General features: G+C 45.7%; 1 long non-coding RNA gene across 1 annotated transcript; it reads right to left on the bottom strand.

The window, feature by feature from the left end:
• Nucleotides 1–15,458: 15,458 nt before the first annotated feature.
• Nucleotides 15,459–44,496, bottom strand: LOC126996379 (uncharacterized). Its single transcript, XR_007751140.1, has 3 exons — nucleotides 43,958–44,496; nucleotides 42,514–42,651; nucleotides 15,459–15,926 (listed from the first exon to the last, which is right to left on the bottom strand). It is a non-coding gene; the product is annotated as an uncharacterized LOC126996379 (long non-coding RNA).
• Between the last annotated feature and the right edge of the window lie 10,356 nt (nucleotides 44,497–54,852).

Genomic DNA, 54,852 nt, shown 5'->3' with positions numbered 1-54,852 from the left:
CTTGGACTATGATGGACTGTAGGGGCTGACTCTGGGGTCTTCTGAGATGGTCTTCCTTCCTTCCTTTGGTTCTTCCTTTCGACCTTTTCCGGAGCTGTGGACAAACAGACTCATTAGCATCCTGTTGTTGTTGTTGTTGTTGTTATTTCCCTTCCTTTTCTTTCCTTTCCCTTCCTTTCCCTTCCCTTCCCTTCCCCTCCCTTCCCTTCCCTTCCCTTCCCTTCCCTTCCCTTCCCTTCCCTTCCTCTCCTTTCCCTTCCCTTCCTTCCTTTCCCTTCCTATTCTTTCCTCCACCCCTGACAGTCTGCCCCGAGCTGCCCCGTCCATTCCAAGTCCCCCCCCGGCAGGATGGATCTTTCAGCGTAAAATTCAGACTACCGTTTCCGAGCATCCTATTTCATCCTTATCACATTTCCTAACTGTTTTAGGCTGTGGATCATTGCCTCAGTGCACAGGGGAGTAACACACACACACACACACACACACACACACACACACACACACACACACACACACACACAGCTTCAGAAAATTCAAATAAACACACACACACACACACACACACACACACAGCTTCAGAAAATGCAAATAAACATACACTCAGATTGAAACACACACACACACACACACACACACACACACAGCTTCAGAAAATGCAAATAAACATACTCACACTCAGATTGAAACACACACACACACACACACACACACACACACAGCTTCAGAAAATGCAAATAAACATACTCACACTCAGATTGAAACACACACACACACACACACACACAGCTTCAGAATATGCAAATAAACACACTCACACTCAGATTGAAACACACACACACACACACACACACAGCTTCAGAAAATGCAAATAAACATACTCACACTCAGATTGAAACACACACACACACACACACACACACACACACACACACACACACACACACAGCTTCAGAAAATGCAAATAAACATACTCACACTCAGATTGAAACACACACACACACACACACACACACACACACACACACACACACACAGCTTCAGAATATGCAAATAAACATACTCACACTCAGATTGAAACACACACACACACACACACACACACACACACACACACACTTCAGAAAATGCAAATAAACATACTCACACTCAGATTGAAACACACACACACACACACACACACACACACACACACACACACACACACACACACACACAGCTAAAGAAAATTCAAATAAACATACTCACACTCAGATTGAAACACACACACACACACACACACACACACACACACACACACACACACACACAGCTACACACAATGAAAAAAAACACACACACACACAGAGTGAAACACACACACACACACACACACACACACACACACACACACACACACACACACAGCTTCAGAAAATGCAAATAAACATACTCACACTCAGATTGAAACACACACACACACACACACACACACACACACACACACACACACACACACACACACACAGCTTCAGAAAATGCAAATAAACATACTCACACTCAGATTGAAACACACACACACACACACACACACACACACACACACACAGCTTCAGAATATGCAAATAAACACACTCACACTCAGATTGAAATACACACACACACACACACACACACACACATACATGACAGCCTTACATCACTGATGCTAGATCTCTCTCTCTCTCTCTCTCTCTCTCTCTCTCTCTCTCTCTCTCTCTCTCTCTCTCTCTCTCTTCCTTTCTTTCTTTCTTTTTCACTCAATCATTTTTTCTTTCTTTATTCCCTACTCACTTTCTCTCTTTTTTTCTTTCTTTCAATGTTTCTTTTTGTTTTTCTTAGTGTAATGCTGCCTTGCCTGATGGGCCCGGAGCCTCCCATAACCCACTTAGCCAGGGGGTCACCTCTTTGGCCGCCTGGTAAAGGAGTGGCTCTCCCGTCTCGCTGGTCGCGGGTTTGATCCCCGGCGCCGGCAAGCCTTTCCTTGTCTGGATTAATTTCTCGTGTGTTTGGTCACACGCAGAGATCACGTGGGAGTGTTGTAAAGAGAAGATTAAAGAGAAAATTCTGGCATTTCACATTTACTTGCTCCTTTCGGGTAAAGATTAATAATAAAAGTTGGCCGGCAATTCAACACATGCAAAAAACACTAGTTATAGTCTTCACTGAATAGCTGTAGCACTAAATATATAATTTTTTTGCTCAAAGTGCAATTCAGATTTGTAAAGTTGGCCTTGTATGATGCTGGCTCATAAAAGAAAGCTTTGTTTTCTCCTGTGCAAGCCTCTTTGCCATGTTCACTCACCAGGCTGTGAGCCAGAAGCAACAGAGCTGCTGCTGGAGGCCAGGTGGAGCTGGGGGCCACCAGTGCTCAGTGACCAGCAGACTTTCATTCACTTCTGAGGTTTGAGTTGCAATCCTGAAGTGTGTCTCAGATGGAACATTTGGTGTGCGTTTATCTAAGAGCTCAGTGTGTCTTTCCTCAATGCTACAAGCAGATTACAAAGTAGCATGGGCCCAGTCAACACCATCATGCTCTACATCTTCTGAGGTTTCAGTGACAGAATAAGACTTCTCAGGGTTGTCAGTTGAGGCTACAGGAGCTACTTCAGCAGCCTTGGCTCCTGTTCCCAGTTGAGAGGCTGTCAGAGGATTCATACCCTGGGAGGAAGACAGAGGAGAGGGGGTAATGGATCATGCAGTTTGCTTATTTGGAGAAAGTTTTTGAAGGTGTCCGGGGTTTTAGCAGTGACCTTCTTGGGGGTTCTTTCAGTACTAACATTCTTCGAGTCTGGTACATCAGTTCTTTACATACGTTGTCTCTATCCTCCTAAGGTGCAATACTGAACCTAACCCTTGGCGGAAACTATACCGGGTGTACTCTGTCCACCTCCTTTGTTCCAGTGTCTGGCTATTCTATTGAAATTTACTGTTGTTGTGTCACCCAAGTGACTACCAGAACAGCCTGTGTTACCAGAGATCTTGGCACTATCACACTGGGTTATTACAGGAGACCTGCCCTCTTACGCCTTCTCTCTGTTCCTTTATCACCGGCTTCCTTTCCGGCCTTTCTATCTCCGCTGTGGTACACGGTCACTGTTCTTCCCCTAAACCCATCAACAGTGGTGTTCCACAAGGCTCCGTCCTATCACCCACTCTCTTCCTGTTCTTCATTCATTCATTTCATGGACGCCTGATCCTAGGAGCTCCCAGCAGGGGATGGCCGCGTCAGAAGAGCTTCCAACTTTCTCTATCCAGACACTCCCTCCTTGCCTGGTCCTAGGAGCTCCCAGCAGGGGATGGCCACGTCAGAAGAGCTTCCAACTTTCTCTATCCAGACACTCCCTCCTTGCCTGGTCCTAGGAGCTCCCAGCAGGGGATGGCCGCGTCAGAAGAGCTTCCAACTTTCTCTATCCAGACACTCCCTCCTTGCCTGGTCCTTGGAGCTCCCAGCAGGGGATGGCCGCGTCAGAAGAGCTTCCAACTTTCTCTATCCAGACACTCCCTCCTTGCCTGCTCAAGGATCTCTCCCCCCTCTCCCTAACGCACTCTTGCACCCTATCCCTCCATTTCACTGGAGGTCCAACATTCCCTCCCTCTGTCTCACTCACACACACCCTTCTGGTCATCTTACTCTCCTCCATTCGCTCCACCTTAAGGTCTTTGGCTTCACTTCTTCCACCACTCCACACTCCACCCCTGTGTTGACACATTCCAAAACACACTTTCATTACTCCTTCCATCCATTCTACTCCCACCACAAGCACTCCACAAATAAGTCATTTCCACTGCCTGCACTCCAGACCTTCATTCCAGGCCCATATGTGAGGGTTGGTACTATTATTGTATTTCTCAAATCCCTCTTTACCTCCATGCTCACACTTCTGCCATTCATGACTCGTCCCAAAGACCCTGCCACCCTTCTTCCTTGCAATCCCTTTCTCTTGTCTCTCCCTCCATGCTTACACATAACTGATCCAAGCTATTCAAACTCATTGACCTCCTCCATTTCTTCGCCATTCAAAATTACTTTGCATTCTTTTTCACACTCAATTCCCACTCTATATGGGCATACAAAATCTACAACCTCACTTCTACTTCGCTCTTCCTGTTATTCATCAATGATCTTCTTTCCATAACAAACTGTCCTGTCCACTCATACGCCGACGACTCCACTCTGCATTATTCAACTTTTCAACAGAAGACCCTCTCAACAGGAAGTACACGACTCCAGACTGGAGGCTGCAGAACGCTTAACCTCAGACCTTGCTATCATTTCCATTTGGGGCAAGAGGAACCTTGTGTCCTTCAATGCCTCAAAAAAACAACAATTTCTCCACCTATCCACTTGGCACAATCTTCCAAACACCTATCCCCTATTCTTGGACAACACTCAGCTGTCACCATCTTCAACACTAAACATCCTCGGTCTATCCTTAACTCAAAATCTTAGCTGGAAACTTCACTTCTCTTCTCTCATTAAATCAGCTTCCTTGAGGCTGGGCGTTTTGTATTGTCTCCGCCAGTTCTTCTCCCCTGCGCGGTTGCTATCCATATACAGGGGCCTTGTCCGCCCTCGTATGGAGTATGCATCTCACGTGTGGGGGGGCTCCACTCACACAGCTCTTCTGGACAGAGTGGAGTCTAAGGCTCTTCGTCTCATCAGCTCATCAGCTCTTCTACCTCTTAATTTCCGCCGCCATGTTGCCTCTCTTTCTATCTTCTATCGATATTTCCACGCTGACTGCTCTTCTGAACTTGCTAACTGCATGCCTCCCCCACTCCCCCGGCCCCGCTGCACACGACTTTCTACTCATGCTCATCCCTATACTGTCCAAACCCCTTATGCAAGAGTCAAGCAGCATCTTCACTCTTTCATCCCTCACGCTGGTAAACTCTGGAACAATCTTCCTTCATCTGTATTTCCTCCTGCCTACGACTTGAACTCTTTCAAGAGGAGGGTATCAGGACACCTCTCCTCCCGAAATTGACCTATCTTTCGGCCACCTCTTAAGATTCTTTTTGTGAGCAGCGAGTAGCGGGCTTTTTTTAATTATTGTTTCCTTTTTTTGTGCTCTTGAGCTGGAGAGTGGACAAGTGACCTTCCCCTTTCTTAACCCCTTCTCTCCTTTTGATCTTCAGCGTTTCTGTTTTTACACATTTGTTGGTTTGTTTTGTTTATTATCTTGTTTTGTTTTGTTCTGAAGTGTGTTGAGGTGACGGACAGGTGATGGAGGTGGTCATTAAGTGTTGTCCACCCCGTGTTGTCTGTTCTTTTCTTTCCTGCATTTTTTTACTATTCGTGTTTTATCTTGTTTGTTATCTTTTTATAGAAGTGCGTCAAGATGATGAGAGGTTTCAAGAAGTGGTCATTAAGTTCTCCACCTGTCTCTACCTGTCCTTTACTTTAATCAATCACATTTGGCGTCAGAGAAAGATGGACTTTTTCACTTTCTTCAGTATTTCTCACGTGTTTAATCTGTTTCACGATTTCGATTATATTTTTGAATTTTTTAACTTATATTTTTTTCGTTCGTCAAAAATCATACATAAGAGGTTTGTAAATATTCTACGTATTTCTTTACTACGTAAGGATAGTAACATGACGGTGCCTGAGGGAGTGTGTGTGTGTGTGTGTGTGTGTGTGTGTGTGTGTGTGTGTTGTGAATGTGCGGTTTCTCTCTACACACACACACACACACACACACACACCTTGCCCACCTGTTCTCTCTATCTCCATCTCTCCCTCTACTGAACTATTTCCCTCTCCCCTTCTCTCCTCTTCAACAACAATCACTCCACGAAAAAAATATGCATCGACGAACCCCGTGAGAGGATGCGAAGAGAATGGACCAGAGCAAAGTGATGATGGCAATGATGAAGACGGTGATGAGGGTGGCGGTATGATGATGATGATGATGAATGTTTGTGTGTGTGTGTGTGTGTGTGTGACAATACAGCTGCCTTTCTCTCTCTCTGTCTCTCTCCTAACAATCTCTTAATGCTCTTCGTACATTTTTCTTTTCCACTTATTTTCTCGGACAGTTTTTGACCCTGTCGTTCTCTGACCTATTTTTTTTTCTTTACACGTATATATCTACTTTTCTTCTGTCTGTCTGTCTGTCTATGTCTGTCTATCTCTATCTATTCTTTTCTTTCTTCTGTCTGTCTGTCTGTCTGTCTGTGTCTGTCTATTCTTTTCTTTCTTCTGTGTCTGTCTGTGTCTGTCTATCTCTATCTATTCTTTTCTTTCTTCTGTCTGTCTGTGTCTGTCTATCTCTATCTATTCTTTTCTTTCTTCTGTCTGTCTGTCTGTTTGTGTCTGTCTATCTCTATCTATTGTATTCTTTCTTCTGTCTGTCTGTCTATCTCTATCTATTCTTTTCTTTCTTCTGTCTGTCTGTCTGTTTGTGTCTGTCTATCTCTATCTATTGTATTCTTTCTTCTGTCTGTCTGTCTGTTTGTGTCTGTCTATCTCTATCTATTCTTTTCTTTCTTCTGTCTGTCTGTCTGTTTGTGTCTGTCTATCTCTATCTATTCTTTTCTTTCTTCTGTCTGTCTGTCTGTCTGTCTGTTTGTGTCTGTCTATCTCTATCTATTCTTTTCTTTCTTCTGTCTGTCTGTCTGTCTGTTTGTGTCTGTCTATCTCTATCTATTCTTTTCTTTCTTTTGTCTGTCTGTTTGTGTCTGTCTATCTCTATCTATTCTTTTCTTCCTTCTGTCTGTCTGTTTGTGTCTGTCTATCTCTATCTATTCTTTTCTTTCTTCTGTCTGTCTGTCTGTCTGTTTGTGTCTGTCTATCTCTATCTATTCTTTTCTTTCTTCTGTCTGTCTGTCTGTCTGTTTGTGTCTGTCTATCTCTATCTATTCTTTTCTTTCTTCTGTCTGTTTGTGTCTGTCTATCTCTATCTATTCTTTTCTTTCTTCTGTCTGTTTGTGTCTGTCTATCTCTATTCTTTTCTTTCTTCTGTCTGTCTGTCTGTCTGTTTGTGTCTGTCTATCTCTATCTATTCTTTTCTTTCTTTTGTCTGTCTGTTTGTGTCTGTCTATCTCTATCTATTCTTTTCTTTCTTCTGTCTGTCTGTCTGTCTGTCTGTTTGTGTCTGTCTATCTCTATCTATTCTTTTCTTTCTTCTGTCTGTTTGTGTCTGTCTATCTCTATCTATTCTTTTCTTTCTTCTGTCTGTCTGTCTGTCTGTTTGTGTCTGTCTATCTCTATCTATTCTTTTCTTTCTTCTGTCTGTCTGTCTGTCTGTTTGTGTCTGTCTATCTCTATCTATTCTTTTCTTTCTTCTGTCTGTCTGTCTGTCTGTTTGTGTCTGTCTATCTCTATCTATTCTTTTCTTTCTTTTGTCTGTCTGTCTGTCTGTTTGTGTCTGTCTATCTCTATCTATTCTTTTCTTTCTTTTGTCTGTCTGTCTGTCTGTTTGTGTCTGTCTATCTCTATCTATTCTTTTCTTTCTTTTGTCTGTCTGTTTGTGTCTGTCTATCTCTATCTATTCTTTTCTTTCTTCTGTCTGTCTGTCTGTCTGTTTGTGTCTGTCTATCTCTATCTATTCTTTTCTTTCTTCTGTCTGTCTGTCTGTCTGTCTGTTTGTGTCTGTCTATCTCTATCTATTCTTTTCTTTCTTCTGTCTGTCTGTCTGTCTGTTTGTGTCTGTCTATCTCTATCTATTCTTTTCTTTCTTTTGTCTGTCTGTTTGTGTCTGTCTATCTCTATCTATTCTTTTCTTTCTTCTGTCTGTCTGTCTGTGTCTGTCTATCTCTATCTATTCTTTTCTTTCTTCTGTCTGTCTGTTTGTGTCTGTCTATCTCTATCTATTCTTTTCTTTCTTTTGTCTGTCTGTTTGTGTCTGTCTATCTCTATTTATTCTTTTCTTTCTTCTGTCTGTCTGTCTGTTTGTGTCTGTCTATCTCTATCTATTCTTTTCTTTCTTCTGTCTGTCTGTTTGTGTCTGTCTATCTCTATCTATTCTTTTCTTTCTTCTGTCTGTCTGTCTGTCTGTTTGTGTCTGTCTATCTCTATCTATTCTTTTCTTTCTTTTGTCTGTCTGTTTGTGTCTGTCTATCTCTATCTATTCTTTTCTTTCTTCTGTCTGTCTGTCTGTCTGTTTGTGTCTGTCTATCTCTATCTATTCTTTTCTTTCTTCTGTCTGTCTGTCTGTCTGTTTGTGTCTGTCTATCTCTATCTATTCTTTTCTTTCTTATGTCTGTCTGTTTGTGTCTGTCTATCTCTATCTATTCTTTTCTTTCTTTTGTCTGTCTGTTTGTGTCTGTCTATCTCTATCTATTATTTTCTTTCTTCTGTCTGTCTGTCTGTCTGTTTGTGTCTGTCTATCTCTATCTATTCTTTTCTTTCTTTTGTCTGTCTGTCTGTCTGTCTGTCTGTTTGTGTCTGTCTATCTCTATTCTTTTCTTTCTTCTGTCTGTCTGTCTGTTTGTGTCTGTCTATCTCTATCTATTATTTTCTTTCTTCTGTCTGTCTATTTGTGTCTGTCTATCTCTATCTATTCTTTTCTTTCTTCTGTCTGTCTGTCTGTCTGTTTGTGTCTGTCTATCTCTATCTATTCTTTTCTTTCTTCCGTCTGTCTGTCTGTCTGTCTGTTTGTGTCTGTCTATCTCTATCTATTCTTTTCTTTCTTTTGTCTGTCTGTCTGTGTCTGTCTATCTCTATCTATTCTTTTCTTTCTTTTGTCTGTCTGTCTGTCTGTCTATCTCTATCTATTCTTTTCTTTCTTCTGTCTGTCTGTCTGTCTGTTTGTGTCTCTATCTATATCTATTCTTTTCTTTCTTCTGTCTGTCTGTCTGTTTGTGTCTGTCTATCTCTATCTATTCTTTTCTTTCTTCTGTCTGTCTGTCTGTCTGTCTGTTTGTGTCTGTCTATCTCTATCTATTCTTTTCTTTCTTCTGTCTGTTTGTGTCTGTCTATCTCTATCTATTCTTTTCTTTCTTCTGTCTGTCTGTCTGTCTGTTTGTGTCTCTATCTCTATCTATTCTTTTCTTTCTTTTGTCTGTCTGTTTGTGTCTGTCTATCTCTATCTATTCTTTTCTTTCTTTTGTCTGTCTGTTTGTGTCTGTCTATCTCTATCTATTATTTTCTTTCTTCTGTCTGTCTGTTTGTGTCTGTCTATCTCTATCTATTCTTTTCTTTCTTTTGTCTGTCTGTCTGTCTGTCTGTCTGTTTGTGTCTGTCTATCTCTATTCTTTTCTTTCTTCTGTCTGTCTGTCTGTTTGTGTCTGTCTATCTCTATCTATTCTTTTCTTTCTTTTGTCTGTCTGTTTGTGTCTGTCTATCTCTATCTATTCTTTTCTTTCTTCTGTCTGTCTGTCTGTCTGTTTGTGTCTGTCTATCTCTATCTATTCTTTTCTTTCTTCTGTCTGTCTGTCTGTCTGTCTGTTTGTGTCTGTCTATCTCTATCTATTCTTTTCTTTCTTCTGTCTGTCTGTCTGTCTGTCTGTTTGTGTCTGTCTATCTCTATCTATTCTTTTCTTTCTTCTGTCTGTTTGTGTCTGTCTATCTCTATCTATTCTTTTCTTTCTTCTGTCTGTCTGTCTGTCTGTTTGTGTCTGTCTATCTCTATCTATTCTTTTCTTTCTTTTGTCTGTCTGTTTGTGTCTGTCTATCTCTATCTATTCTTTTCTTTCTTTTGTCTGTCTGTCTGTCTGTCTGTCTGTTTGTGTCTGTCTATCTCTATCTATTCTTTTCTTTCTTCTGTCTGTCTGTCTGTCTGTCTGTCTTTCTTTCTTTCTGTCTGTCTGTCTGTTTGTGTCTGTCTATCTCTATCTATTCTTTTCTTTCTTTTGTCTGTCTGTTTGTGTCTGTCTATCTCTATCTATTCTTTTCTTTCTTCTGTCTGTCTGTCTGTCTGTTTGTGTCTGTCTATCTCTATCTATTCTTTTCTTTCTTCTGTCTGTCTGTCTGTCTGTCTGTTTGTGTCTGTCTATCTCTATCTATTCTTTTCTTTCTTCTGTCTGTCTGTCTGTCTGTCTGTTTGTGTCTGTCTATCTCTATCTATTCTTTTCTTTCTTCTGTCTGTCTGTCTGTCTGTTTGTGTCTGTCTATCTCTATTCTTTTCTTTCTTCTGTCTGTCTGTCTGTCTGTCTGTTTGTGTCTGTCTATCTCTATCTATTCTTTTCTTTCTTCTGTCTGTCTGTTTGTGTCTGTCTATCTCTATCTATTCTTTTCTTTCTTCTGTCTGTCTGTCTGTTTGTGTCTGTCTATCTCTATCTATTCTTTTCTTTCTTCTGTCTGTCTGTCTGTCTGTTTGTGTCTGTCTATCTCTATCTATTCTTTTCTTTCTTTTGTCTGTCTGTCTGTCTGTCTGTCTGTCTGTCTGTTTGTGTCTGTCTATCTCTATTCTTTTCTTTCTTCTGTCTGTCTGTCTGTTTGTGTCTGTCTATCTCTATCTATTATTTTCTTTCTGTCTGTCTGTTTGTGTCTGTCTATCTCTATCTATTCTTTTCTTTCTTCTGTCTGTCTGTCTGTCTGTTTGTGTCTGTCTATCTATATATATTATTTTATTTATTCTGTCTGTCAGTATGTCTGTCTGTTTTTGACTGTCTATCTATTCTTTTATTTCTTCTGTCTGTCTGTCTGTCTGTCTGTTTGTGTCTGTCTATCTCTATCTATTCTTTTCTTTCTTTTGTCTGTCTGTCTGTCTGTCTATCTCTATCTATTCTTTTCTTTCTTCTGTCTGTCTGTCTGTCTGTTTGTGTCTCTATCTCTATCTATTCTTTTCTTTCTTTTGTCTGTCTGTTTGTGTCTGTCTATCTCTATCTATTCTTTTCTTTCTTCTGTCTGTCTGTCTGTCTGTCTGTTTGTGTCTGTCTATCTCTATCTATTCTTTTCTTTCTTCTGTCTGTTTGTGTCTGTCTATCTCTATCTATTCTTTTCTTTCTTCTGTCTGTCTGTCTGTCTGTTTGTGTCTCTATCTCTATCTATTCTTTTCTTTCTTTTGTCTGTCTGTTTGTGTCTGTCTATCTCTATCTATTCTTTTCTTTCTTCTGTCTGTCTGTCTGTTTGTGTCTGTCTATCTCTATCTATTATTTTCTTTCTTCTGTCTGTCTGTGTGTGTCTGTCTGTCTATCTCTATCTATTCTTTCTTTCTTTTGTCTTCTGTCTGTCTGTCTGTGTCTGTCTATCTCTATCTATTCTTTTCTTTCTTCTGTCTGTCTGTTTGTGTCTGTCTATCTCTATCTATTCTTTTCTTTCTTCTGTCTGTCTGTCTGTCTGTTTGTGTCTGTCTATCTCTATCTATTCTTTTCTTTCTTCTGTCTGTCTGTCTGTCTGTTTGTGTCTGTCTATCTCTATCTATTCTTTTCTTTCTTCTGTCTGTCTGTCTGTCTGTCTGTTTGTGTCTGTCTATCTCTATCTATTCTTTTCTTTCTTCTGTCTGTCTGTCTGTCTGTCTGTTTGTGTCTGTCTATCTCTATCTATTCTTTTCTTTCTTCTGTCTGTCTGTCTGTTTGTGTCTGTCTATCTCTATCTATTCTTTTCTTTCTTCTGTCTGTCTGTCTGTTTGTGTCTGTCTATCTCTATCTATTCTTTTCTTTCTTTTGTCTGTCTGTCTGTCTGTTTGTGTCTGTCTATCTCTATCTATTCTTTTCTTTCTTTTGTCTGTCTGTTTGTGTCTGTCTATCTCTATCTATTCTTTTCTTTCTTCTGTCTGTCTGTCTGTCTGTCTGTTTGTGTCTGTCTATCTCTATCTATTCTTTTCTTTCTTCTGTCTGTCTGTCTGTCTGTTTGTGTCTGTCTATCTCTATCTATTCTTTTCTTTCTTCTGTCTGTCTGTTTGTGTCTGTCTATCTCTATCTATTCTTTTCTTTCTTTTGTCTGTCTGTCTGTCTGTTTGTGTATGTCTATCTCTATCTATTCTTTTCTTTCTTTTGTCTGTCTGTCTGTCTGTTTGTGTCTGTCTATCTCTATCTATTCTTTTCTTTCTTTTGTCTGTCTGTTTGTGTCTGTCTATCTCTATCTATTCTTTTCTTTCTTTTGTCTGTCTGTTTGTGTCTGTCTATCTCTATCTATTATTTTCTTTCTTCTGTCTGTCTGTCTGTCTGTCTATCTCTATCTATTCTTTTCTTTCTTTTGTCTGTCTGTCTGTCTGTCTGTTTGTGTCTGTCTATCTCTATTCTTTTCTTTCTTCTGTCTGTCTGTTTGTGTCTGTCTATCTCTATCTATTCTTTTCTTGCTTTTGTCTGTCTGTTTGTGTCTGTCTATCTCTATCTATTCTTTTCTTTCTTCTGTCTGTCTGTCTGTCTGTCTGTCTGTTTGTGTCTGTCTATCTCTATCTATTCTTTTCTTTCTTCTGTCTGTCTGTCTGTCTGTTTGTGTCTGTCTATCTCTATCTATTCTTTTCTTTCTTCTGTCTGTCTGTTTGTGTCTGTCTATCTCTATCTATTCTTTTCTTTCTTCTGTCTGTTTGTGTCTGTCTATCTCTATCTATTCTTTTCTTTCTTCTGTCTGTCTGTCTGTCTGTCTGTCTGTCTGTTTGTGTCCGTCTATCTCTATCTATTCTTTTCTTTCTTTTGTCTGTCTGTCTGTCTGTCTGTTTGTGTCTGTCTATCTCTATCTATTCTTTTCTTTCTTCTGTCTGTCTGTCTGTCTGTTTGTGTCTGTCTATCTCTATCTATTCTTTTCTTTCTTTTGTCTGTCTGTTTGTGTCTGTCTATCTCTATCTATTCTTTTCTTTCTTTTGTCTGTCTGTCTGTCTGTTTGTGTCTGTCTATCTCTATCTATTCTTTTCTTTCTTTTGTCTGTCTGTCTGTCTGTTTGTGTCTGTCTATCTCTATCTATTCTTTTCTTTCTTTTGTCTGTCTGTTTGTGTCTATCTCTATCTATTCTTTTCTTTCTTCTGTCTGTCTGTCTGTCTGTTTGTGTCTGTCTATCTCTATCTATTCTTTTCTTTCTTTTGTCTGTCTGTCTGTCTGTTTGTGTCTGTCTATCTCTATCTATTCTTTTCTTTCTTTTGTCTGTCTGTTTGTGTCTGTCTATCTCTATCTATTCTTTTCTTTCTTCTGTCTGTCTGTCTGTCTGTTTGTGTCTGTCTATCTCTATCTATTCTTTTCTTTCTTTTGTCTGTCTGTTTGTGTCTGTCTATCTCTATCTATTCTTTTCTTTCTTCTGTCTGTCTGTTTGTGTCTGTCTATCTCTATCTATTCTTTTCTTTCTTCTGTCTGTCTGTATGTCTGTCTGTCTGTTTGTGTCTGTCTATCTCTATCTATTATTTTCTTTCTTCTGTCTGTCTGTCTGTCTGTTTGTGTCTGTCTATCTCTATCTATTATTTTCTTTCTTCTGTCTGTCTGTCTGTCTGTTTGTGTCTGTCTATCTCTATCTATTATTTTCTTTCTTCTGTCTGTCTGTCTGTCTGTTTGTGTCTGTCTATCTCTATCTATTCTTTTCTTTCTTTTGTCTGTCTGTCTGTCTGTCTGTCTGTTTGTGTCTGTCTATCTCTATTCTTTTCTTTCTTCTGTCTGTCTGTTTGTGTCTGTCTATCTCTATCTATTCTTTTCTTTCTTTTGTTTGTCTGTTTGTGTCTGTCTATCTCTATCTATTCTTTTCTTTCTTCTGTCTGTCTGTCTGTCTGTCTGTCTGTTTGTGTCTATCTCTATCTATTCTTTTCTTTCTTCTGTCTGTCTGTCTGTCTGTGTCTGTCTATCTATCTATTCTTTTCTTTCTTCTGTCTGTCTGTCTGTCTGTCTGTTTGTGTCTGTCTATCTCTATCTATTCTTTTCTTCCTTCTGTCTGTCTGTCTGTCTGTCTGTCTGTCTGTCTGTCTGTTTGTGTCTGTGTCTCTATCTATTCTTTTCTTTCTTCTGTCTGTCTGTCTGTCTGTCTGTTTGTGTCTGTCTATCTCTATCTATTCTTTTCTTCCTTCTGTCTGTCTGTCTGTCTGTCTATCTCTATCTATTCTTTTCTTCCTTCTGTCTGTCTGTCTGTCTGTCTGTCTGTCTGTTTGTGTCTGTGTCTCTATCTATTCTTTTCTTTCTTCTGTCTGTCTGTCTGTCTGTCTGTTTGTGTCTGTCTATCTCTATCTATTCTTTTCTTCCTTCTGTCTGTCTGTCTGTCTGTCTATCTCTATCTATTCTTTTCTTCCTCCTGTCTGTCTGTCTGTCTGTCTGTCTGTCTGTCTATCAAGTGTAAGGAAAGTGAGATACTGAAACAAGGCTTAAGAAAAACAAAGAGCAGATAAGAAAACAACATGTGGCCAATAACAACAACAACAACAACAAGGAGTGCCAGATCGTCTCACCAGGTGGCGCAGATGTCCAAAAAAATCGCACTGAAACAACTTGACCCCCACTTCGAAACCCCGCAACCACCACCACCACCACGAGGGTCACCACCACCACCTCCAGCATCAGCTCCACCTGCAACCCACCTGGGAGAGAGAGAGAGAGAGAGAGAGAGAGAGAGAGAGAGAGTTATATTACATTAAAGATTCTTTAGTTTTATTTAAGTTGTGTCTGGCTACCAACTCTTTGATATATGTGTGTGTGTGTGTGTGTGTGTGTGTGTGTGTGTGTGTGTGTGTGTGTGTGTGTGTGTGTGTGTGTGTGTGTGTGTGTGTGTGCTGAAAAATATCGCAAGAGTAAGTTTGTTGTTGTCAGGAAATGTTTTTTGTGTGTGAGAGAAGAAGGAGGAGGAGGAGGAGGAGGAGGAGGAGGAGGAGGAGGAGGAGGAGAAGGAGGAGAAGGAGGAGGAGGAGGAGGAGGAGGAGGAGGAGGAGAAGAAGGAGGAGGAGGAGGAAGAGGGAAATGCAATGGGGAGGGAGGTGAAAGAGGAGTGGAAATTGGTCACTGTTTTTCTTCCTCTTCTTCTCTCTATTTGCGAATGTGAGGAAGAGGAGGAGATGGGGAGAGGGGGAGGAAGAAGTGGGGGGGGATCAGAGTGGACTTCGTAGGGCAGAAGGGGAGGGGAAAAGAGAAGAGGTGGGGAGTGGGGAGAGGAAGACAAGGTTAAGGGTGAAGGGATGGGGAGGAAGGGAAGATCAATGAAAGCTTGTACTAAAGATGATGATGGGAAAAGGATGGTACTTAGTCTATTATCGTACGGGGAGAAAAGAAGGAAAATGGGGAGACTGTTTTTATTTCGTGAAGAGAGGGGAGCTGGGGAGTGGGAGGGGGGGGGGGGGGGGAGATGCAGAGGTCATGAAATCTGTGGGGAGGAAGAGGGGAATTGAGGGGAGAAGATAGGTCAGGAGAGAGGGGAGGAAAGGAAAAAATTGGAGTTTGAAAGAGAGGGAAGTTTGGGGAAGGGGAGAGGGAGGGAGAGAAGGGAAGTAATGGGAGGAAGTGACTAGGGAAAGAGAAAGTTGAATGAGGAAACAAAAACTGACTTCATGAGTTTTGAGTGAAGAGGAAGAGGGAGGTTGGAAGGGAGGAGGGGTGAAGGGGAGGAGGGCATGGGAGGGCGTAATGGGGGAGGGGTGATTGATTTTGGACCACTGTTATGGGGAGTGTAAAGCCCCAAATACACTGCTGAATTTTGGCCACGAACTTGACGCCGAATCAGATCGTGAAAAAATTCAGCGACCGGTTCGCCGACATGACCAAGATTCTTACAGTTCGTGACCATTCGGCGACATGTCGGTGAATGGTCAAGACAATTCGGGGAAAGTTCGGAGACATGTCGCCGACTATTCTGCGTCCATGTCGCCGAGCTCAAAATCAGAAATTTTAACTTTTTTTTTTTTTTTTTTTTTTGTCGCGGAATAACTGGCGACAAGTCTCCGAATTGTCTTCGCATGTCCCCGAAGTGTCGGCGACATGTCGGGGACAATTCTCCGACAGTGCCAAGATTTCTGACAGCTGATCATCTGATGCCCCTGTGGCATATAAAAGCACGGGAATCCGCGCCTACCTCATGGACTACTACAACACCCGGGGAGCAGCGGCCTGGCAGGACAGAACTGTGGGCGAGTAAATACCATGTGTGGTAATATGTGTGGTAATATGTATGATAGTATGTGTGGTAATATGTGTGGTAATATGTGTGGTAATATGTGTGGTAATATGTATGATAGTATGTGTGGTAATATGTGTGGTAATATGTGTGGTAATATGTGTGGTAATATGTGTGGTAATATGTGTGGTAATATGTGTGGTAATATGTGTGGTAATATGTATGATAGTATGTGTGGTAATATGTGTGGTAATATGTGTGGTAATATGTGTGTGAGTGTGTGTGTGTGTGGTAATATGTGTGTGTATGTGTAATATGTGTGTGTGTGTGTGGTGTATGGTGTGTGTGGTAATATGTGTGTGGTGTGTGTGGTAATATGTGTGTACATGTGTGGTAATATGTGTGGTAATGTGTGTGTGTGTGTGGTAATATGTGTGTGTAATGTGTGTGTGTGTGTGGTAATATGTGTGTGTGTGTGTGTGTGTAATATGTGTGGTAATATGTGTGTGTGTGTGTGGTAATATGTGTGTGTGTGTGTGTAATATGTGTGGTAATATGTGTGGTGTGTGTATGGTGTGTGTGGTAATGTGTGTGGTAATGTGTGTGGTAATATGTGTGTGTGTGTGTGGTGTGTGGTGTGTGTGGTAATGTGTGTGGTAATATGTGTAATGTGTGTGTGTGTAATATGTGTGGTAATATGTGTGGTAATGTGTGTGTGTGTGTGTGTGTGGTGTGTGTGTGGTAATGTGTGGTAATATGTGTGTAATGTGTGTGTGTGTGTGTGTGGTGTGTGTGTGTGTAATATGTGTGGTAATATGTGTGGTAATATGTGGTAATATGTGTGGTAATATGTATGTGATTGTGTGTGTGTAATATGTGTGGTAATATGTGTGGTAATATGTGTGGTAATGTGTATGTGTGTGTGGTAATATGTGTGAATATGTGTGGTAATATGTATGTGTGTGGTAATATGTGTGGTAATATGTATGATAGTGTGTGTGGTAATATGTGGTAACATGTATGAGTGTGTGTGTGTGTGTGGTGTGTGGTGTGTGTGTGTGTGTGTGTGTGGTATGTGTGTGTGTGTGTGTGGTGTGTGTGTGGTAACATGTGTGTGAGTGTGTGGTAATATGTGTGGTAATATGTATGAGAGTGTGTGTGGTAATATGTGTGGTAACATGTATGAGAGTGTGTGTGGTAATATGTGTGGTAATATGTGTGGTAATATGTGTGGTAACATGTATGAGAGTGTGTGTGGTAATATGTGTGGTAATATGTGTGGTAACATGTATGAGAGTATGTGTAATAAAATGTATAAATGTGGCTTGTTTTTGTTTTGCTCTCCTACAAACATTTTAGAATGAATGTTTACGTAACATTAATAAACAAACCACTAACTGAAAGAAGAAATAAATCTAAATAACTGAAAATGAAACAAAGGTTAAGTAATGGCAGAATAATGATATTGAGAAATAAATAAAGTAATAAATAGTAAATTAATTATGAAATAAATGAAAATGTTACTTCCATACCTATTTTATACATTCAGATTCTTCTTGGTTTTCATATTTTCTTGTTAACTATTTATTATTATAGTATTATTTTATTACATATATATATATATATATATATATAGAGAGAGAGAGAGAGAGAGAGAGAGAGAGAGAGAGAGAGAGAGAGAGAGAGAGAGAGAGAGAATATTTAGATAGAAAGATAATATTTAGATAGATAGATAGATAGATAGACAGACAGACCCCCGTGTACACCTCCCACTGCGACCCGTTTGCCGTGTTGTGATTAATTCGCTGAATATTCAGGGACATGTCCGTGAATAGTCTTGGCCATTCGCCGACATGTCCCCGAATTAAAATTTCAACGGTCAAAATTCGGCGACAATTCGCCGAACACCGTGAATCGGACGCCGAATTGTCTGGGACACGTCGCCGACATGTCCCAGACAATTCGATGTCTATTTTGCATTCGCGCACATTCGTGAACCAAAACTCGCCAGTGTACTTGGGGCTTCACACTCAACTCCTCTGTGTGTGTGTGTGTGTGTGTGTGTGTGTGTGTGTGTGTGTGTGTGGTGGCTAATGACGCGATGGATGGATGGTAAGACTCCTGAATGAGGAATCACCTCCACGACATTTTTTTTGTATTCTATTATATTTTATTTCATTTTTGCTGCACCGTGACACACAAAGGACCCGGCGAGCGAAGGAGAGGAAAAAATATATATAAGCTTACTGAAACTATCCACTGCAGGCTGACTAATAATACACGAGGGTTATACAGAGCACGGAGAACTGAAAACACCGACGCTGTGCTCTCTCTCGCTCTCGTTATTAAGGGTCGTATTATGAGACATTTCGCCGACCAAGAACACATATTTGACAAGGCTTTCCTAGGAGTTGTGGGCATTTCCAGGGGTGGTTTTATGACCCTGGTGGTAGTGTGACCCTTCCTCTGTACCGTGAACCTAGAAACACATATTTGACAAGGCTTTCCTAGGAGTTGTGGGCATTTCCAGGGGTAGTTTTATGACCCTGGTGGTAGTGTGACCCTTCCTCTGTACTATGAACCTAGAAACACATATTTGACAAGGCTTTCCTAGGAGTTGTGGGCATTTCCAGGGGTAGTTTTATGACCCTGGTGGTAGTGTGACCCTTCCTCTGTACTGTGAACCTAGAAACATATTTGACAAGGCTTTCCTAGGAGTTGTGGGCATTTCCAGGGGTAGTTTTATGACCCTGGTGGTAGTGTTACCCTTCCTCTGTACCGTGAACCTACAGAACCACTCAGTAGAACCCAATTGATCCCCTCTTTGACCTTTAGAAATAGCTGATGTCATATGGCAAAGTGTCTTGTATTACCAGCCTAAATTTCAGCCCACAGCCTTCTCCCGATTGCCACTTATGCAAAGCTAAATGGCCTGCATCCTCAAGTAAGTCTAAAGTAACATTCTGCTTCACACCCCTGGACCGTCTTAGTCATGACGGCCACTCACTCACCAACGGCTGAAAGAAATCACCGGCTTGCTGGATGAGGCGACTCGGGGTGCCCCAAGAACACAGGCTCTTGACGGTCTCGTATATCCTGGTTCGTAACGGTGATGGATAAGTCTACAAAGTAACTAATAATTGGCCGGCGTCGGGGTGTTACGGCCGCCCTTAGCACAGCTACGCACCCTCATGCACTGGTCTGGGCGGAGGAATGAAAGTTTGGTCTGGTGCTCCCTGTCCGTTTGAAGGCTGGAGTCCGACGCAACCAGAAGCTGAGTCAGTCCTCCTCTTGCATCAACTATTTCCAAAGGCCGGAAAGGAGATCAATCGGGTTGCAATGAGTCTTGTTTTCATATTCATGGTGCAGAAGAAGGGTCAGACTACAAGCAGGGACATGAAACTAACCCTGGAAATGCCCACAACTCCTACGAAAGCCTTATTAAACGTGCGTGCTTAATACGGCCACTGATCCATTTGGCAAGAGTATTCAGGAAGCCTAAACCAGATCTTACATATTTCCTTCCTGAACCTGAATTCATTAATGAACACGGCACGCAAGGTTTTAATGCTCTGGCTTTACCTGTGGCCTCCCTTCAACCAGGGCTGGGAAGGGACGTCCACGAGACTACAGTAACTTGTCGAATGTTTAACAGACAGATGCATAGATAGATAGATAGACACATAGATAGATAGATAGATAGATAGATGGATACAACACACACACACACACACACACACACACACACACACACAACCAGGGCTGGGAGGGGACGTCCACAAAACTACAGTAACTTGTCGAATGTTTAACAGACAGATGCATAGATAGATAGATAGATACATAGATAGATAGATGGATACAACACACACACACACACACACACAACCAGGGCTGGGAGGGGACGTCCACAAAACTGCAGTAGCTTGTCGAATGTTTAACAGACAGATGCATAGATAGATAGATAGATAAATGAATATAACACACACACACACACACACACACACACACACACACACGGCAATTACAACAGGCGGGCGTGGCGTCGAGGGCGGCAGACTGAAGCCTGGCCGGGTCCTGACAGCCATGACGGCGGCGTAATTGGAGGCGATGAGCAATTAGTTAGAATGTGACGCTCGTTAAGACGCATCGACCAGCAGCCAGGTACACAGCGCAGGTCGTGGTGTCGGTGTAAGAAGGAGCAGGGCTGGGAGGGAGGGAGGGAGGGCGGGCAGCTCAGACCCTTTCGTTTCTCACAACAGATACATCCAAAGGCCACAACGGAGATCAATCTGGGTGCCATGTGTGTTATTGACATTCACAGTGTAGAAGCCTTGGCCAGCTATCACTAGGCCCATAATATCATTACACACAGAAATAACCACAGCGTCTACGAAAACCTTATCAAATGAGTAAGTACCGGAGTGTCTGAATTTGGGCCCCGGGGTTCTGAGGTGCCTGAGCCACGATGCCTAGGGTGGCGGCGTCTGGCTGGGCCGTCTTTTAACCCGGTGGTGGCTGCGGGGGTCATGGTTCTTAAAGGCCCTTCCCTCTAAGCGAGAAAAATGAGAAAAAATCATCACTCACGCAAACCATTTCATAATATATATCAAAGCATTTGTGATCAGATTATGCATCATCTATTTTGGGGGTTTGTATCACGGCAAAAATGAGGCTCGTCTCTGGTTCATGGTAAAGCCACAAATTTGGCCCGTCGCTGGTTCATGGTAAAGCCACAAATTTGGCCCGTCACTGGTTCATGGTAAAGCCACAAATTTGGCCCGTCACTGGTTCATGGTAAAGCCACAAATTTGGCCCGTCACTGGTTCATGGTAAAGCCACAAATTTGGCCCGTCACTGGTTCATGGTAAAGCCACAAATTTGGCCCGTCGCTGGTTCATGGTAAAGCCACAAATTTGGCCCGTCACTGGTTCATGGTAAAGCCACAAATTTGGCCCGTCGCTGGTTTATGGTAAAGCCACAAATTTGGCCCGTCGCTGGTTCATGGTAAAGCCACAAATTTGGCCCGTCACTGGTTCATGGTAAAGCCACAAATTTGGCCCGTCACTGGTTCATGGTAAAGCCACAAATTTGGCCCGTCGCTGGTTCATGGTAAAGCCACAAATTTGGCCCGTCGCTGGTTCATGGTAAAGCCACAAATTTGGCCCGTCGCTGGTTCATGGTAAAGCCACAAATTTGGCCCGTCGCTGGTTCATGGTAAAGCCACAAATTTGGCCCGTCACTGCTATCGGGTTAATGTCTACTCCACCACTGTCATAATACTGTTCGGCATTTTTTGGGAGCGAAACAAAGAAGGTGTAAATTCAGTGGACAGCACAGCCCTCATGCAGCTGTGCCTCTCAGGAAGCTTGTATGATGCTCTGAAGTGCCCACGGCTTTCAAACTGGAGTGCTCCCTCATGCACGCGGCGGTGATGAGAAGGCACAGGATGCTGCTGTCATTGTGTGTAGAGGACTGAACTGAGTTAGTCCATTATTAGTGCTATTCTCATTATTATCATTATTATTATTATTATTATTATTATTATTATCTTAATTTTTATGCACTGGTGCATATCGCCGTAAAACTTTCTGCATTCATCGACCATCCCGAGAGGAAGGATTAAGAGCTGGGTGGATTGCACGCCGACTGTTCAGGCCGAGATTCGTAGTCAGGGACGCTAACCACTGCACCGCGGAGGCCATAAGGTGTATTTGTTTTGGTAGTGGCGCCGTGACACAGCCCTCACTGTTCTCTGCGTTACCCTTCGTGACTTCATGTGATGGGTGGCGGCCAGCACGCAAGCCTTCAGGAGGTACACCAGCTAATGGAGTCTGAGGAGCACCGCTCTCCACCAAATTAAGAACCCTAAGCTGTTCACACGGACAAGGTCAGCACCACATCACCGTGACAGTTTCCCTCTGCACTCACGCGTCAGCTGAAGTTCATCCAAGTCATCATTGTCAGCGCCATGATCCAAATGAACGAAATATCTGCCCTTTCTGTCCGCCCCCAGGCACGCCAAGGCGCGGCGCCTCGCATCTGAGCGGGGCGACACTGAAACACCCGCCCCCGTCCTGGGCCTAGATCCACAACGGCTTAGTGTGTAGTTTTGGGCCCTTACTGCGTAGTTTTGAGAGCATTGCGATACACAAAGCTCGCTCGGTAATAACTACCAACTAATTAATGACGTCACGGGTTAGCGCACCCACACCCCGCCCAGGATGGAACGTGTCGAGCGATTATTCTTTACAAAAATGCTCAGACCTTTTAGTTGATAGACAGCGACAGTACGAACGCCATAGCACACACACACACACACACACACACACACACACACCAGCGTGCAGCCAACGGAACAGACAGCGTGGGCCAGGAAGACTGATGAAGATTAGAGCAATTTAAAAATCCGACTACGACACGAACAGGCTTGTCCCGACAACAAAAACGACATCTTATAGGCGACAAAGCTCTACACACACACACACACATAGGTCAGGTCACAGGTCAGAGAGACATGCGGGCCACGCACTCAAGTCAGGCCGCTGCTGATTGACTGGCCGCCCAGACCCAAAACGCGGCACTGCCTCGCCCCTAAACGTGGAGTCTCTTCTTCGTTTGTGGTCCCCGAAGATGCCGCGAGGCCAGCATGGTAACAGGGCGAGGCAGGGGCGAGGGAGTAAAGCGTCAGGGAGGGAGCAAAGACAGGGTGATTGAGAAAGATGGAAAAATTGAGGGTGGTAGAATGGAGGGAAGAGAAGGGAAGGAAGGAGGGAGGGAAGGAAGTGAGGCAGAATGGAGGGAAGAGAAGGGAAGGAAGGAGGGAGGGAAGGAAGTGAGGCAGAATGGAGGGAAGAGAAGGGAAGGAAGGAGGGAGGGAAGGAAGTGAGGCAGAATGGAGGGAAGAGAAGGGAAGGAAGGAAACATGGAAACATGGAAACATGGAAATGCAGGCAACAGAAAGCCTATTGGCTCATTACGAGGTCGCCCGCTTGGGTGATTTAATCTGCTCGACCGCCACTTTGGGCTTGGTGAGCAGATGAAAGCACCTCGATATTGAGGAGCAGATGGAAGCCCCTCGTTATTCAGCTTACTCCTGACGCAGCGAAATGACGGTCGATTCTATATTTGAAGGAGTTGATGGTATTCGCATTTACTACTTCTGAGGGAAGATTGTTCCAGTGGCGGATGACTCGGTTTGAAAAGAAACTCCTTCCAATGTCTGTGTTACATCGACTCGACTGAATGGGTAAACCGTTATTTCTAGTTCTTGAGTTGGTTTGCAGTTCAAAGAATTTGGAGTAATCGACGTTATTGAACTTTTTTAGATACTTGAAGACTTGAATCATATCCCCTCGTAGGCGTCTTTTCTCCAATGTAAAGAGATTGAGTCGCTTGAGTCGTTCCTCGTACGGTTGAGCCCTGAAGGTTGGAATCATCTTTGTGGCGCGTCGTTGAATCCTTTCCAGTAAAGCAATGTCCTTTCTGTAATTGGGAGACCAGAACTGCACTGCATACTCGAGGTGCGGTCTTACCATGGAATTATACAAGGATAGCATCACGTCTGGTGTTTTACACTCGAAGTTCCTCGCTATGAACCCGAGCATAATGTTGGCCTTGTTGTATGCTTTTTTACAGTGATTCGCGTGTTTCAGGTCACTGCTGATAGTGACTCCAAGATCCTTTTCCTCCTGCATCGCCTGCAGAGGTTTCCCATTCATGATGTATGTGTGGTTACTATTTTGGGACCCAATGTGCATGACTTTGCATTTGTCAACATTAAAAGGCATTTGCCATTTTTCCGACCAGTCGATAATGTGATTGAGGTCTTTCTGAATGATTTCGCAGTCGGTCTTTGTGAGGGCCTTTCCACCCACCTTGGTGTCATCTGCAAATTTCGATATTGTGGATTTCAGTCCTGATTCTAGGTCATTGATATATGTGATAAAGAGGATGGGTCCCAGCACTGACCCTTGAGGCACTCCACTAGTGACTGGTAGCCACTCGGAAGGCTGTCCGTTGAGTAGTACTCGTTGTTTTCTGTCGGTGAGCCAATCTCTTATCCACGCGATCAGATTGGCTCCGATGCCCGCCGAGTGCAGTTTCTTAAGGAGTCGCTCGTGCGGTACCTTGTCGAAGGCTTTCTGAAAGTCCAGGTATATAACATCACTGGGGATGTGGGCATCCCAGTTCTTATATATACCTTGGAAGAAGTCTAATAAATTCGTTAGGCAGGAGCGCTTGTTTCTGAAGCCATGCTGGGTGTCGGAGATTATATTATTGTTTTCTAGAAACTTAACAAGTTTATCTCTAATAATCTTTTCGAGTATTTTTCCTGCCACTGATGTCAAACTTATGGGCCTGTAGTTTAATGCAACGCTTTTGTCTCCTTTTTTGAAAATCGGTGTTACGTTCGCCATCTTCCAGTCTTCCGGGACCTTGTTTAGTTGAACTGATCGGTTGAATATGGTAGTGAGTGGTTGAAGAATTTGTTGTTTAAGCTCTTTTAATAACCGCGGGGACAAACTGTCGGGTCCCGTTGACTTGTTCGTGTCGAGTTTGTCCAAGTACTTTTATACTTCTTGGTCGCATATTGAGTCAATTTCCAGCGGCGTGATCTCACTCGGCGGGGCAGGGCTCTCGGGAATGGTTTCGATGTCCTCGACTGTGAATACGGATGCGAAGTTACTGTTGAGGATTCTGGCCATCTGTTTACTGTCCTGGGTTACAGATCCAGTCTCGTCTGTCAGGGGACCAATATTGGATTTTACTTTCTTTTTCGATCTTATGTACGTGAAGAATTTCTTGGAGTTAGTTTTGATTTCGCGCGCTATTTGCTTTTCATAGTTGCGTTTGCTACTCCGAATAAGGCTGCGACAAGCTCTGAGGCTGTTGTGGTACTGTGTGCTGGCTTCGGCCGTAGCATTCTCTTTCATCAAATTATAATTCCTTTTTTTTAGGTTTACTGCCCTTTTTATTTCTCTGGTCATCCACGGTGGATCTACGGCCCCATTTACTCGCCTGGATTTCGTAGGCACTGTAGCCTTCTCTACTTGCAACAGCTTATCTTTGAAGACGTTCCACGCGTTGTCGATTGTATTGTCGGTGATGCCAAGTTGGTCCCAGGTCGTAGGGGGAAGCAGTGCACGGGCTAAGTTGAAATTTCCTTTTTTGTAATCTGGTATCACTGATGGATCATCTACGAGTTTGTGACATATGTTGATATTAAAACGGATTAAGTGGTGATCGCACCCATTAAGTTTCTCACCAACTGTACAGTCGCGAATGAAGTCGGGGTCGCTTACTAATACCAGATCCAGCAGATTGTTTTCTCTTGTTGGTTGAGTTACAACTTGAGTGAGGAACGAATCCTCCACCATTTCTATAAGCCTGTTACCCTCTTGATCTCCAGTCAATTGTCCCCAGTCAATGTTAGGGCAATTAAAGTCCCCAATTATTATTGCTTGTTTACTTTGTGTTAAAGAGTGAAGCTCTTCGTACAGGGCAGTGTCGTCGGCTGCCTGTTGTTTTGGAGGCCTGTATACGGTCGCAAGTGTTAGTTTCTTATTATTCGCAGTTATTTCCACATAGACGGAGTCGTAATTCTCTGCGTCCTGTTTGTCTATTTTTATGGCAGGGAGCGTACTTTTACGTAGCAAATTACTCCTCCTCCTTTCTTGTGCATTCGATTTTTGGAAGCTTTCGTACCCGGGAAATGACAGTTCAGATACTAGATGTGGAGAGTTGGCCCAAGTCTCTGTGATGGCCTCCACCTCTGGTTGGTCAGTTGCAATATACGCCCTAATTTCGTCCTTTTGGGTAACAGACTGCGTGCATTTGTGTACAAAATGGAAATGTGACTACTGGTTTGGCCGCGTCGTGTTGAATGAGTTCGCTTGTCGGAGGCGTCGTTGGTTACACAGTTTCTTGCAAGCCGCATCGACGCTACGGTTCGGTTGATCAAGGGTTGCCTTTGCCTTGCCCTCGCCTCCAGTTTTTTGAATAGCTTTTCGAGAAGCTTTCAACTGCATCGTTCAGGAGCCTTCCTAGCCGCGCCGAACCAACCTCGTTCAAGTGGAGTCCGTCCTCCCAAAACAAATCTGGGCGCTGGTTGAAGTGATGCCATGCGTTCGTGAACCCTACGCCTTCATCGTTACATAACTGCTTTAGACTAGTGTTGACGCCGTACGCTTTACTGTTGTTGTATCCGGCGAACGTATTGACTCTCGGTAGAATTCCAGAGACGATGATGTGAGGGGACTTGGTCTTGTATTTCCGAATGACTTGACGGTATTTTGCTAACAGGTCCTGAATTTGAGTTGACTGAAGGTCGTTGGTTCCCGCATGGATCAGATACACTGTGTCGTCCTTCGCATTTACTGAAACTGCATCGACAGCTGATTCAATATCGTCCAGTTTGGCTCCGGGGATACAGAAACGCTTCCGTGTCAACGTATTCCGACCACAAAGCTCCGTAAGTTGGCCTCTCACCACACTGTCTCCAACTAAATTGACTCTAGTAGTTAGTTTGCCCATACCAGGAAACAGCGTCTGGTTCGTACAAGTGACAGCTGGTAGAATGGTCTTGTGATTTCTTCTGGAAGGGCGCGAGGTACAAGGGTTTTTGAAGTGGGGAGTGGTGATAGTAGTGGGAGCAAGGGCTAAGGGTGGGAAGGGAGGGTGGTGGATGGAGGAGATGTGGTATCAGAAGTGGAGGAGGAGGCGGAGGTTGAGTTCGTGTTGGAGGTGGAAGTGGAGGATGGATGATGAGGATAGGGGAGGAGTCAAGGGTGGTGGAGGGAGAGGAAGGGAGAGGGGGTGAAGGGAGTGGTACTGTGGATGGAGGTGGATGGGGTAGGAAGGGAGGTAGGATGGAGGGAGGTAGAAGGAATGGTAAGGGTGGCAGGGATCAGGCGTTGCAGAGGAGTGGGGTGGTTGAGGCGAGGCAGAGGAGATCGTGTTGGAGGTGGAAGGGGAAGATGGAGTGGTGATGAGGATAGGGGAGGAGTCAAGGGTGTTGGAGGGAGAAGAGGGAGTGGGAGTGGATGAGGTAGCAAGGGAGGTGGATGGGATAGAAGGAATGGTAGGGGTGGCGGCGGGCTCAGGCGTTGCAGAGGAGTGGGGTGGTTGAGGCGAGGCAGAGGAGATCGTGTTGGAGGTGGAAGGGGAAGATGGAGTGGTGATGAGGATAGGGGATGAGTCAAGGGTAGTGGAGGGAGAAGAGGGAGTGGGAGTGGATGAGGTAGCAAGGGAGGTGGATGGGGCGGAAGGAATAGTAAGGATGGAGGCGGGTTCAGGCGAGGCAGAGGAGGAGGAGGAGGTATGTAATTGGGTCAGAACGTCAGAATATGAGTTTGAGGAGGAGGAAGCTGGAGTAGGAAGGGCGGGGAAAGAAGAAGAAGAAGAAGAAGAATGAGGGGTAGGGAGTTGAGGGAAGAACATCATGGTGTCCCAGATCAACGCATTGGAGCGTTGTAGATCCTCGTTGGTTGTTTGTAGTGCCTGAATACGTAAGTCTAAGACACAGTACCTACACATCGAGTCGCTGGTTTGGTAATGAATCGCAGCATATTTCTTTGAACAATTACAGCAATTGAAATATTTGGACGGCATGATTACTTCTTTTTTTAATTTTTATTTACTGTTGCAAGACGATATAATTGTGTGCTTTACAGTTAAGATGAATTTTGTATCCGCGTGGACTAAGGTCAACACCTGGAAGGAGGCGGCTTTAAATCGGTCGAGTCACGCGGGAGAGTTTGAGGTGTGGCGTCTATGAGGGCCCACACGTGTTTTCCCTCCGGGATTAAAATTCTCTGGGGGATTAAACTTTTCCTCCTTTTCAAAACAGGTGTGCTGGTATACGGGTCAAGCTTTGTACTTCTACGTTAGTGACAGATTTTCTACGTTAGTTAGACACAAGAAGCTCACTGTCTTTCACTGGGTGCTGTGTTAGGTCGTGTAGTTGTAATCCTACTGAGGAAAGACAGGAAACACAAAAAAGTCGATATATAACTTAACCGCTCAGCTCAGCAGGGAAGTCCTCTCACTGTAAGGTAATCCTCGCAACACTTCAAACACTAGTTAGACGCGTCACAGCACTGAGTTAGACGTTAATTAATTAGGTTGAGTGGTGCTAAATAAGACAAGTAAACAAGCACAGTTAGTCGTTCGATTTCTGAGAAGGCGTACGGGCCTATTTAAGTAACGGTTAATTAAAAACGTGGATGAACGGATTTCAAAAGTTGTGACGTTAAAATGTAACACACGGAGTCGATTCACACACAAAATAACAAGTGTCGTTTCACCAGACGAGGTGAAAAGCAAGGTTAAGGTTTGATGCCGCAGCAGCAGCAAGGTCAACGTCTGTCCCTTTGAGGAGGTCAGGCGAGACTGAGGAGGTCAGGCGAGACTGTGGAGGTCAGGCGAGACTGAGGAGGTCAGGCGAGGGACCATCAAGGGAAGGACGGAGGGAGGGAGGGACCATCAAGGGAGGGAAGGAGAGAGGGAGGGACCATCAAGGGAAGGAAGGAGGGAGGGAGGGACCATCAAGGGAAGGGAAGGAGAGAGGGAGGGACCATCAAGGGAAGGAAGGAGGGAGGGACCATCAAGGGAAGGTAAGGAGAGGGAGGGACCATCAAGGGAAGGAAGGAGGAGGGACCATCAAGGGAAGGGAAGGAGAGAGGAGGGACCATCAAGGAAGGGAAGGAGAGAGGAGGGACCATCAAGGGAAGGGAAGGAGAGAGGAGGACCATCAAGGGAAGGGAAGGAGAGGAGGGACCATCAAGGGAAGGGAAGGAGGAGGAGGGACCATCAAGGGAAGGAAGGAGGAGGGAGGGACCATCAAGGGAAGGAAGGAGAGAGGGAGGGACCATCAAGGGAAGGAGGAGGAGGGACCATCAAGGGAAGGGAAGGAGGGAGGGAGGGACCATCAAGGGAAGGACGGAGGGAGGGAGGGACCATCAAGGGAGGGAAGGAGAGAGGGAGGGACCATCAAGGGAAGGGAAGGAGAGAGGGAGGGACCATCAAGGGAAGGAAGGAGAGAGGGAGGGACCATCAAGGGAAGGGAAGGAGGAGAGGAGGGACCATCAAGGGAAGGAAGGAGAGAGGAGGGACCACAAGGGTAGGGAAGGAGAGAGGGAGGGACCATCAAGGGAAGGGAAGGAGAGAGGGAGGGACCATCAAGGGAAGGGAAGGAGAGAGGGAGGGACCATCAAGGGAAGGAAGGAGGGAGGGAGGGACCATCAAGGGAAGGAAGGAGGGAGGGAGGGACCATCAAGGGAAGGAAGGAGGGAGGGAGGGACCATCAAGGGAAGTGAATGAGAGAGGGAGTGACCATCAAGGGAAGGAAGGAGGAGGAGGGACCATCAAGGGAAGGAAGGAGGAGGAGGGACCATCAAGGGAAGGAAGGAGAGAGAGGGACCATCAAGGGAAGGAAGGAGGAGGAGGGACAATCATGGAAGGGAAGGAGGGAGGGAGGGACCATCAAGGGAAGGAGAGAGGGAGGGACCATCAAGGGAAGGAGGGAGGGAGGGACCATCAAGGGAAGGAAGGAGAGAGGGAGGGACCATCAAGGGACGGGAAGGAGAGAGGAGGGACCATCAAGGGAAGGAAGGAGGGAGGAGGGACCATCAAGGGAAGGAGCGAGGGAGGGACCATCAAGGGAAGGGAAGGAGGGAGGGAGGGACCATCAAGGGAGGGAAGGAGAGAGGGAGGGACCATCAAGGGAAGGAAGGAGGGAGGGAGGGACCATCAAGGGAAGGGAAGGAGAGAGGGAGGGACCATCAAGGGAAGGAAGGAGGGAAGGAGGGACCAACAAGGGAAGGAAGAGAGGAGGGACCATCAAGGGAAGGAAGGAGGGAGGAGGGACCATCAAGGGAAGGAAGGAGGAGAGGGAGGGACCATCAAGGGAAGGAAGGAGGAGGGAGGGACCATCAAGGAAGGGAAGGAGAGAGGAGGGACCATCAAGGGAAGGAAGGAGGAGGAGGGACCATCAAGGGAAGGGAAGGAGAGAGGAGGGACCATCAAGGGAAGGAGGGAGGGAGGGAGGGACCATCAAGGGAAGGAAGGAGAGAGGGAGGGACCATCAAGGGAAGGAGGGAGGGAGGGACCATCAAGGGAAGGAAGGAGGAGGAGGGACCATCAAGGGAAGGAGGGAGGGAGGGACCATCAAGGGAAGGAAGGAGGGAGGAGGGACCATCAAGGGAAGGAAGGAGAGAGGAGGGACCATCAAGGGAAGGAAGGAGGAGGAGGAGGGACCATCAAGGGAAGGAAGGAGAGAGGAGGGACCATCAAGGGAAGGAAGGAGGAGGAGGGACCATCAAGGGAAGGGAAGGAGAGAGGAGGGACCATCAAGGGAAGGAAGGAGGAGGGAGGGACCATCAAGGGAAGGAAGGAGAGGGAGGGACCATCAAGGGAAGGAAGGAGAGAGGAGGGACCATCAAGGGAAGGGAAGGAGAGAGGAGGGACCATCAAGGGAAGGAAGGAGGAGGGACCATCAAGGGAAGGAAGGAGGGAGGGACCATCAAGGGAAGGGAAGGAGAGAGGGAGGGACCATCAAGGGAAGGAGGGAGGGAGGGACCATCAAGGGAAGGGAAGGAGAGAGGGAGGGACCATCAAGGGAAGGAAGGAGGAGGAGGGACCATCAAGGGAAGGAAGGAGAGAGGAGGGACCATCAAGGGAAGGAAGGAGGGAGGAGGAACCATCAAGGGAAGGGAAGGAGAGAGGGAGGGACCATCAAGGGAAGGAAGGGAGGAGGAGGGACCATCAAGGGAAGGAAGGAAGGAGAGGAGGGACCATCAAGGGAAGGAAGGAGGAGGGACCATCAAGGGAAGGGAAGGAGAGAGGAGGGACCATCAAGGGAAGGAAGGAGGGAGGAGGGACCATCAAGGGAAGGAAGGAGAGAGGAGGGACCATCAAGGGATGGAAGGAGGGAGGGAGGGACCATCAAGGGAAGGGAAGGAGAGAGGGAGGGACCATCAAGGGAAGGAAGGAGGGAGGGAGGGACCATCAAGGGAAGGGAAGGAGAGAGGGAGGGACCATCAAGGGACGGAAGGAGGGAGGGATGGACCATCAAGGGTATGGAAGGAGAGAGGAGGGACCATCAAGGGAAGGAAGGAGGGAGGGACCATCAAGGAAGGGAAGGAGAGAGGAGGGACCATCAAGGGAAGGAAGGAGAGGAGGGACCATCAAGGGAAGGACGGAGAGAGGGAGGGACCATCAAGGGAAGGAAGGAGAGAGGGAGGGACCATCAAGGGAAGGAAGGAGGGAGGGAGGGACCATCAAGGGAAGGGAAGGAGAGAGGGAGGGACCATCAAGGGACGGGAAGGAGAGGGGGAGGGACGATCAAGGGAAGGAAGGAGAGAGGAGGGACCATCAAGGGAAGGAAGGAGGAGGAGGACCATCAAGGAAGGAAGGAGAGGAGGGACCATCAAGGAAGGGAAGGAGAGAGAGGAGGGACCATCAAGGGAAGGAAGGAGGAGGAGGGACCATCAAGGGAAGGGAAGGAGAGAGGGAGGACCATCAAGGGAAGGGAAGGAGAGGAGGGACCATCAAGGGAAGGAAGGAGGGAGGAGGACCATCAAGGAAGGAAGGAGGGAGGAGGACCATCAAGGGAAGGGAAGGAGAGAGGAGGGACCATCAAGGGAAGGAAGGAGGAGGAGGGACCATCAAGGGAAGGGAAGGAGGGAGGGACCATCAAGGGAAGGAAGGAGAGGGAGGGACCATCAAGGGAAGGAAGGAGGAGGAGGGACCATCAAGGGAAGGAAGGAGGGAGGGAGGGACCATCAAGGGAAGGGAAGGAGAGAGGGAGGGACCATCAAGGGAAGGAAGGAGGGAGGGAGGGACCATCAAGGGGAGGGAAGGAGAGAGGGAGGGACCATCAAGGGACGGAAGGAGGGAGGGATTGACCATAAAGGGAAGTGAAGGAGAGAGGAGGACCATCAAGGAAGGGAAGGAGGAGGAGGGACCATCAAGGGAAGGGACCATCAAGGGAAGGATATAATAATCTATTCACCCATAATAGAGATAGACAGATAGATAGACAGATACGGCAAAAAATGTTAAAAAAAGAACAACCAAAATATTAAAAAGAAAAAAAGAAAAAGATCTGTACAGGTAACTCGATTTACGCGAGTTTGGTTTAATTGTTTTTGAAATACCGCGAGGTCCAAAATTCAAATAAATGTTTACTTTACACGTTTTTTTCACTTCTACGCGATATTTTCTGGAGTGACCACCAGATGTCTCACACAACTGGACTCACACGGCCACACAGCTGAGCTCAGTTCTTCACAATACTCACGTAGTTACCTTACATAGAAAGATAAGTAGATAGATTGACAGACAAAGACAGAAATTCATATGGAAAGAGAGTTGAAATATCCTGACAGACCATAGCTATGCACAGACTAACGGAATGAGCCAGCGGTCGGAATGGTCAGACCCTCACATCACCTACTCCCAGACGCCGAAAAGGAGGTCAACCGGGTTCTAATGAATGTGTTTCTAGGTTCACAGTACAGAAGATGGGTCACACTACCAGCAGGGTCATCAAACTACCCCTGGAAATGCCCAAAACTCTTACGAAAGCCTTGTCAAATGCGTGTTTCTAGGTTCACAGTACAGAAGATGGGTCACACTACCAGAAGGGTCATCAAACTACCCCTGGAAATGCCCAAAACTCTTACGAAAGCCTTGTCAAATGCGTGTTTCTAGGTTCACAGTACAAAAGATGGGTCACACTACCAGAAGGGTCATCAAACTACCCCTGGAAATGCCCAAAACTCTTACAAAAGCCTTGTCAAATATGTGTTTCTAGGTTCACAGTACAGAAGAAGGGTCACACTACCAGAAGGGTCATCAAACTACCCCTGGAAATGCCCAAAACTCTTACGAAAGCCTTGTCAAATGCGTGTTTCTAGGTTCACAGTACAGAAGAAGGGTCACACTACCAGAAGGGTCATCAAACTACCCCTGGAAATGCCCAAAACTCTTACGAAAGCCTTGGCAAGTGTGTGAGCTTTGGCGTGGAAAGGTTTAAGGATGTGCCCCTAAGCAGCGGGGTGGATGAGTAGCCCCTTCAGCGTAAGCCTGGCGATGATGGGTGACGGACGCACAGTAAAAAGCTGACCCCCACAACACAACACGGGGAAAAACGGACAAGAAATAATAACAAGTGTCGCTTTAAGAGTCAGAGGGATGGGAGGAGGAGGGAGAGGAAGAGGAGGAGAAGATTAGGTTAGGTAAGGTTAGGTAAGGTTATATTAGGCTAGGTAAGGTTAGGTAAGGATACATCAGGTTAGGTAAGGTTAGATTAGGTTAGGTAAGGTTATGTCAGGTTAGGTAAGGTTATATTAGGCTAGGTAAGGTTAGATTAGGTTAGGTAAGGTTACGTCAGGGTAGGTAAGGTTATATTAGGCTAGGTAAGGTTAGATTAGGTTAGGTAAGGTTAGCTTAGGTTAGGTTAGGTTAGGTAAGGTTACGTCAGGGTAGGTAAGGTTAGGTAAGGTTATATTAGGCTAGGTAAGGTTAGATTAGGTTAGGTAAGGTTAGGTAAGGTTATATTAGGTTAGGTAAGGTTAGATTAGGTTAGGTAAGGTTAGCTTAGGTTAGGTAAGGTTACGTCAGGTTATGTTAGGAGCAGGATGGAGTAAAACATAAGCATTCAGGGAAAGAAATAATAAAGAAAGAAAATATATTAATAGTCACTTCATTTGGGTGTGTGTGAGAGAGAGAGAGAGAGAGAGAGAGAGAGAGAGAGAGAGAGAGAGAGAGAGAGAGAGAGAGAGAGAGAGAGAGAGAGAGAGAGAGAGAGAGAGAGAGAGAGAGAGAGAAACGTAGACTTCAAAAAATTAAAGAAAGAGAGGCGTCTCCCGCCGCCGCGCCGTCGCCTCATCAGTCCGACTTGTCTCCTCTGGCCACTCCCGAGATCAACCACCAACCACTTTTTCTCTTGGCTTTGAGACGGCTAAATGCTGTGTGGAGGGTGTGGGAGGGACCGCCGCCCCGGCCAACGCTGACGCAGCCCCAGTTGACGGAGGGGACAGGAGGGATGTGCTCCTCGTCTGGGCTGCTGGCCGAGCAATGACCAGTCAAAATATTTCGTCAGCAGACTGAGTTGAGCATAAAACGTTACACAAACTATATTCATGTACACGTAGTGGAGTAGTAAATGTCAACGGTGTCAAGACTTATCATTAGTGTCCTTAACAATAATATTATGGAGAAAAATTTGTATATATTTGGGTTCTGTCGCCCACAGCCAAGAAGGATGCAAGCACTGCCACTCTTTACAGACTTCTTCCTGAGCCAGTCAGCCAGAGCTACAGACGTCCAGACTCCTTCACAAACAAGGTGTTCGCCAATGCCTTGGGTCTCCCTTCCCAGGACGGAATACAGTTACAGTTTTTCCTTGTCCTACAACGCTGAGCAAGGCTGCCACGGACACACTTCCTGACATCATAACCAAACAAACTCATCCATGTTTAAGAATACTAAATCGTGTACGCAAACGATTAACAAATTTTGTTGTAATATATTTTTGTGATAAAAAATTATAAGATACGGAACATTGAATCGAGGCTCAATCCTGAAAATATACACAGATAAGAACACACACACACACACACACACACACACACACACACACACACTGTCACAGTAAATCTGGCAAGATATGAAATATACATTCTCGCCCTTCCCCGCCGCCTGATAATATTCATTACAGGTGTTTGTGACAGACACTGAGCGTCTTGTACAATGTTATCAAGGACCCACACACAGAGAGGACCTTCCCTGCCGCCAGATAATATTCATTACAGGTGTTTGTGACAGACACTGAGCGTCCCGTACAATGTTATCAAGGACCCACACACAGAGAGGACCTTCCCCGCCGCCCTAAAGAAGCGCGTCTCTGACATTCCTTTAAACCCGTTAAGTGAACTCCTAAATACGAGGGAAAGAGGAAACAGTCCGCCGACCTCTCGTCAGGACAACTTGTCATGCAAAGCGAGCCAGGCAAACCATTCTATGTTCACTGACGAACTGATTGACGGGGCGGCCGCGTGAGGTCACTGCCAAGGCCAAGGGAGGTTTTCTTGCCTAACAGACATTTGGTGCTGACTGACTGGGAATATTGTGGAGTTCTGCGGGAAATATTAAAAGTCGTGGGCTATATACAAGTTTTATGGAAGAGGCACCATTTTTTTTTTTTCAGAGTCTACCAAGAATGAAGAGAAGAAACATACAGAGATGAGTGGCGAGTCTTTTTTCATGTTAGAATATTTTGGGCGATACTTGGCGGTGCATTCCACGGGTCAACTTTGTCAACGGACGGACCGCCACCTGGACTCAGCGGGGACGAGAACACATCACCCCTCCACCGCCTCCTCCACCGCCTCCTCCTCCTCCACCTCCTCCTCATCCATAGAAAAAGACACACACACACACACACACACACACACACACATGAGAGAGACACACAGACAGACAGACACCCCAAACAGCCATCGGTCGGTCGCCAGGAGAGGGAAAGACCGGAAGGCAATGATTTTAACATGTATATCTTAATGCGAAATGTGTGTGTGTGTGTGTGTGTGTGTGTGTGTGTGTGTGTGTGTGTGTGTGTGTGTGTGTGTGTGTGTGTGTGTGTGTGTGTGTGTGTGTGTGTGTGTGTGTGTGTGTGTGTGTGTGTGTGTGTGTGTGTGTGTGTGTGTGTGTGTGTGTTGATCGTAGAGAAATGTTTTTTTTTTAATTCTTGGGAGAGAGAGAGAGAGAGAGAGAGAGAGAGAGAGAGAGAGAGAGAGAGAGAAAACACACACACACACACACACACACACACACACACACACACACACACACACACACGACACTAATAATAATAATAATAATAATAATAATAATAATAATAATAATAATAATAATAATAATAATAAAAGATTTTCCAGCCTATCTCTGTCCTAATTAAGCTAAGTTTACTAAAGTTAAAGGGATAAATCAACCTCTCTCTCTCTAATATTTACTAAAGAAGAAATGGAAGGACTCGGTGGCAGGTGATTCCATGTAATCCCGCGTAAGTTGAAGGACGGATCACCTAGCCTGGACCATAGAGTCTGTGTGGTCTGCATATCTACGTCAATCTATGTAAATCTATGTAAATCTCTCTGTGTCTGCCTTGGGCGTGACTTGAAGAGCCAATGCTGTGGTGTGGTGTGGCAGCAGGCTACGTGGTGAGGCCGCTGGAAGGGTCAGGGGAAGAGCTGTTGTATATTAGGGCGAAGCAGGACTCAAGTTCCGGACGTGATATTATTAGGTTACAGGTAACTTGGGAGGTGAAATAGTCTGTGTTTGTGTGTGTGTGTGTGTGTGTGTGTGTGTGTGTGTGTGTCGTTTATCCCCCACGAGTCCTGGTGTTGATTACTCATATTTTTGATAACACACACACACACACACACACACACACACACACACACACAGCAAAGGGTTATGAAGGCAAGGGGTCACATTCTTAAACATTTCGGCGCCCAAGCGCATGTTTGACAAGGCTTTTGAAGGAGTTTTGGGCATTTCCGGAAGTAGTTTTATTACCCTTCTCGTGGTTTGACCTTTCTTCTGCACCGTGAACCTAAAAAGAACATACATTAGAACCCAAATGACCTCCTTTTTGGTCTCGGGAAATAGTTACCATGAGGCGTGGCAGCGTCTGACAGCAAGGCCTCACGGTGGGCTGGGCGGCGCTGGTGAGCAAAGCCTGAAGCACACACTTGGGTACGTCCGTTCTCTTCCGCCATACGCCAAGACCTTACTACAGCCGTCCCTTAAATAGTACGATTTCCAATAGCACGGTTTTGGTTTTATACGGACTGTCATGGAAGAGTTTTTTAGGATTTTTAAATTTCCCATATTGTCAGACGCTTGCGCCTCCCACATCAGCTGTTTCCAGAGGTCAAAAAGGAGATCAGTCGGGTTCCAATGAGAGTATTTTTTAGGTTCATGGTACAGGAGAAAGGCCTACCTGCCACCCAGGTCATAAAACTACCCGTGGAGATGTCCCAAACGCCTACGAGAGTCTTGTCCAACTCTACGGTACCTTACAGAATACTACTATGAGCCATTCAGAATCTATAGTCATCTCTCTCTCTCTCTCTCTCTCTCTCTCTCTCTCTCTCTCTCTCTCTCTCTCTCGTGAATGTTTTATCATATTGGATTCGCAGATCATTAGTGAGTACCTTTTGATGTGCGCCGGGCGGGTCGAGCCAGGAGGAGGAGGAGGACGAGGAAACAAGAGGAGAGAGAGGAAAAGCAAAAGGAGAGAGATTAAAGGAAGGGATTAAGGAAAGATTGAAATAGTAGTAGTAGTAGTAGTAGTAGTAGTAAGGGGGAGTTTAAACTACACTGTGGCCCACACACACACACACACACACACACACACACACACACACACACACACACACTATGGCTTTGGTGGGGGTAGTGTCAGTATGTCCATGGCTATTTCTATGAGCCTAATGATAGTCTGACAAAGCCTCTTCTGCACCATATGAAACAAGAGAGGGTTGTATGATTGGTTTGTGAGCTCTGCCCCGCACCTCAGGGCATGTGCGTACATCTTTGGGTGGTCAGTAGAGAGAAGAGGTAGACCAGACTGACCCAGCGAAGCCTAGGTCCTGTCATTACTTAACCCGGTGGCAGCAGCGGGGACCATGTTTCTTAATGGTCCCTCCAAGCGAGAAAAATGAGAAAAAATCACCCCTCACACAAACCATTTCATAATATATATCAAAGCATTTGTGATCAGATTATGTATCCTCTATTTTGGGGGGTTTATAACATGGCACAAATTTGGCCCGTCGCTGCTACACGGTAAAGCCACAAATTTGTCCCGTCGCTGCTACACGGTAAAGCCACAAATTTGGCCCGTCGCTGCTACACGGTAAAGCCACAAATTTGGCCCGTCGCTGCTACACGGTAAAGCCACAAATTTGGCCCGTCGCTGCTACACGGTAAAGCCACAAATTTGGCCCGTCGCTGCTACACGGTAAAGCCACAAATTTGGCCCGTCGCTGCTACACGGTAAAGCCACAAATTTGGCCCGTCGCTGCTACACGGTAAAGCCACAAATTTGTCCCGTTGCTGCTACATGGTAAAGCCACAAATTTGTCCCGTTGCTGCTACATGGTAAAGCCACAAATTTGTCCCGTTGCTGCTACATGGTAAAGCCACAAATTTGTCCCGTTGCTGCTACACGGTAAAGCCACAAAATTATTGGGTTAATAAGGACTCTTACCTTCATTCCCTGGAGGACTTGTGAAGGCCTGTGAAGACTTGAAAACCTCCCTTCAGCAACACCTTCACAGCTGACATGACGATGCTGCAGCAGGGAAAGAAGGGACAGTTATCAGCACGAGGAAGCTCACTACATTTGAAATACTAATTGTGGGAAAAGTGTGAGAAATTAACACTAAATGGTGGCCTACTTAAGATACCAAGGATGGCCGGAGTGATAGAAACATGACAATGGCCTAACTCTAAACCTCTACTGAAGCAGGATGGCTAGCTAACAGGACCACTGAAGGAACAGTCCAGTAGTGATGGTTACATGTTTCTTCATTCAAGTTCCTGAGATGTCCAAATCTATGCTCCAGCAAAATATATATTTCAGATATTTTCTCCTAATGTTCAAGTGCTCTAAAAGTTATTTAGGATTTCATCAACGTTAATTTTTGCAATGTGATCCATGCAGTCTGCACATGTACTTTGGGCAGGTCAGACCCACACCTTGCTGCATCACAGGTCTGCAAAAAAGTTACAGTAATGCTGGAAATGCCTTCAAATATGAACTGTTGTCAACTTCTCTAGAGTTCATATATATATATATATATATATATATATATATATATATATATATATATATATATATATATATATATATATATATATATATATATATATATATATATATATATATATTGTTGTACGGAGCGGAGACATGGGCGTTGAAAAAGGTGCAAGAAAGGAAGGTGGATGTCACAGAGATGAGGATGTTGAGGTGGATGGTGACGAGGGCAGACAGGATACGAAATGACAAGATTCGAGGTACAGTGAAGGTGGTGGAAGCGTCGGCAGAAGCGCAGGAGAGGAGACTGCAGCGGTTTGGACGTGTGAAGAGAAGAGACGAAAACTACGTGGGAAGGAGAGTGATGGATATGGAGGTGCAGGGCGAGGGAGACCCAAGACTGAGGGAGGATCTCAGGGAGAGGCAGCTGGTGGAGGAGCAGGTGCTGGACCCTAACCGCTGGAGACGATTAGATGCAACCCCATATGAAAATAGGAAACGCCAACAGAGGAAGAAGAATATATATATAGATATATATATAGATATATATATATATATATATATATATATATATATATATATATATATATATATATATATATATATATATATAATTGGTGCATAAGAAATAAAATCTTCCAGCCTCAAACTCCTTGGTACAACAGTGAGATCCAAGTAGTATTTTGTAAACTTGAATAAATGAGATGCCATCCACATGAGTGAGCATTGCATCAATACTTCCATGCAGCCAATTTGTCCAAGGCAACAATCAAATACCTACAACAAACAAATGCAAGGCAAGTCAAACACACGACTTGGTTACAGAACAAAAAATAAGATGTGTGGAAGGTCAAGAAGATCAGTAAAGCTTAGGTCCAGAGATTCTCATATTGAAATAAATAATAAATAATGAAAGGTGAGGCACACACCAGACCCTGCCATCTTTACTACAACATTACTTATTGGCACACACCAGACCCTGCCATCTTTACTACAACATTACTTATTGGCACACACCAGACCCTGCCATCTTTAGTGTCAAGTCACTGAAGCTTCTGGAGTGTTCTGGCAGCAATGTTCGGTGTGTGGGGAGGAAACAAGACAAACAAAAAAGAATACAATGTCTATGTCAGTGTTTAGCCATAAGGAAAGCATTCTGCATGTTTGGGTAATGTTTTTTTCCTTCTAAATTCAGCCCATAGCTACAGACATCTAAACAACTACGCTGCACTCAACAAAAACTTGAGTGCCTTCATTAAAGCTCGGCACCAAAAGTTGAACATCATTTTGTATAACTTTTCTATTACTAACTAAACCCAATTAGTAGAAAAAAATATTAGGAATGAACAAATAATTGATTTTTGCAAACTGTTCTTTATACTTCAATGAAATAATTATAACCAAAAAGCTGAATTAATCCTGAGAAAGTATTTTGTGAGTTATTCTATAACTAATTCTATATTTGAACTTAATGTAATGAAACCCATTTCTATAGATACCACATAATCTATCAAACATTAAGCATTTTACTAAGCACTTTTATAACAGAATCTTAGTAAAAATCAGAGCTGGGCGCGTTACTGGATATCGGGTAGTCCGGTACCGCTCCTCCGCACCTCGAAACACATATAGTCCGTACCTGTACTTCCGCGCCTAAAATTTTTTCACTCGTTCCGGTACCGCACCTCCGGTACCGTACCCAAAACTATTAAAGCGCGCCTGAAAAATCTAGTCCGTACCTTAAAAAAAAGAAATACAAGGCAATACTGCAGCACCTTGGGTTCTTGCTATCCGTGCATGTGGTGTTGTCATTGATGACGCACTTCCTTTAAGACGGACGACAAACGGTATATTTTGAACCGGGCCGTAAATCTGAATGAGTGACGTCACTCAAGTGGCGGGAAAACATGCCCTGCAGCACAGACCGCGTAAACGACCGGAAGTATTACTGCAGAGCGCGGACTGTTTGTCGTTTTCATTTTTTTTATCCTTGAAAACCTCAGGTGCGGAGGTACGGACTTAAAATACTGCCGTTCCGCACCTGTTACTTCCGCACTTTTGAAAAACTTTCCGCACCTCGGACCTCCGCACCTCGTTTAAAGGTCCGCAGGTCCGGAGGAGCGGAGGTGCGGACAGAGGTACGGAAGTGCCCAGCTCTGGTAAAAATACATTTACAATAACTCTGCAAACCATCCCCCAGCTGCCACACCTCTGCCTCAACACACCAGGGCACACTTTTACACAATAAGTCACAGTTTTTTTGAGTTATAGAAAAAAAAAAGCTTGGTCTGAAATTCAAATACAGGAAAATCACTTTGAATAGAAATCAAAAGGAAATGAAACAAGTCACTTCTGAAGACATTCCAAAAATTACAAACAGGGAAGGGATGCCTGATGGTGCCTTACCTCTGGTGGCTCCATGGGCCCTGGGGGAGGGATCCTGGCCGGGGTGGAGGAGGCGCCAGGGTCTGGTGCTGGCTCTCAAGATTACCCTCATCAACCTGCATGACGGCACCAGTTCAGTCTGTGCCTCTGGGTACAAATTGCATCTTTTGCCACTTTAATCCTACCAAAGCCTAACACTAGAGCTTCAAAATCTACCAACACTCAACCTATAAAAATAAATCCATAAAAATGTCCACGGTGAATCACAAGGTTACGGCTGACGCAACACACCTTCACACAGGACAAAATGACATCTTTTCTAGCTCTGAAACAACTTGAAGGAGATGTTTTCTTTTTAAAGTATTTGAATAATTCATTTTTGGGTGAGTGTTAATAATGAATGAATCTGAATGAAATATAATACAGCACATCTTCATCACCTTCTGGTCCTGAGTGGGTTCACCAGCTGTACTGTCACACAGGGGTGCTCAGAGGAGGCTCCAGCCCTTCACCAACTGGTTCATCACCTTCTGGTCCTGAGTGGGTTCACCAGCTGTACTGTCACACAGGGGTGCTTGGAGGAGGCTCCAGCCCTTCACCAACTGGTTCATAATCGTTTATAGCCTGTTCCAACACACAGTGACTCAGACACACAGGAAAACACATGTAAGCCTCATTTAACATCAATATTTAACAGTCCATATCCAATTTCAATGACTATCTTTTTGAGTGAGGTACAAAGTATGTTCTACAATACACCTCTGGAAAGGTCACAGTGATTCTTTAATGATGCTAAATGACAGCTTGATGCACAAACACCAACAATGACATTGGGCAAACAAGACAAAACATGGATACCACACTAACTCACACACCCGGAGAAGCAACACATGAGCAGACGTGTCTTTAATTTGTTGAGTTACCAGTGATCAGAGGTGACTGATGTGTTGTAGAGTGTGTCTAGGAAAGCCTGAAGGGACTTGTGAAGGCCTCAGTGCTGATGTATGCACAACTCTGGGTGACCATGTTTGCCGTGGTGCCGAGGGAAGGAGAAGGACTGTAAGCTGCTGCAGGGACAGGCTTTGTCAATGGAGCCAGATAGAAATAACAAATTCAATGCAAATAAAAGCAATGGATAGAAAAGGCAGGAAAAAGGTGCTTGAAGGATATAAAAAAAAGTTTTCTGTATATTAATGCAGCGAGGTGGCCTGGACAGGGAAATAAACCAGTCCAAATCCTAAAATTAATGTAAAGACAAGTTTGACAGAGTGAGACACACAGACAGAACCCCGTGAGTGCAACTCATTTCCTGTTTACCACAACCAGGAATATAAACAAGTATACACACACACACACACACACACACACACACACACACCTCATTGGTGTCAGCATCCCTGTACTCCTTGGCAGGCTCCAGGGAGTCCTCCTCCAGGGGTGGTCCAGCGTGAAGGAGGGAGCCTGGGAGAGGTGTCTCGTCAAGCTTTGAAGCAATCCCAAAAACGTGAGCATTCCCCTGTTTGAGACAGGGAATCAGTGACCTCCATGAGACGCTGAACACTACGGACGTGCTTAAGCTGAGTCCAGACACTGTACGTGTCGTTAATTTTGCCAATTTTTATGAAACTGATTTGATGCATGACCATCATATAAGTTTTGCATATATACACTTACATCCACTATGCTGTTCAAGTGGCTTTGTTCAATATATACAAATGTTTATCTAAAATAATAATATAAGAAACTGTTGTGCTGGAAATGTCTTCAGCCAGACACAATGATCATTTTGTAAACTGAGAGCCAGCTGGTGCACATACATCATGCATGACACACACACACACACACACAAAGACATAAATAAACATAGCTTCCCGCAAAGAAATATAGAGGTTTGGAACAGACTAAGTGAGGATGTAGTATTGGCGAGAAGTGTGCAAAGCTTTAAGGAAAAGTTGAATAAATGTAGATACGGATATGGGACCACACCAGTGTAAAGCCCAGCCCTGTAAAACTACAACAAGGTAAATACAACAACTAACTAAATACACACACACACACACACACACACACATTTTTTTCACAACAATTTGACTCAATCAATATTCATGATTTCACTATAATGCTTGCTCAAGGGAATGCAAATTTGTCGAGTTCTTCAAACAATAAATTTCTAAGCGCATTCTACATTAATCTCACTATGTTACTGTTGGATATATTATTTAAAAAAAAAAAAAGACTTTTTAGAGGCATGAGCGACGGCCGAAGAGAAAGGAATGCATGAGACTGGTGTCTATTAATGGTTAAGGTGGTGAGGAAAAGAGGAAAGTAATGATTGAAAATTTTGTAAATGGTAGAGTGGATGTGTTGGGAGTGACTGAAACACATAGTTGAGGAACTGGTGTGAGTGATGGCAGGGGAGGGTGTGCCTGGGGGGTTGTATGGACGGGGATGGATGAGAAGTATGGAGGCAGGAGTAAGGAAGTGTTGTGATGTCTGAAAGTGTGGAGACTGATTATGGTTGGAAGGGATCAAGAATTGTGTGGCTGAAAGGAAAAGTAGGTTTAGAAAAGTATGCATGGGTGTGTATTTATGCACCAGTAAATGTGAGGAGTAAAAAAGGACTGAGAGAAAGGGAAGCTTTTTGGGAGGAAGTGAATGCATGTTTGAACAGTTTTGAGAAAGAAAGGAAACTTATTATGATGGGAGATATGAATGTGTGATGAATGTGTGATGGATGTGGTGGGAAAATGGTGGAGGCTCGTGGTTCAAAGTGCCTTTTCTGTGAGGTCCAGGCCAGTCTGGGAAGGCTGCGTGGCACTGACCTGAGGGTGTCACAGGCTGACCTGAGGGTGTGGAGCCTGGCTGGGGCTGCCTTGCGGCTGGTGTGGGGGAGTGTAGCCGTGGCAGGAAGTGTTCTGGTGTGTGGGGCGCCGCGCCTTCTTCTTCTTCTTCTTTTGACCTGTAACGCTTTGTATCGCTTCTTAGGTCCTCCTCCTCTCGTTCCTCCCTTCTTATTCACACAACTTTCTTTTCAGCGTTATGTAATTTTCTAATCTGAAATAAAGCCACTTATATTCACTTATACGGACATTTGTGCCCTTTTTTCCCAGCACTGCGCGAGGAACACTTTTGCCAACTTTACCATTTTTCTTTCCGTTTCCTTTTTGTCTCCATGCAGCCCCAACACCGTGCAGATCGCCCCGTTTTCCTCCTCTAGTCTCCTAGCCCACTCCTCTCCGCCTATTACCATCACTACTCCTGCCACCAACTCCCCTCTCTGCCTCTCATAGTTGCTGCATTCCACTATTAGGTGTTCTACTGTTTCCATCTGCCCCGTCCTACAGCTACAGTCCTGGTTTCCTGTCCCTGTTCCTGCCGTTTACCTCCAGGGTTCCTGTTCTTGCTTTAAACAACAGTTTGCTCCCCCAGTCTCCTACATGCCAGTGTACTCTCTCTGGTTTCTGTTTCCTGCTGTACCATTTTAGCGTTGACTTGCCACTCATTCCTTCCTGCCATTTGACTTGTCCGTTCCTTTCTACTGCCTTCTTCACATCCCTGATCTCCATTTCATTCCACTCTTCCCTCAGGTGTTCTCTCCTTTTCCACCTCTCTAACTCTTTCCCCCAGGTGGACTTGTTTCCACTTTCTTGCAGTATTTTCTTTGCCCATCTCTCCTCACTCTTTTCAATTTTCTTAAGGAAGCCTAACTTGCCCTTTACAATTCTTTCCTTGAATGTACTCCATCCCATATCTCCTCTGACGGCCTCCTCCTAATCCCCACCGGCCTACTGTGTTCTGAACCTTTTCCAGCTGTGCGATGTCCCTTCTCTGTAGTGCGTTATCTCTGATCCATAGAGGCAATATGGTACACCTACTCCTTTCCACAGACTTCGCCCTACATCATATTTGTTTACTACTCTATTGCCTCCATTTATTATCATCCCTGACATCCTCCTTGCCTTCCCTTCATTCACTTTCCTCTGTTTCTCCCCTCCTATGCCTTCCTTGCTAACCTCCATTCCTAGGTACATATATTTATCGACTACCTCCAGCACGTTGTTTCCTAGTACCCATTGGTTACTGCCTCCACTACCAAACTCCATAACCTTACATTTTCTTTCACTAAATTTCAGGTCCCACTCCCTCCCATATGCCTGAGCTATGTGCAGGATCTCCTCCATCTCCTCTTTCCTCTCCGCCATCAACACTACATCATCAGCGTAAGCCAGGCACCCTAACTTCTCTCCTCCTATCTCTACTCCTTTCCCGGCTTTCCTAATTCTCACTATCAGCTCCTCGAGGTACATGTTGAAAAGCGTCGGGGACATCACACAGCCTTGTCTGACTCCTACATTACTTTCTAACCACCCAGTAGTGACGTCTCCTAACGTGAACTGCACCTCATTTCCCTCATATAGGCTCTGTATTATATTTACTATCTTGTCATCTACACCTACATGTCCTAGCAGTCTAATGAGCTTTTCTCTGTTCACTGTGTCGTACGCCTTTTCAAGATCTATGAATACTAGGTATAACTCCTTCTTCTTCAACTTGTTCCTTTCAATAATCTCTTTTAAGGTAAATATATTTTCCAGCCCTCCTCTGCCTTTCCTAAATCCACTCTGTTCCTCTCCAAGCACCTTTTGCATCTCTATCCAGTTCTTAAGCTTTTCGTTTATTATTATTCCAAACACCTTTGCCATGGTGTTCATGATAGCTATTGGCCTATAATTTCCTATCTCTGCTTTATCCTTTCCCCCTCCTTTGTGTATCAGAGTTACCCTGCTCTTTTTCCAGTCCTGTGGTACCTCCCCTTCCTCCAGAACCTCCTCAGCGTGGGGCTGAGGGTGTCACACGCGGCCTGATTGTTTACATGTAGATCCTGATGATGATGATGATGATGTTCTTGCCTTTGTCTTCGCAACGGCGTCTCCGATACTTCTTCAAAGATTTGTCGCCTAGTATCACTAGGGGACAACGGGCCCTTGTCCGAAGACGGCGGCCGTCAGGAGGGAAAACATTGCTCCCTCCTTGCACGGGGGAGCACCGGCCATTGCTAGAGGCAGGACGTGCCGACAGACCGACTCTATTGGCGATCGAAATCGATCTAGCCGAGCAAGTCTGCCTGTCGACGAGGACTGGCGTACGCAAGGACACCCCAAAAGGCTACTACTGCCATATCTCAAAACCACAATGAGTTTGGTCCATTAGCCTAATATTGTAGAAATACTTGAAGTAAACGAGTTTTATCTTAAGTAGTATAGATTGATTGATTGTTCATTGTTGCGTTTAACAACAAAGGAGAAGGGAGGAACATGCCATCCCAGGCATTGCATCGTGTGATTATTAGCCTCTTCCATTTAGTAGTAGTAGTAGTAGTAGCAGTAGTAGTCGGTCGGGAGTTTTGCCTTTGTAACGGCACTCCCTGACGTGTCTACTGTCTGGGTCTATTGTTTTCCTTTTTCTTTAATTCTTTTTTCTCTTATTGTCCAAAACTTGTGTACTGTTGTTTTCGTTTGTTCGGTGTGTTCATTTTCAAATAAAAATGTTCCAATGTTGCAGCCTCACGCACTTTGCTCTTTCCTCTGCACAGGCCGGGCACCAGAGCAGGAAGTGTCGCAGGTCTTCGTTTTCAGCTTCACACATGTCACACTTGGTTTCCTCTTGCCGGTGTCTGTTTCTGTCTTTTAGTTGCATGTTGTTTGTCCTACATCTGAATAACACTTCTGAGGCTTGGTTGTTGGTGTATACCTCCTCTTGTCCTCCCAACTCCTGTCTCCATTTTCTATATATCTTAAGGCTTGCTTTCTCATTCATTTGCCTCTTCCACTCTCTTGTATCCAGCTCTCTCATTCTCTGCTTTATACTCTCCTTTGTCTCATTCCTCACACTCACACTCAGTCCCTCTGTTGCTCTCAGTTCATTCAACAAATCTTTCACCCACCTACTTTGTCTCTTCTCTATCATCTCCTCTCCCACCCTTCTCACCAAATCGTTTCCTTCCACAAGAACATACCTTAAGTACTTCCACTGTCCCTCCCTTATCCTGTTTTTAACACTGGAGCTTCCTATCTCCCCTGAGTGCTGCTTCCTGTGCATCGATTGGTGCCCTCAATATCTTCCTGTACTCCCCATTCTCGATCCTCTGCAACTATTGGTTGTCTGTCTTTGTGATGTTTATTATATTTACCCCGTACAGGATGGATGGCAGTGCAACATTTTTCCAATAAGTCTTTCCTTTTAACATTCTTGAACAGCTCTTTTCAATTCCTTTGTATGTCATATTTGCTAGCCTTCTCGCTTTCCTGAACATTTCTTCCTTTTGCATTTGAAAACAGTTCCTCTTGTCATTGACTATTATTCCTAAATATTTAATTCTATCCCCAACACTAATGCCCCCTATACTTTCTGGTTTGTTTTCCATATTAAAAATGATAATATTGCTTTTCTGCTTATTTACTTCTCGTCCATATTCTTTAGCTATAGTCTCCATCTTCTCTATCATCTGTACTGCTTCCCCTACACTATTTGCCAAAAGCATGCCATCATCTGCAAAGAAGAGTGAGGTAATCCTCAATGCCTCATCTTTGTACCCACATTCTAGCTCCACTAGCTCCTGAATTATTTTAAAAGTAATCATCTTCAACAGTGTAGTTGAGGCAGTACATCCCTGTCTAATCCCACTGGTCACTTCTATTTCTATCTCCCCCTCTTCTTTATCGTATTGTTGTGCTGGAAGCTTCCCCCGGCGACCATAGGCCTCTAGAAGGCTCCCGGAGGAACGAGCAAAGGGGTGGGGAGCAAGGCGAGCCGTCCGCGCCCCACGGGGCGCGGCCAGGCGCCAGGCGGGAAGTGTTGCCAACTCGCATATATTTTTGCTACATGTTCTTGTATGATCTGAAATATACTGTAATATTCTAGACTGTACTGTTCTGGATATATATAGGAGAAGAGGGCGAGAGAGGGCCAGTCCCAGTGATAGTAAGCTAGTGGTAAGTGAAGAGTCAGAGTGAAGTGTACTACTAAGGAAGAACATTAAACTACAGAAACTGTGCAAAGTGTTTACATATCTCCCTCCCACGGAGTCTCCTGACGGCGACACGGAACCCAAGTAACACGTCCGGCATAACACTGGTGTCAGGAGTGTAGGCATTTGTTTTTCGCCATGGAGACTCGTTCCCAAGCTGCCCAGAGGGACGACATGTTGACTGAACTTTTGGAAGCCTTGAGACTACAGGGGGAGAAACAAGAAAGAGCACAGCAACAACAAGAAAGAGCACTCCAAGAACTCAAGGAACAACAAGAAAGAGCACACCAAGAACTCAAAGAACAACAAGAAAGAGCACAGCAACAACAAGAAAGAGCACAGCAACAACAAGAAGGAACACTCCAAGAACTCAAAGAACAACAAGAAAGAACACTCCAAGAACTCAAAGAACAACAAGAAAGAGCACAGCAACAACAAGAAGGAACACTCCAAGAACTCAAAGAACAGCTAGAAGATCGCTTCACAGGATTACAGCTACAGCTCAAAAGCAGTACAAGATGGAAGTGAATCAGTGCGAAGAGAAATGACTGATGTGACCACGAACTTGGGACAACGCCTGATAGAAGTGGAGAAAGAACACACAAATCTTCAACAAGAGATGGAGGTGGTACGGGAGACGACACACAAAGAAATACTAGAAGTAAGTGACAGAGTGAAGGCCCTTGAAGACTGCTTGGCTGGAAACGGACAGCCAGTGCCTGCAGGGGCTAGTTGTACCCAAGATGCTCCTTCTACGCAAGTCCGGGGTAGTTTGAGCCCTGTTTCGCCTGAGTTTATCCCCGCAAGAAGTTCCGCCAGCCCCATGGGTCTGCTGGGTTCGCCTGTTAGAAAGAAGCCTCAGGAGTTTGATGGAAAGGTCTCCTGGGAGGCTTACCGCGCTCAGTTTGAGCTGTTGGCAGCTCGGAACGGATGGGATGACCAAGAGTGCGCGGTACAGCTGGCCACTAGCCTGAAAGGGGCGGCGCTGGAGGTCCTTGCTCAGCTCGACAATGCGACAAAGGGCAGCTACAGCGGGCTGGCACAGGCGTTGGAGCAACGATATGGGACCAAGCACCAGAACGAGCTCTTCAGGGTTAGGTTCAGAACCCGCAACAGGAGGCGCGGCGAGTCTCTTCAGGAACTCGCTCAGGACCTTGAGAGCATGGCGCACAAGGCATACCCAGGTGCCACCCTGACCTGCTGACGGTTTTGCTGCGTGATCAATTCATCGATGCCCTGGACAGCCCTCAGCTGAAGATACAAGTGAACCAAGCTAAGCCAACATCAATGCAGGAAGCTCTGGCACGTGCCATGGAGTTTGAGTCCTTTGTTAGGTCTAGCTTGTCAAGCTTCAGGGACGACTCGACTTCTGGCTTTAGGGCACGAAAGGGCGCTGTCAGCGACACAGACAGGTTCCAAGGAACGTGCTGGTACTGCGAGAAGGTTGGGCACAAGGAGAACGAATGCTATAAGAGGAAGAAGGAATATGAAGGTGCCGCTAAGAAGAAGCCCAGGGAAGGACCCAAGTGCTGGACCTGTGGAGAAAAGGGCACTGGAAGAATGAGTGTCGGAAAATGTGCCCCAACGAGGGACCACCACTCGGGAAACTAAGAAGGACTGGTTCACGGGGCAACGACCAGTCTGTCCTGTACATGCCCCGAAGATATCAGTGTGCAGGAGAACCACCATGACAAGCTGCCAAGTGGAGGGCAAGGTTGACGGAGTGTTGTGGCCTGTGGTCGTCGACACAGGCTCGGAACGCACATTGGTGCGGCCTGACGTGGTGAGTCATCGTCGGCTTCCTAAGACGCCGCATCGACTGTGCGGAGTCACAGGACACTACGCAGAGCTCAGAGGCCCAGTGGACGTGAAGTTTGAGCTCGGAGGAAAGGAAGAGTTCCTCTCTGTGTACGTGGCCGACATGGATGACCCCTGCATCCTAGGTATGGATTATCTTGTCTCCCACAGGTGCGAGCTGGACTTCCGCGCTAAGCAGCTGACTGTAAGAGGAAGGAGGGTGCCACTGACGACTGTGAACAAGGAAGACCTGCCAGTGACGGTCAAGCGCACCACCATTATTCCTCCGAGGTCGGAGATGCTGTTACCCTGTCAAATTACGGGTGCCCCCCCGGCTAGCCTGTGTGTGGTAGAGAGTGGAAGTCGATGCCCGGTAGAAAACGGGATGATTGTAGGCAGTACTTTGGTAGACCCTGCTGCAGCGGAAGTGCCTGTCGTCGTGGCCAATGTCTCCTTCAGCCCAAAGAAAATAAAACAAGGGACCATGGTGGGGTTGTGCCAAGAGATCGACCAGAAACCAAGAACCTGTGTCTGCAGGAGAACCCTGACGAAGCCCCAGGAGGAGCTGCCTGACTACCTGCGCGACCTGTTTGACAGGAGCTCCAAGTGTCTAGAGGAACCCCAAGTGGAACAGCTCAGGGAGCTTCTCGTGAGAAATGCAGATGTGTTTTCCACAGGAGACCTGGACTTGGGGTGTACGGACCTGGTAGAGCACCACATCGACACAGGTAGCCACCGCCCAGTGAAGCAAGCTCCTCGAAGGATGGCACCAGCCCGTCGCAAGGAGATGGATGAGGTGATGGATGATCTCCGGCAACAAGGGTTAATCGAGCGGTCCAACAGCCCGTGGGCGTCTGCTGTAGTGCTCGTCAGGAAAAAGGACGGTTCCCTCAGGTGCTGCGTGGACTACCGAGCCCTCAACGATCTCACCATCAAGGATTCATACCCACTCCCACGGATCGACGACACGCTCGACGCCTTGGTGGGCTCCAAGTGGTTTTCAACACTGGATATGAAGTCTGGGTATCACCAAGTCAAAATGGCGGAACAGGACAAAGAGAAAACAGCCTTCTCCTACGGTCAAGGCCTGTGGCAGTTTAAGGTCATGCCCTTTGGCCTGTGCAACGCGCCGGCCACGTTTGAGCGGCTGATGGAGAGGGTGCTGGAGGGACTTCACTGGAAGACGGCACTCATCTACCTCGACGACGTGATTGTCTTTGGCCAGACCTTCGAGCAGGAGATGGAAAGGCTATCAGAGGTTTTCGCCCGGTTTAGAGCTGCACACCTTAAGCTCAGCCCGAAGAAATGCTGTCTGTTCCAAAAGGAGGTCCAATACTTGGGACACATCGTGAGCGAGGCTGGAGTACGCACTGATCCTGAGAAAGTGGCTGAGGTAAGGTACTGGCCGACACCCACCAACGTGAAGAAGATGCGTAGCTTCCTCGGTTGTGCTCATACTACCGCAGGTTTGTGAAAGGCTTCGCTACGATTGCTGCACCACTGCACCTCCTGACGAAGAAGGGGCGCAAGTTTGAGTGGACAGCGGAAACTCAGGTTGCCTTTGAGAAGCTCAAGGAGGCCCTCATCAGCTCGCCCGTACTCACCTACCCAGACCCCTCTAAGCCTTTTATACTGGATTGTGATGCCAGTGATGAGGGGATTGGTGGAGTGCTATCTCAGGCATGTGCCGACATGGAACGGGTTGTGGCCTACTTCAGCAAGAAGCTCACCCCAGCCGAGAAAAACTATTGTGTGACCCGGAAAGAACTCCTGGCAGTAGTCAAGAGCCTTGACTTTGTCCATGCTTACCTGTACGGTGCAACTTTCACCATCCGCACGGATCACGCTGCATTGCGGTGGCTGAAGTCACTGAAAAACCCTGAGGGCCAGCTTGCTCGCTGGATAGGTAAACTAGAGCAGCATCACTACACTATTGTGCACCGATCTGGACTAACACACGGTAACGCGGACAGCTTGAGCCGGCGCCCATGCCTACCGGAGTGTCAACATTGCCTCCAGAGGAAAGCGTCCAGAATATGTGCCGCCGCACTACAGTGGAACAGACAGCGGAGGTGCCATGGGAAGACTTGGGAAAACTGCAGCGGGAGGACCGAGATCTGAGACCAGTTATGGAGTGGATGAGTCAGTCGTCAACGCGACCTGGGTGGGAAGTAATCTCGAGAGAAAGCCCTACCACCAAGAATTACTGGACTCAGTGGGACACTCTTCGGATAGACGACGGGGTATTGCAGCGACGCTGGGTCTCTCATGATGGTCTTGACCACTACTGGTCCACGGTGTTACCTGTGAAGTCCCGGGAAGGCGTCTTGAAAGAAATGCACGACAGCATCACCAGCGGACACCTAGGGGTAAAGAAGACACTGAGTCGCCTGCGCCAAAGGTTCTACTGGGTTGGCATGAGGAAGGACGTGGAAGAATGGTGTCACGCGTGTGAGGTGTGCTGTGCAAAGAAGGGCCCCAAGAAGCGCCACCGTGCCCCACTGCAACTATACCAGGTTGGAGCCCCCATGGAACGGGTGGCAGTGGATATAGCAGGACCCTTGCCTCTGACGACGAACGGAAATAGGTACATCTGTGTCACAATGGATTACTTCACCAAGTGGCCGGAAGCCTACGCCATCCCTGACCAGGAAGCCACTACCATCGCCAAGGTTTTGGTGGAGGAGTTCTTCTGTCGCTTCGGTGTGCCTAACGAGCTCCATTCCGACCAGGGAAGGAATTTTGAGTCAACAGTCCTTGCTGAGTGCTGCAAGCTTCTGGGTATCAAGAAGACCGGACCACCCTCTGCACCCACAGTCAGATGGAATGGTGGAGAGGTTTAATTGGACGTTGGGCCAGGAGTTGGCCAAGCAGTGCAACAATGATCAGTCTTCATGGGATCAGAAGCTGCCTGCGCTTCTCATGGCCTACAGGTCTGCCGCCCACGAGACTACGGGGTATTCACCGGCAAAGCTGATGTTTGGACGTGAGCTGCGATTGCCGGTGGACCTACTGACAGGAAGGCCTCCCGGGGAAAGCCTTCCAAGGGACGCCTCCAGTTTTGCCCGTCAACTAGAGGAACGGCTGGAAGAGGTGCACCATCAAGTCCGAGGTGCCTTGAAGTTCTCCGGGGAGGCCATGAAGCGCGGTTACAATATGAGGAAAAGCCACGTTGACTTCAAGGAAGGAGACCGAGTCTGGCTTTACAACCCGCAGAGGAAGAAAGGACAGTCTCCGAAGTTACAGAGCCCCTGGGAAGGCCCTTACACTGTGCTAGAACGCCTCTCCGACGTGACTTACCGAATCCGGAGAACGGAAAAGACCAAGCCGAAAGTTGTCCACGTCAACCGCCTATGGAGGTACCACGGTCCGGGAAACTACACCTGGAACAACTACAGACACCCAGCAGCCGACGAAAACGCAAGGGACGTCCAGGACAGAGAGGAGGTCGACGACGACGTAGGCCTCCTGGCCCTTTCAGCCGAGGGAGATAACCTCCCGGCTTCGGCAGATGTTCCAGGGACACCCCAAGAAGCGGACGACGACGAGGCGCACCAGGAGACAGACGCGCAGGAGGCAACGAACAGAAGACAGAGACAACGCAGGCGTCCACAGCGATACGACGATTATTATGTTTTTGATTAATTCTCTTATGTTTGTACATAGTTAAGTGTGTGATCGGGACGATCACAATTAAGAGGGGGGGATAGTGTTGTGCTGGAAGCTTCCCCCGGCGACCATAGGCCTCTAGAAGGCTCCCGGAGGAACGAGCAAAGGGGTGGGGAGCAAGGCGAGCCGTCCGCGCCCCACGGGGCGCGGCCAGGCGCCAGGCGGGAAGTGTTGCCAACTCGCATATATTTTTGCTACATGTTCTTGTATGATCTGAAATATACTGTAATATTCTAGACTGTACTGTTCTGGATATATATAGGAGAAGAGGGCGAGAGAGGGCCAGTCCCAGTGATAGTAAGCTAGTGGTAAGTGAAGAGTCCGAGTGAAGTGTTCTACTAAGGAAGAACATTAAACTACAGAAACTGTGCAAAGTGTTTACATATCTCCCTCCCACGGAGTCTCCTGACGGCGACACGGAACCCAAGTAACACGTCCGGCATAACAGTATTATAAGCCATTTCGCCGCCCAAGAACACATATTTGACAAGGCTTTCGTAGGAGTTTGGGTCATTTCTTCATTTAACTCTGATTTTCGTATGTGTATTTTTACATTACTGATACAATTTTATGCTAGTGTGGTGCAGAATTTTCTCAGCAAGATGATGGTGGTCTCAGTTTTTCTTGAAGATGAATGTTGGGGTCGGGAAACAGGGTGGCGGTGAGGTGTGTGAGGCCGTCGGTTTTGGATGAACTGCGCACACCCACGGGCCCACGCCGGCTGCTCTCATATCATTATATATTCTCTTGTAGTTTTGAATAGAAAAAAAAGAGCACCATCATCATCCTCTCTTTATTTTCCATTTGGTGTATGTTCATTTTATGTGTCTTTGACTTTGATCTTTAAGGTTTCAACTTCAGAGACAGCAGTACTTATGTTGTGTGGACTCCCATTAACTGAACTAATTATAAAAACAACAATCCAGAAGATCAGAATATAGCTGGATATCGTAGACCTTAATCACCTCAATTTTGTCCATCTTAATTCAGCAATCTTTTAGCCCAGCACCTCATTGACTTGCCTAACAGATCAGAGCACTCATTGAACGTACGCGCTGGACACTTCCATTCACTCCCGTCGCAACAAATGCCATTCTTGAAAGGACTTGATCATTTTCGCAACTCTTTAAACTGATTGACTGACTAACTGACGATGTGGGTAAGTGAATGAGACAAGGAAGAGGAGGCGAGGATGGAGGAAAATGACAACGAGAACAAGGAAAG

Source organism: Eriocheir sinensis, chromosome 1, assembly GCF_024679095.1.
Source record: "Eriocheir sinensis breed Jianghai 21 chromosome 1, ASM2467909v1, whole genome shotgun sequence".
NCBI classification, from domain to species: Eukaryota; Metazoa; Arthropoda; class Malacostraca; order Decapoda; family Varunidae; genus Eriocheir; species Eriocheir sinensis.
Note: the sequence above shows the minus strand (reverse complement) of the source record. Positions and strands in the feature narration are given on the sequence as shown.